At 43.1% G+C, this 67,903-nt stretch overlaps 2 protein-coding genes across 2 annotated transcripts in view; both read left to right on the plus strand.

The window, feature by feature from the left end:
- The window catches only part of LOC115479024 (condensin-2 complex subunit H2-like), a 148,892-nt gene extending 131,551 nt beyond the window's left edge, over nucleotides 1-17,341 (plus strand). The window contains exon 19 of the mRNA XM_030216733.1: nucleotides 17,150-17,341. Within this exon, the coding sequence (XP_030072593.1) occupies nucleotides 17,150-17,341 (192 nt within the window). The remainder of the gene's footprint in view (nucleotides 1-17,149) is intronic.
- Nucleotides 17,342-34,159: 16,818 nt separating this feature from the next.
- Nucleotides 34,160-52,621, plus strand: LOC115478682 (inositol oxygenase-like). Its single transcript, XM_030216190.1, has 10 exons — nucleotides 34,160-34,195; nucleotides 37,833-37,913; nucleotides 38,179-38,259; nucleotides 39,260-39,422; nucleotides 40,155-40,222; nucleotides 43,314-43,423; nucleotides 45,602-45,669; nucleotides 46,418-46,467; nucleotides 48,670-48,782; nucleotides 51,796-52,621. The coding sequence occupies exons 1-10, from the start codon at nucleotides 34,181-34,183 to the stop codon at nucleotides 51,902-51,904; spliced, it is 858 nt and encodes a 285-aa protein (XP_030072050.1). The 5' UTR covers nucleotides 34,160-34,180; the 3' UTR covers nucleotides 51,905-52,621.
- Nucleotides 52,622-67,903: the final 15,282 nt, after the last annotated feature.

The raw sequence follows: 67,903 nt of genomic DNA on the forward strand, positions 1-67,903 counted from the left end.
AAAATGGGTATTAATCATTGTGCACACTTTCCTGTGCAGGTAAGGGTAAATTTGTTCAAAACAAAAATATACACATACTCATGTTTTTATTAGATTTGTTAACTGCCTTTATGAAGAGATTCACCCAAGGTGGTATACAGCAGGTACAGTTTAACATAAAACTTACTTACAGTTTGGTAACAGCATAACAACAGTAAAACGACCAAATATAAGGATAAATACAATCAATGAGGTAAACTTGGAAACGGTGAACTAAACCCTATCATGAAAACAGTATCAGAAATATACACATTTAACACTACTGTAGAAAAATCATATAACAGAAATATGATAAATGTCAGTACAATACGAACAATACTATAATAGCATGGAAGAACATTCAAATAACATACATAATATGATGTCAGCATACTAGCAATGGAACCCCTAAGAAGCACACATTAGAACAACAAATTCTTATGACTCCAGAGGATGAAGAGTACAAGTAGCAGAATTCCCCTCCCTCATTAATCTCACCTTATTTTATCCAATGCATGAGGGCAGCAACATCCATCAGCATAGGATTAAGGTTGCAGTGTGCACTCACAAAGCCCAATACCTTGTAGGGGTTTCCAGCCTAATAGGCTTATTCAGGAAGTGGGGGCAGGACCTGTGAAGGTTCACTGACTCAGTGAACTGCAAGAGTGACCTAGTGGCTACAGTACCAGTCTTGATGTCCAGACATGTCTGGTTCATATCCCACTGCTGCTCCTTGTGATCTTGGGAAATCACAGCCCTTCATTGCCTCAGGTACAAACTTAGATTGTGAGTCCTCCAGGGATAAGGAAATACCCAGTGTACCTGAGTGTATAACCTTGAGCTACTCCTGAAAAAGGTATGAGCAAAATCTAAATAAATAAATAGGCCTTATGCTACCGCTACTGGAACCATAGATCACAATGGAGTTATGGGGGAGGAGAGCCATGTTTCTTTGACCCTCTCCACTGATGGCACAACTACCATTTGAAGTCCTGACCTGCAGTTTGGAACTAAAAAAAAAAAGTTAATTTTAGAGGCCGACCTAAAACTGGTGGTTTTGGTTCCGGCCAAAACCGAATCCTTAGCTGAAATTCGGTTTTGGCCAGAACTGAAACTAGTCCCCTTCCCCACTAGCACCAGTGCTGCAAGTCTGTCATCCTGAGTAACACGTTTTCACATGGGGATGTTGAGGGAAGTTCCTTACTTCCTTGGATCTGTTGGGGCCTTATTTACACATCCATATTAATCCAGAACATCAGAGGTTTTTGCGTTTTGCAGTTCTGGGTCAGCATTACCAGTTCAAAGCCTTACTCTTTGGATTAGCCACAGTTCCAAGGACCTTTTCCAAGGTGATTGTAGCTGTGGCAGAAAGGAGGGTATGTTGGTCAATTCAGGTGAAATATTACAAGGAGAGCCACCACCTGTGTGGTTGACCTGTTGCAGCACCTGGGATGGATAGTGAATTTGACTCTGGTTCTATCTTAAGAGTTGGGGATATTGAAGTGGACTCACAAATACTCCATGGGCAAGGTCTTATTCATGGAGACGAAAATTTAGAAACTCCATTCCCAGATGTGGTCCCTGGTCAGGTATCTCAGGCCGACAGCCTGGGAAGTGTTGCAGGGTTTGGATTCAATGGTGGCCACCATCAAGGTTGTGCCCTGGGCGTGAGCACATATGTGTTTGTTCTATGAGACCTTGTCAAATTGATCTCCAATGATCTGGCCTGTCACCTCCTGAGATGGGCAGTGAGACACAGTCTGGACTTGTAGTTGGACAGAGGCAATTTGGTGCTGGCATGGATCTGGAGTCACTGAATTGGATGTTGCAACCACAGACACCAGCCTAACTGGCTGGGGGGTACATTGTCATGACCACAGGTACCAGCCTGACAGGCTGGTGGGGGGGGGCATTGTCACTGTCAAGTATCTCAAGGTTGGTGATCAACAGTGGAGACAGAGCTCCTGATCAATCATTTTTGAGACGAGAGCCATTTGGCTAGCTCTAATCGCAGTCCTGCATCTGGTTCAACACAAAGCAATCCAAGTGCAATGCCATGGCATATATCAACTGCCAAGGAGGCAGCAAGAGTTGTCTGCCAAAGCAAATGGCCAAAGTCATGCACTGAGTGCAGCAGAATCTTCAGTTGCTCTCTGCAGCCCATGTGGCAGGGAGGCGGATTATCTTGCATAGTGGCTCATTGGGGAGCCCAGTAATGGATCTCATGGCCATGGCCAGCAACACAAAGGTCAGAAAGTTCTTCAGCCACAGAAAGGAAGGGCTGTCTGCAGAGATAAATGCTTTGGTTTAGACCTGGCAACTTGGTCCTCACTGCATTCCTTTATGAAATTACATGTTTTTTAAAATTATTATTTATAAAGTTACAATCTAGCATACTTCGCAGATGAATAACAGATAACAGCTTTTCAATAGTTGTTGAATGATTTACCATTCCCCCATCTCCCTCATAGGTAGTCCATTTCCTGGAGCCGGTGAGGACCCTTACACCAAGTCCAGGTATAATCTTCATCTAGCAACAGCAAGAGTTCACTGAGATAACTACTTTTTATCTCAAGTTAGAAGTTTAAGATTCGACTACATGCCTTATGTGGCATAAGCCAACCACACCAGTTCTCATATTTTCTGGTAAACATTACAAGATATCCATGCTAGAGCTGTGGCAGAGCCATATTAAAGGGAGCCTCATCTTCTAATCAACAGGATAATATTTTGATACATCCTCTCAGTCTGGACTGATCTAACAAGATAAGGAAGGTGAGATAATTTCTTTTCCATGAGTTCTGCTAGACCAGTTCAGTACCCATCCAGGAAGATGTCAGAGTGCTCGTAGTCCTTAGCTTCAGGCTGCTCATTCCTGTTCATTAAACTGAGGTTTTGGTTTTTTTTTTTAATGTTCTGGGGTCTGCATAGGGTTCACCAGTTGTTAATGGGTTCCACCTATATATAGATGCCATTAGTTCATAGTTTTGGCATTAGCATGCTGGAATGTTCCTGGCTGCACCATCTGTTACATTGAAAATGTTATTGGAACCTTCTAGTCTCTGCCTCCAACTTTATTTTAATCATATTTGATAAGACGCTTCACCAAAAAAAGACCAAAGCATGGTGCAAACCTAAAATACTAAAGAAAACTTCTACATACAATATTCAACCAAAAACCTTAAGAAAAAAAAACTCCCAAGTTTTTAATTTATTGCTAAAAGCTGAATACACACTCTCCAGGTACAAATCCAATGGTAGATCATTCCATAATCTAGGCCCTATCACTGAAAAAGCACATTGACAAGAGGAATTACGAGCCGGTAGTGGGAGGTGGGGCTGGAGGTTGGGAGGCGGGGATAGTGCGGGGCAGACTTATACGGTCTGTGCCAGAGCCGGTGGTGGGAGGCGGGGATAGTGCTGGGCAGACTTATACGGTCTGTGCCAGAGCCGGTGGTGGGAGACAGGGATAGTGCTGGGCAGACTTATACGGTGAGTGCCAGAGCCGGTGATGGGAGGTGGGGATAGTGCTGGGCAGACTTATACGGTCTGTGCCAGAGCCGGTGGTTGGGAGGCGGGGCTGGTGGTTGGGAGGCGGGGATAGTGCTGGGCAGAATTATATGGTCTGTGCCCTGAAGAGCATAGGTACAAATCAAAGTAGGGTATACACAAAAAGTAGCACACATGAGTTGTCTTGTTGGGCAGACTGGATGGACCGTGCAGGTCTTTTTCTGCCGTCATCTACTATGTTACTATGTATGTTACTATGTAGGACATTGAAGCAAAATTGCTATGCAGATTACAATGTACGTGTTGGTTTGTGTATGTGAATAACAGACCTCAAATATATTGGACCATCACAAAACGAAACTTGTAAAATAAAACACAGCAGAGAGATTCCAGAGGTAATCAGTGGAGTTTTGATATGACAAGAGTGATATGATCAAAGGATTTAAAATTAATTAACAACTGAATCAACTGGAGACATTTAGGCTGGCATTTAGGTAGTCCACAATAAAGTCCATTACAATAGGCTAAAGGAAATGTAGTAAACAGATGGATCAGCAGGCAAGAAGGTATGAGCATGGGCAGAGCAGTGCTGTAAAAAGTTGTACTTAACAAGCTGGTGAGCGTTCCTGTGTGGGCTCCATCGGGTGACATCACCCCAGTTGTAAGAATATCCTTGCTTGGAGAACACCTGCTCCAGGTAAGTAACTGTGTTTTCTTTGCATAGTCCACAAATGGTCACACCTCCAAAGGCAGGGCTTTCAAACCTGTTCTATGGATCCCACTGCGTTTTGAGTTCAGGATATCCACAATGAATATACACGAGATATATTAGCATATACTTGGTTTCCAGTGCATGCAAGTTTATCCATATTGTGAATATCCTGAAAATCAAGGGCAGGTTTGAAAAACTGTGTCCTAGGAATTTCTTCTGTGGATAATGGAGACTTACGCTAGAGTCCTTCTGCAACAGGGGAGTAAATCTTCACTGATCTGAATTCATCTGGCATAATAGTGAGGGAAGGGGATTGATTTTAAGGGGAGCTACTGATGTTTTATCAGTTGATTTGGGTTTTGTTGAAATGATACCCAAATTGAATTAAATTCTTGGTCCTCAATCAGCATATCTCTCTTAAGAAGAATTCTAAAACAGCTTAGATTGGAATGGAGGAGTTGCCTAATGGTTACAGCAGTAGGCTGAGAACCAGGGAAGCATGATTCAAATCCCACTGGGACTCCTTGGGATCTAGGGCAAGTCACTTAACCCTCAATTGCCTCAGGTATAAACTCAGACTATGAGCCCTCCAGGCATGGAAGCCAACTTTTCAAAATGATTGGGGGTGCTAAACACAATCGAAATTCTCTCAGGACACAGTTAAGGAATTTGTTCAATTGGGGGTGCTCAAGCATCCATAGCACCCATAGAGCTGGCTCCTATGCCTCCAGGGACGGAAAGATACCTACCTGAACGTACACCAGGAGCTTGCAGGCAGTATAATTAACCCTCTTGTCTTGGGCACTAATTTAGGTTGTAAGCCCTCTGGGACAAATACCTACTGTTCTTGAATGTACCTCTCCTTGAGCTACAGTGAAAATGTTTTTCCCTTCCACTACTTCTTAGTAGGAAACTCGAGTTGCACTTTTTCTACTTGGTCTCTGCACTCCCTCTACTGGTACAACCCAAATATGCATCCAAAAGTGGTGGTGCAGGATGACATTACTTTTTGTGTTAAGAGTTTTACTGTGCCATGTCAGTAAGACAGCAGGGTCTTATTGTTGTCGCTCTCTCAAGTCATCTTATTTCATTTGTTTTTTGTTAAATTTCTTTATGCATGCTCTGAAGCCTGTTCTCATTTCCTCCACCTTGCATTTTAACATAGTAAATGATGGCAGATAAAGACCTGTACAGTCCATCCAGTCTGCCCAACAAGATAAACTCATTTTACATTTATTTATTTTTGTACCCCACACTTTCCCACTCATGGCAGGCTCAATGCAGCTTACATGGGGCAATGGAGGGTTAAGTGATTTGCCCAGAGTCACAAGGAGCTGCCTGTGCCTGAAGTGGGAATTGAACTCAGTACTTCAGGACCAAAGTCCACCACCCTAACCACTAGGCCATTCCTCCACTCCTACATGGTATGCGATACTTTATATGTATACCCAACTTTGATTTGTCCTTGCCATTCTCAGGGCACAGACTAGAAGTCTGCCCAGCACTGTTCTTGTACTAAAAGTAATGAAGCTAATGTAAAAGCCCCTTAAAATTTACACTCTAGTCCATCCCTATCTATTCAGTCACAATCAGGGCATAGGCTGTAGAAGTCTGCCCAGCACTGGTTTTGCTTTCCAATTATTTTATTACATTTGTACCCTGCACTTTTCCACTCATGGCAGGCTCAATGTGGCTTACATGGGGCAATGGAGGGTTAAGTGACTTGCCTAGAGTCACAGGAGCTGCCTGTGCCTGCAGTGGGAATCAAACTCAGTTCCCCAGGCCCAAAGTCCACCACCCTAACCACTAGGCCACTCCTCCACCCAATCGCTGCTAAGATTCCATGGATCCATTCCTTCTAAACAGGATTCCTTTGTGTTTATCCCATGCACGTTTGAATTCTATTACCATTTTCATCTCCACCACCTCCCACGGGAGGGCATTCCACGTATCCACCACCCTTTCCGTGAAAAAATACTTCCTGACATTACTCCTGAGTCTGCCCCCCCCCCCTTCAACCTCGATTCATGTCCTCTAGTTCTACCACCTTCCCGTCTCCAGAAAAGGTTTGCTTGCAGATTAATACCTTTCAAATATTTGAACGTCTGTATCATGTCACCCTTGTTTCTCCTTTCCTCCAAGGTATCCATGTTCAGGTTGGCAAGTCTCTCCTCATTCGGTTTGCAACACAAATTCCATACCGTTTTTGTAGCTTTTCTTTGCACCGCTTCCAGTCTTTTTACATCTTTAGCAAGATACGGCTTCTAAAACTGAACACAATACTCCAAGTGGAGCCTCACCAATGACTTGTAGAAGGGCATAATCACCTCCATTCTTCTGCTGGTTATACCCCTCTCTATGCAGCCTAGCATCCTGGCCATGGTCGTTGCCTTGTCACATTGTTTCTTCACCTTCTGATCCTCGGACACCAACACCCTAAGGTCTCTCTCCTGAAACAAGGTTACTAATCTCTTGCCTCCTATTCAGTATCTCTCTTTTGAGTTTCTGCACCCCCAAGTGCATCACTCTGCATTTCTTGGCGTAACTAAAAATCTAACTGGAGAATCCCACCTAAATTACCACCTGTGCCTAAAATGATTTTAAACTTTCCAAATCACAAGTACACAAAATTACACAATCAACAGTGTATATCAAATGAATGTGATACAATAAATGATATGCTGAGAAGGGATAACATTCAATACAAAACAATATACCTTAATATAGTACACATATTTATTGTAATGACAAATTTACAACAACACTAATGCAGTTTCACAACATCTTTGAAACTGATGCCTGCCTGGATACAGCTAAAATGTCTGTAGTGCGAAAAGTCCACTTGAATGATCTCTCTTCAATGTCCTCTTAATGAACACCACTTTGTGACCGTTTCTTAGATCTTCCACTACTTATGTAATCTCTCTCCAATATCCTCATAAAGGGACACCACTGTGTAGCAGTTTTATAGATCATCCACTTGGCTGTCACGCTGTATTATCCAATTGACATCTGATGAAATATTCGTCACACCAAATCCTTGGTCTACTCAAACTTGAAAACTGAAGAATAAAGCAATACACTAGCTCTTGCCAATCTGGAATCCTATCTCCATGAATGTGTTGCCCCATCCACATTTCAAGGAAAGTAATGGACAAACAAAAAAAGCAACACTGGGCCTTCAAGACTGAGACAACAGGAGTATTCTATTGACAAGTGAACCGACACAGGCCGTGTTTCGGCATTAAACAACGCCTGCCTCAGGGGTCAGGGTCTGGATATAATTTGTTTAAAATTTATATATGTGTCCAATGTCTCCGAAAGTAAATGTAGAAGATCTTTACAGCCAAACTCACCTGTCAGAATATACAACGGCGAAGTAGAATGAAGAACTCCTGTATAAGCCTTTTCTTTAGCAAAAGCAAATAGTAAAAGGAAAGTAATGGGCAATCATCTGCACAGAGTGGCATTTACAATCTTAACCTCTGTCACGCCGCTGCAGATGATCCGGAGTAGTGAGCCCTTGGGCTGCTGCCAGAGACCAGCAACAGTAGGAGAACCACCCAAACGGGAAGTGAGGCCAAACACCAACAGGCTGGTACCAGGTACAAGAGTCTCAAAAAGGTTTGGCTGGACAGAACTTTGAAGCAGACTTGGCCTGGCTGGACTGGAACCAAATGCTGGAACGGACGGGTCTTCATTAGACTGGAACCAAATGCTGGCACGGACCTGCCTTGGCTGGACTGGAACCAAATGCTGGAACGGACTTGGCTTGGCTGGATTGGAACTAAATGCTGGAACGGACTTGGCTTGGCTGGACTAGAACTAAATGCTGGCACAGACTTGGCTTGGCTGGACTGGAACTGGATTCAGGACTTTCAAACAAGGCAGACAAGCAGGGTAGGGCAGAAGCTAAGGACAAACAGGGTGATACAAATAGGAAGGGAACTAAAGCTGAAGACAGACAGGGCAGACACACACTGTAAGGAACTGAAGCTAAAGACACGCAGGGCAGAGATACACTGTAAGGAACTGAAGGTAAAGACACGCAGGGCAGATTCAACAGTAAGGAACTGAAGCTAAAGACACAGAGGGCAGATACAACAGTAAGGAACTGAAGCTAAAGATAAACAAGACAAGAACTAGCAGAGCGAGAACTGCAACAAGCACTCACAGACGAAAGCACATCTGAAGACCTCTGTTGCAAAGGCAAATCTGACAATTCTCAGGAGCTTAATAAAGGCAATTACAGATGAGATCACAGATGCTCCCATTCTGACTGAGGGCAGTCCTCAGCTGTACAGATGCTTTTTTTTCCCATGGATGGTGGCCTGGAGGTACTTGTCATGTAGAGATATTTTCCTATAAAAGGCGGCAGCCAGGAAGTGACATTAAGCAGTGAATTATTTAGCCCAAGTCATGAGAGGGGGAAGGGCAATGAGACAATCCACACTAGGAGAGCAGAATGTGTACAAGACTCGGTCCCTAAGCATTGTGCAGAGGAGGGAATAAATGGATGTGACTAGGAAAAGGGGAGACTTTTTCAAAGCTTAACTGTGTGTTTGGTTGGGTGGGTGGGGGGGGAGTTTGGTACATAGCTGAAGGATCACCTTGGATGTGTCTAATACTTACATTATGAGCCCACCAGGGACAGAGAAAGTACCTGTATATAATATGTAAACTGCTTTGGTTCTACCACAGAAAGGTGGTATATCAAATGCATTACCTTTACCCTACTACTACTATTTAGCATTTCTATAGCGCTACAAGGCGTACGCAGCGCTGCACAAACATAGAAGAAAGACAGTCCCTGCTCAAAGAGCTTACAATCTAATAGACAAAAAATAAAGTAATCAAATCAATTAATGTGAACGGGAAGGAAGAGAGGAGGGTAGGTGGAGGCGAGTGGTTACAAGTGGTTACGAGTCAAAAGCAATGTTAAAAGAGGTGGGCTTTCAGTCTAGATTTAAAGGTGGCCAAGGATGGGGCAAGACGTAGGGGCTCAGGAAGTTTATTCCAGGTGTAGGGTGCAGCGAGACAGAAGGCGCGAAGTCTGGAGTTGGCAGTAGTGGAGAAGGGAACAGATAAGAAGGATTTATCCATGGAGCGGAGTGCACGGGAAGGGGTGTAGGGAAAGACGAGTGTGGAGAGATACTGGGGAGCAGCAGAGTGAGTACATTTATAGGTTAGTAGAAGAAGTTTGAACAGGATGCGAAAACGGATAGGGAGCCAGTGAAGCGACTTGAGGAGAGGGGTAGTATGAGTAAAGCGACCCTGGCGGAAGACGAGACGGGCAGCAGAGTTTTGAACCGACTGGAGAGGGGAGAGGTGACTAAGTGGGAGGCCAGCAAGAAGCAGATTGCAGTAGTCTAAATGAGAGGTGACAAGGGTGTGGATGAGGGTTTTAGTAGAATGCTCGGAAAGAAAGGGGCGGATTTTACGGATGTTGTAAAGAAAGAAACGACAGGTCTTGGCAATCTGCTGGATATGAGCAGAGAAGGAGAGAGAAGAGTCAAAGATGACCCCAAGGAGCTGAAGAGACAGGGAGAATGAGAGAGCCATCAACAGAAATAGAAAACGGGGGGAGCGGGGAGGTGGGTTTGGGGGGGAAAATGAGAAGCTCGGTTTTGGTCATATTTAATTTCAGGTGGCGTTGAGACATCCAGGCAGCAATGTCAGACAAGCACGCTGAAACTTTGGTTTGGATGCAAGGTGAGATATCAGGGGTAGAAAGGTAGATTTGGGAGTCATCAGCATAGAGATGGTAGGAAAAGCCATGGGATGAGATTAATGAACCAAGGGAAGAAGTGTAGATAGAAAAGAGGAGGGGACCAAGAACAGAACCCTGAGGTACGCCGACAGGCACTTGCCCAGGTTGCCACAGTAGCTAGCAGTAATTCATTGGGTGGCTAAAAAAGAAAAGAAAGGGAGAGCGAGAAAGCAAGATTTTAATTTCAAAGAGAAATATAGGGAAGCAGGGCCAGCTTTAGGGGATAGCAAACAGGGAAATTGCCCTGGGCCCCCTTACCATAGGGGGCCCCAAACCTGCTTCAAGCTAAAGGAGGCATAGGCTGAAGTCTAGCTTTTGCCCTCCCTCTCCCCCTCCCCCCAGTTTCTGCTCTGGGCCACTAAATGTCTAACACCAGCCTTGAGGGAAGGAGCACTGGAAAGTAGAAAACAAGAGGTTACAGAATGACACTACCACCCACTTTTTTTTTGAGTGTTTGTGTGTGTATGGGGGGGGGGGGGGCAGTCCATTTCCTCCTCCCTATATTCCTGCTGGTTCAGGTTAGTGTAACTTATGTTGAAATAGCTTATCCTTTGATACAGGTTTTGGAGAACTCACTGTGTGTAGGAAGGTCATGAGGTGAAAGAAAATGAAATTCCCTTCTGCGAAATGCTTGTGACCTAGCCTGTTTATATGCCAGAGGATCGTTAAGATTTGCTTGGTCAGTCAGGGTGCTGACCATGACACGGCCTGAACCTGACAATGGCATCCAGTTTGGGCTGAAATTTGTACTTTAACTTGGCACTTGACTAGTGTTTCAGTGGCAAAGAGCTCAGACTACTAAGGCCTGGCACATTAATACATAGTAAATGACATTGAGTATGGATACATTAATTACATTAAATCAGTATATGCTGTAGGATCCAGTACATCTATATAATGCACAGGGATAGTGGTACAGATGCACACACATGTTTTGGACTTATTGCGGTAGATTCTACAAAGAGCGCCAATTCTCTAATGGTAACAGCACACAAATTGCATTCTAGAATAAGGCATAAGCCAGCATGTGCATGCTTTTCTCTAAGCTGTGTATTCAGATAAGTTTGCTCCTGTCACCTTTATTAAATCCAGTGCTTTGCGTGTATATGAAGTTTTGCTTGATTATTGTACTCCCCTGGGACACAAGCCGTTCCCAGTGGATTTTAGGGTCCTGATATAATACTATGTTTGCTGTATTAACATATCTTGTTTTCCGGAGAGGGGAAGGCGGTAGAACTAGAGGACATGAAATGAGATTGAAGGGGGGGCAGACTCAAGAAAAATGTCAGGAAGTATTTTTTCACGGAGAGAGTGGTGGATGCTTGGAATGCCCTCCCGCGGGAGGTGGTGGAGAGGAAAACGGTAACGGAATTCAAACATGCGTGGGATAAACATAAAGGAATCCTGCTCAGAAGGAAGGGATCCACAGAAGCTTAGCCGGTGGTGGGAGGCAGGGCTGGTGTTTGGGAGGTGGGGATAGTGCTGGGCAGACTTATACAGTCTGCGCCAGAGCTGGTGGTGGGAGGCGGGGCTGGTGGTTGGGAGGCGGGGATAGTGCTGGGCAGACTTATAAGGTCTGTGCCCTGAAAAGGACAGGTACAAATCAAGGTAAGGTATACACAAAAAGTAGCACATGTGAGTTTATCTTGTTGGGCAGACCGGGTGGACCGTGCAGGTCTTTTTCTGCAGCCATCTACTATGTTACTATGTAAAGAAATTTTTTGGTACATAATTTCACGTTACATAGGCGTTTTGGTTTGCTCATAAACAATAGAGCTGATACACAGGGAGTAGGACTTGATGTATAGAGCTAAGTAGTGAGTCACAAATTTTGCAGCTAGTCTCACTGATTTCCAAGCTCGGCTGTGGTACACAGCCTATACTGAACTCCCTCAGCTCTTTACAAAAAATTAAAAGTTTAAAAGATTTTTTTCACTTGTTTGAACTTCAGACGTGTTTTTTTTCAGCAAACGTGGAGGGGCATAATTGAACGAAAACGTCTATCTCCATGGGCGTTTATCTCCGAGAACGGGTCCGTGAAGGGGCGGACCGAACCGTATTTTCGAAAAAAATAGACGTCCATGTTTTATTCGACAATTTGTGAGCTGGGCGTTTTTGTTTTTCAGTGATAATGGTAAATGAAAGCGCCCAGCTCAAAAATGAATAAATCCAAGGCATTTGTTCATGGGAGGGGCCAGGATTCGTAGTGCACTGGTCCCCCTCACATGCCAGGACACCAACCGGGCACCCTAGGGGGCACTTTTACAAAAACAAAAAAAAAGGTAAAAGAGCTCCCAGGTGGATAGCACCCTTCCCTTGTGTGTTGAGCCCCCCAAATCCCCCTCAAAACCCACTGCCCACAAGTCTACACCATTACTATAGCCCTAAGGGGTGAAGGGGGGCACCTACATGTGGGTACAGTGGGTTTGGGGGGCTTGGACGACTAAGCATTAAGCAGCACAATTGTAGCAGGTAGGGGGGGGGGATGGGCCTGGGTCCACCTGCCTGAAGTCCACTGCACCCCTAACAACTGCTCCAGGGACCTGCATACTGCTGCCAGGGAGGTGGGTATGACATTTGAGGGTGAAAATAAAAAGTTGTGAAACATCATGTTTTGTGGTGGGAGGGGGTTAGTGACCACTGGGGGAGTCAGGGGAGGTCATCCCCGATTCCCTCTGGTGGTAATCTGGTCATTTAGGGCACTTTTGGGGGCCTTATTCGTGAAAAAACAGGGTCCAGGAAAAGTGCCCTAAATTCTAGCTACAAACGCATACTTTTTTTCCATTATCGGCGAAAGGCGCCCATCTCTCCTCAGCCGATAACCACGCCCCAGTTCCACCTTCGTCATGCCTCCGACACGCCCCCGTCAACTTTGTACGCTTCCGCGATGGAGTGCAGTTGAAAACGTCCAAAATCGGCTTTCCATTATACCGATTTATTCGTTTTTGTGAGATAAACGTCTATCTCCCGATTTGGGTCGAAATCTAGGCGTTTTTCTCTTTCGTCTTTTTAGTACAGAGATTGACTCTTTAATTGAACCATGCTTATCTCTAGGCATGAACACTTCTGCCATATCAAAGACTGGTGGCACCTGGAGTTGGCAGTTGTGCACGCAAGTGATAGTATTCTGTAACTTAGGTGTGCAACTGCAAGGCACGCCCCTGACCCACCCATGGACACGTCCCCTTTGTGATTACACATTACAGCACTTAGGTGCTATGGGGCTGATATTCAGACCACGAGAGTTAGCCTGGCTAACTTCCGCGGTCGGCGGTAATGCCGGATCGTTTCCGGTGACTGGCATTTAATACCCGGTTTATTTTTGGCCAGGTTAGATCATGTGAGTCCTTACATTGGTTGCCCGTGAAATCTTGGATTGTCTTTAAAGTACTTTGGTATTTAAGTTTTTGGATGGTTTGTGTCCTGAAGGAAGTTCTCAGCTGGTGACTGTGTTAAGATCTAGGTCAGCTTCAAGAAAGTGTAATAATTTATTTTTAGCCTTTCCGTCAGTCAAAATATACATTTCAAGGCAACCTTTTCTCAATCATTTTTCTTCTTGGTGGCTCATTATTGGAATGATCTTCCTTCTGAATTGCGCCTGTTGAAAAACTATTATTTATTTCATAACGTTTTGAAAACCGATCCATTTACTAGATTGGGTGGGCTTACTCTTTAACTTTTTAATTTGATTATTTATTTTGTTTATTTGTAATTTTTAAAATATCTGCTGTCAAGTTTTTACAGTGTTGTAACTCACCTCAAATCTAAATTGGTTGAGAATTGGCGAGAGATAAATCCTTAATAACGTAACATAATAAGCCATTATTTGGCACTGGCCAGTTAAGTACAAACTGGCCAAAGACATACCACCCATACATGCGGCCAAAGATGACCACCAAACCCATGCTAAAAATCGGTGGATAGCCAATTATATTGCATGGTATAACCGGCTATCTGCTAGCCACTAACTGGTGATATTCAGCGGGAGATAGCCAGCTATCTCCCGTTGAATATTGCTGGATAGCCGCTAGATACCATTTAACCATAAGTACATAAGTATTGCCATACTGGGAAAGACCAAAGGTCCATCAAGCCCAGCATCCTGTTTCCAACAGTGGTCAATCCAGGTCACAAGTACCTGGCAGAAACCCAAGCAATAGCAACATTCCATGTAGAACCCCAAAGAGAAGCAAGATTCTGGAATTCTAAAGAATAACAAGATTCCATGCAGAATTTCAAAGTGTATAGCAACATTCCATTTAGAACCCCAAAGAGTAGCAAGATTCCATTCAGAATCCTAAGTACATAAGTGTTGCCACATTGGGACAGACCAAAGGTCCATCAAGCCCAGCATCCTGTTTCCAACAATGGCCAATCCAGGTCACAAATACCCGGCAAGATCCCTGCCAAGTGTAACTACAATTTAGTGCCAATTAGCACTAATTAATGCCACTTAAGGGCTATTATTGGTACTTAAAACCAATTGGTGCCTAATTTAACAATTGTCTGCGGGTTGCCAGCTAAGCAGTTCACAGCTGGCTGCCTAATCTTCATGGCTTTGCATAATCCAAACCCTTCTTTTCTTTGCAAATGGTTTTAGAAGTATATCCCACACCAGTTTTTAGGTCTCAGGATTCAATCCTCCTGGTGATCCTGCCTTTAAAGAATGGGAAGACAACAATTGCCCAGGATAGGGCATCTTCATGCTATGCCTCTGTCTTTTGGAAGGGGGCTTCAGATGAGATTAGGCTGATCGGAATAGCTCATGCTCCTTAAACTCTTTAAAGAAACAGCATATGATGGCAGATAAAGACAACATGAGCTATCCATATGTTTCCTCCACAACTTTTGTTCAACTCTACAATCTCTTCCTCTCTCCGAGACCCTACTTATCGCATGCTTTCTTGAATTCAGATAACTTCCCTTGTCTTCACACCTTTCAGCCTCATTCAGGAATCCTTGTTCCAAGGAATCATTTAGTTGAAATCATTGTGTAACACTGGGATACCTCTTCAGGGCAGGATTAACCCTTTGATGAGCCCTAGACAAACAAGTGTGTTGGGCCTCCCTACTGTAATATAAATACATTTTAAAACTCCCACATATAGGGCCCCACATGATTCTGACTGTAGAGAAAAAATACCAGTTGTACTTAAATTTTGTTGAGCTGGAGAAGATGTAAGGGAGGGGGAGAGGGGCAGAGAGGAAATACATTGTGCCCACACATTTTACCTGTTGGCCCACCCAAAATTAGGCATCTGGCTATGCTATGACCATTGCGCCACTTCCGTGAAGGAAAAAGGGTATTTGGCTGACACAGCCTCTGTACCCGGAGAGAGAATGAGTGGGAGAAGGAACAAAGCTGCTGCAGTATTCACAGGTGAAAGCTGGAAGGGGGATCCAGCTCACCACCATTTTCAGGAGAACAGAAGCTGAAAGAAAGCCTGAATGATCATGAGGAGACCAGAGGAGAGTCCCAGAAGATCTATAGGATACAGATACCCAATAGCTGATTTCCCATTCGGAAGGAATCATCTATAAAGGACTTTATAATTAAAAGCTGAGAGAGCCTGGGAGTGCTTAGTGCAGTGAACTGAGATCCTGAGGAACTGGGTTCAATTCCCACTGCAGCTCTGGGCGAGTCACCTAACAATTGCCCCAGGTACAACCCCCTCCCCTCTTAGATTGTGTGAGCCCACTAGGGTCAGAGAAAGCACCTGCACATAATGTGTACAGTGCTGTGTACATCTTGTAGCGCTATAGAAATGATAAATAGAGTATAGCCCTATTTAACTACTAAGAGCCTGACAAAGAAACTTTCCTCTAGGGAGAGCAGCTCCCAAAGTGTGTAAAGGTGTATAAAGACCTTTGCCAGAAGCCTCCTGCAAGACACAGAGTTCCTGGATGAAACTACAGTGTAGTAAATTTAAAAGAAATAGGAGAAAAGTTTTCTTCACCCAACGCGTAATTAAACTCTGGAATTCATTGCCGGAGAACGTAGTGAAGGCGGTTAGCTCGGCAGAGTTTAAAAAGGGGTTAGACGGTTTCCTAAAGGACAAGTCCATAGACCGCTACTAAATGGACTTGGGGAAAAATCCACAATTTCGGGAATAACTTGTATAAAATGTTTGTACGTTTGGGTGGCTTGCCAGGTGCCCTTGACCTGGATTGGCCGGTCGGGGACAGGATGCTGGGCTCGATGGACCTTTGGTCTTTTCCCAGTATGGCATTACTTATGTACTAGAAGCTGTAAGTGGTAAACAACTGTTTGGCTATTTCTACCTCAATATAGTTGATGCTGAGTATTGTCCCATTTGTTTGCCTGAAGAATCCAGGTTAAACTAAAATCTTCAGTTCAGAATTAAATGGCCTGGACTGATTAATTAGATGAAAGGAGGGTGAGGATTGAATGGATTGCTGTGCTCCATGCTGGTTCCATAAGTACATAAGTATTGTCATACTGGGACAGACCAAAGGTCCATCAAGCCCAGCATCCTGTTTCCAACAGTCACAAATACCTGGCAAGATCCCCAAAACGTACAAAACATTTTATACTGCTTATCCCAGAAATAGTAGATTTTCCCAAGTCCAATTTAATAATAGTCTATGGACTTTTCTTTTAGAAAGCCGTCCAAACCTTTCTTAAACTCTGCTAAGCTAACCGCCTTTACCATATTCTCTGGCAACGAATTTCAGAGATTAATTACACATTGAGTGAAGTAAAATTTTCTCAGATTCATTTTAAATTTACTACTTTGCAGTTTCATCGCATGCCCCCTAGTCCTAGTATTTTTGGAAAGAGTAAACAGACACTTCATGTCTACCTGTTCCACTCCACTCATTATTTTATATACCTCTATCATATCTCCCCTCAGCCATCTTTTCTTCAAGCTGAAGAGCCCTAGCCGCTTTAGCCTTTCCTCATAGGGAAGTCATCCCATCCCTTTTATCATTTTTGTCGCCCTTCTCTGCACCTTTTCTAATTCCACTATATCTATCCTTGACCTTCCTACAAAATATAAAATTTAAATAAAATAACATGTTTGATACCTGGTTACACCAATAATTAGAGCTGGCAGAAGGAAAATGCAGATGGGAGGAAGTGAGGGTGTTCTCTCAGGTCATATTCTCTTCTGCAGCCAGCAATGGCAGTAATTGTGGCCACAGTGGAGGAACAGAAGACACCACATTTCTGGGCCAGGCTGGCAGCAGTGATCATGACCAAAGGCAGGGTACAGCCTGGCCTGGTGCCAGCAATGATTGTGGTGGAAGCACAGGCAGGCGCAGGAGGCAGTAATGCTGATTGCTGGTGGGAGCGAGGAGGGAAGTAGACCTGCAACATTTCCAGCTTGGGCTGCTGGCAACACTGGTCATTGGAATTATGCAGAAGGCAAAATTAGGGAGCAGTTATGAGAATTTCAAGTACCTGGTTCCCTGCTTTGTGCTGTCCTCAGCCTGCAGGCAAATGTGGCTGTTGAGGCCTTTCTATGTTGAATTTGGGGTTTGTTTGTTTTTTACACACCTCCCAGCTCTTCATGACACACTGGTTGAGAGTCACTGCTCTAATTAGTACAATCAAGCTTCATCAAGTAAGAGCCACTGCTGCCACCATGGCTCTCTTAAAATATGTTTTGTTGGAAAGTCTCGCGCCATAACTTCATTTCCCTGGAGCAGTCTTCAATTGTAGACAATGCTTTTGTTCAAGCAGTCCTGAGCCATCTGTCTTTCTTATCTATTCAACTCTTGCATCACCATCTGACTGGGCCTCTTTCTAACAATGAAAAGTTTTGTATGTAAACTGGAGCAACCTTCAGCTTGGGAGCTGTCCACTTGTGTGCCTGATTCAGCTTGTTGAGGGAGATAGTTGCTTAGCTGTTATAGGTGTTCTCCGTAGACATCAGGGTTAATCAGTCACACCAGCTCCTGAAACGTTCCTCTTGAACTGTGGAATACACTGTAGACACTGCTGCACATGGTTGTGGGTGTGCATGCTCAGAAATTTACACTATGTCTGAACTCTGGGAAATCTGTTCCGAGCCACTGCCGGCCCATGATATCACTCACTCGTGTTTCTGATTAATCTTGTCTACAGAGAACACCTATAATAACCATACAGTAACTTTGTAGTAATTTTGACTTTTCTTTACAGCCTCGATACTATAGAAATGAGAGGCTTATGAGACTATATTAGGTGTGTGTGTGTGTGTGTGTGTGTGTGGTTGCTCCCTTCCTCCTTAAAGTCAATACTTAGTAGACCTAATTGCATCAAATCTGTTGTGAAGGATGCACCATAAGTTGGTGAGTGTTTCATGAGAGCAAAGTTGATATGAGGAGGGTTGAACCAAACTATCTAGAAAAGATTTTTTTTTTCTCTATTATTCTTCATCAGGGAAGAAGTGGGAAACTACAGGCTGGTAAGTCTCACATCAGTGGTAGGAAAAATAATAGAGTCGCTGCTAAAAGAAAGGATAGTTAATGTTCTAGAAGCCAACGGGTCACAGGATCCGAGGCAACATGGCTTTATCAAAGGAAAATCCTGCCAAATGAATCTTATTGACTTCTTTGACTGGGTGACCAAAGAACTGAATGAAGGTACATGCACTAGATATAATCTACTTGGATTTCAGCAAAGCCTTTGATACTGTCCCTCACAGAAGACTCGTGAATAAGCTGAGAGGGCTGAACTTAGGACCCAAAGTGGTGAACTGGATAGGAAACTGATTGACCAACAGGCAACAGAGGGTGGTGGTAAACGGAATCCGCTTGGAGGAAAGGAAGGTGAGTGAGTGGACTGTCTCAGGGGTCGGTGCTAGGGCTGATTCTGTTTACTATATTCGTGAGAGATATTGATAGTTAGAAGGAAAGGTTTGCCTTTTTACGAATGTCATGAAGATAGCCAATAGAGTGGATACCCTGGAGGAAGTAGAAACCATGAGAAGGGATTTTGAAACATTAGAAGAATGGTCAAAGGTCTGACAGTTAACATTTAATCTCAGAAAAAATTATAATACAAATATTTTTTTAATTATATTTAAAAAAATCCCAATGAGTGAGTGAACTAACAAGGGATACAAAGAATTGAATGCAAAACACATTTATTACAATAATATGTAAAGACCCATAAAATTCAAATGTCATCGGGTCAGAAACTGGTGCATGGTCACATGATAAATGGCACAATGTGGATTATACCCATCACACAGAACTATACTTATCTGATATATAAAACCCATCTATGTTCCAAACAGTGTAATTCAATCTATGTATATGTCCCAGTCCACAAATTTGCACCATTAAATATATGGTGTCTGCTGAATGTGTTGTCTTTTAACGTCTCTAATCAAATGAGTCCATAAACCTAATCCATCCCAAGCAATCCGGTTTCCAACTTCCATTTCTCATATATATATGAAAAGTGGTATCCTATGTTGTAAAACACCAAAGTCCTTCTCGAGTGTGCCAGCTCAAGAATTATTAACAGTATTTGCTTGACTCTGGCTGAGTTTCACTACTAGCTTTTTCAAAAGGATACGCTTCAATACATTTTCAAATTCTTCTTTAGACAAAATCTTCGACTAAGTTTATCATGACTGATCCTCCCTGAGAAGAGTCCGTTCCACAGTGCGTTTCTCAACGCGCTGCATACACATCGTGCCGTTTATCATGCGACCATGCACCAGCTTCTGATCCGATGACATTTGAATTTTCTGGGTCTTCATATATTATTGTAATAAATGTGTTTTCCATTCAGTTCTCTGTATACCTTGTTAGTTCACTCATTGTATTGTATATAATATAATTTTTCTGTGTTTATAGTGAGGTTTTGTATTTGAACACAGTAGTGAATTATTATTTTTCTAGTTATATTGTATTAGTTAAAATGTAATGCCAAGAAGAGCAGAGTGATGCACTTGGGTGCAGAAACCCAAAAGAGAGATTGCGGAGAGGAGGGGAGAGATTTGTAAGCTCGACTTAGGAGAGGGACCTTCGGCTGATGGTGTCTGAGGATTTGAAGGTGAAGAAACAATGTGACAAGGCGGTGGCCATGGCCAGAAGGATGCTAGGCTGCATAGAGAGGGGTATAACCAGCAGAAGAAAGGATGTGTTGATACCCCTCTTCAAGTCATTGGTGAGGCCCCACTTGGAGTATTGTGTTCAGTTTTGGAGGCCATTTCTTGCTAAGGATGCAAAAAGACTTGAAGTGGTGCACACATGGAATGGGATTTACATTGCAAGACGTACAAGAAGAGACTTGCTGACCGGAACATGTATACCCTAGAGGAAAGGAAAAACAGGGGTGATATGATACAGACATTCAAATATTTGGAAGGTATTAATCCGCAAACAAACCTTTTCCAGAGAAGAGAAGGCAGTAGAACTAGAGGTCATGAATTGAGGTTGAAGGGGGCAGACTCAGGAATACTATTAGGAAGTATTTTTTCATGGAGAAGGTGGTAGGTACTGGGAATGCCCTTCCGCAGGAGATGGTGGAGATGAAAACAGTAACGGAACTCAAAAATGTGTGGGATAAACACAAAGGAATAGAAAGAATTGATTCACAGAAACTTAGTGGAGATTGGGTGGCAACACCAGTAATTGGGAAGCAAAGCCAGTGCTGGGCAGACTTCTACGGTCTGTGCCCTGATCGTGACTAGACAGAGGCAGCATCAGTAAGTGGAGAACAAGGCCAATGCTAGACACACGTCTACGGTCTATGCCCTTGTTGTGGCTGAATAGATTTGGATGGGCTGCAGTGTAGCTTTTAAGGGGCATAGATGTTAACTTAAGAAATGTTAGAACAAGGACAGTGCTGGGCAGACTTCTATGGTCTGTGCCATGAAAATGGCAAGGACAAATCAAGGTCAGGTATACATATGAAGTATCACATACCATGTGTAATGAGTTTATCTTGTTGGGCAGACTGGATGGACCGTGCAGGTCTTTAACTGCCATCATCTACTATGTTACTATCCAGCTCATTTTCGAAAGTGATTGCTGGCCATCTTTCAACATAAATCGGGAGATGGCCGGCGATCTTGGAAAAGCGGCGAAATCGGTATAATCGAAAGCTGCTTTTTTGACAGCATCGCCGCTTTCCCGTCGCCTCGCCAGCGAAAGTTCAAAGGGGTGTGTTGCCGGTGAAGTGAAGACGGGACATGGGCAGGCATGGGCGTGGCTACCAGATGGCCGGCTTTCATGGATAATGGAAAAAAAAGCGGCATTAAGCAGTATTTCGCCGGCTTTACTTGGTCCTTTTATTTTCACGACCAAGCCTCAAAATGGTGCCTCAACTGACCAGATGACCACTGGAGGGAATGGGGGATGACCTTCCCATAGTCCCCCAGTGGTCACCAACCCCCTCCCACATGAAAAGAGTAAAAATAAAGCACTTTTTTGCCAGCCTGTATGCCAGCCTCAAATGTCATACCCAGGTCCCTGACAGCAGTATGCAAGTCCCTGGAGCAGTTTTTAATGGGTGCAGTGCACTTCAGGCAGGCAGACTCAGGCCCATCCCCCCCCCTACCTGTTACTCTTGTGGTGCTAAGTGTTGAGCCCTCCAAACCCCCCCAACACCCACTGTACCCATATGTAAGTGCCCCCCTTCACCCATAAGGGCTATGGTAATGGAGTAGAGGTGTGGGGAGTGGGTTTGGGGGGGATTTGGGGGGCTCAGCACCCAAGGTAAGGGAGCTTTGCACCTGGGAGCTTTTTTTGTATTTTTTAAACATTTTTAGAAGTGCCTCCTAGGGTGCCCTAGCATGTGAGGGGGACCAGTGCATTACAAATGCTGGCTCCTCCCACGGCCAAATGCCTTGGATTTTGCCGGGTTTGAGATGGCCAGCATTTTTTTTTCCATTATCGCTGAAAAACAAAACCGGCCATCTCAAACCCGGCGAACTCTGGCATTTGGCCGGGCTAAACCGTATTATCGAAAAAAAAAGATGGCCGGCCATCTTTTTCAATAATACAGTTCCGGCCAGCTATTGCACTGCCGCCAAAATAGATCACCGGAAATCTATTTCGCCGGCGACGTTCGATTATGCCCCCCCATGTTATGTATTTTTTTTTTTAATTTGAATATTTTTTTATTGAACGCCACAATAATGATACCGAATCCACAAATTCAGCTTGCAAGCTGTGCATTTTCACTAAACACTCTAACTCCAATTCAACGTTGTCAAAAAATATAATAGTTTTCTCCCATCCCTCCCTCCCCTCCACATTATGTATTATGTCTTGGAGGAATAGTCTAATGGTTAGTGCAGTGGCCTAAGAACCAAGGGAATAGGGTTGATGCCCAGTGACTCTAGGCAACTCACTTAAACTTCCATTGCCCCAGGTACAAAAATAAGTACATGTACATAATATGTAAACCACTTTGATGGTAACCACAGAAAGACAGTGCATGTAATCCCATCCCCCTTTATTTTCATTTCTGTTTTCTCAGCTTGGAATCTGCATGTTTTTGAGATTTTTCATCTAACATTCTTGTCTAGTAAATCAGCAGTACTGCAAAAAATATTTCTGTCTTGTCTCCTGCTTTTCATGCTGTTGGTCCTTTACCTTTTTCTCGTTACCTTCTTCACTAGACTGTCTCAACTCTTCCATTTGCCTGCCTCTATCATGTTTTTTTTCTTATTAAACCCAGGGTGTCTTTCCATTTTCCTTCACTCCAGTGGTCTCTTTTCTCATTCTTAGCCTGTTTGAGCCTCTTTCACTCTCTTTCCTGCCAAAGAAGTCTGTCAGAGAAATCAAACATTGTATTCACAGTTTATATATTTGAATATTCAACTTTTCAAAGTATTGAAATCGTATATCATATATACCCTAAACAGCCACGTGACCTTTGAAGGACCACGACAAGTCACATGAGGGGTCTACCTCCCTTATCCCCCCCCCCCCCCATCAGACTATATAGCATGTTAATGCTATATTTGGGATCATTGCATTGGGCTGTCTTGCTTGTTATATGTCCAAAATAATAATAGATCTTTGACCCCTTTTCACCACATGGTGGCAGATCTTTGCAACTGGACTTGGGCCATGAAATCAAACAAGTGCCGCTTACTTCTGGAATTCCAAGTCAGCACCGGATTAGACTAGTTTTTAGATTTAGCTAAATAACTTCACTAGGGTCAGGGGTCCTGTGGTGAGGGCGAAGGCCACGAGCAACAGAAAATAGATAATTTACTGGAAATCACAATACAACTAACCCTCTTCTCTATCTCTCTCCCCAGCGAGTTTTCATTCTGAGTACTATCTGGATCAAGCCAGTGTGTGACCATATAATATATCACTGCTCATGTAATCTTTGGACAGGAATAAAGTGGAAACAAATAGCATCACCATGGCCCAGAAAACTTTAAGTACAGCCTCGTTTTACTGTGTCAGCAGTGGAGTATTCTGTGGTAGTATTAAAAAAAAAAATTAAAACTATAAACAGAAAGAGAACTACACCTGTATTGAGGTAAAAACTATTCTGGCTGTGTTTGGCAGAGGACCATCCCAAATAACATATTTTGACCTCACTACTGGCCCACTGATCCTTCTCTTTGTTATGAAGTTCTCAGGTATGGTACCAGGATAGGAGAGTATGACTTTATAATTATTGTTATTTTTCATTTTTGGAAGTCACTTTTATTGAAGTATAAACAAATAACAAGTGAACAATCCATACAAGTGAAGATCACTAAAACAGAACACCGTGACAATACAACAAGCCAGTTTCAAAAAAAAGAAACCCAAACACACCTCTGTTTTTAAAGAAAGATATTTCCTCTCCTTGAGTTAAGTAGTTCGCAATGATTATAAAGGAATAAAGGGGGAAAGGAGCCCTAGGTTACAAGCAAATCATTATGGGACCCTTGTACAGAGCGGTGGTAAGTCCAACGCGGGCCGACTGCTCACACTTCCAGGACTACCGCCGGGCCAATGCAGCTGCCAGCGGTAGTCCCGCCCCGAGCGTGCACCATTTCTGGGGGAAAAGCAAAACTCCCAGAAATGGCGTTTGCGGCGATAACCTGGTGGTAATCGGGCACCGCTGTGCCCTGCCCAGTTATCACCGGGTTTAGCACAGGAGCCCTTATCGCCACTTCAATAGGTGGCGGTAAGGACTCCCTGCCGCATGGCCATGCGGTAAGGATTCTCTTACCGCATGGCCATGTGTGCCGGGGTTTTTTTTACCCGCTGTGGTAAAACGGGCCCTGGTGTGCGGGAAAACCAGCCCCCAGGTCCATTCTCCCACAGCATGCTAAAAGGACCCGTATAATAAGTGAAAATTTCCTAAGACACAAGAAAGGGAGGAGGGAAGGCTCTGTTCTATAAGTCAGATTGAAACTGCTCTCCTCTTCAATCAGTCCAAAACTCTGCTGCACGACTCACTTTCCGCCAAAATCGCTATGCTCACATTAGCCCTCTCCTCAAGTCACTTCACTGGCTCCCTATCCATTTCCGCATTCAATTCAAACTTCTCTTACTGACCTATAAGTGTATTCACTCTGCTGCTCCCCAGTACCTCTCCACTCTTGTCTCTCCCTACACCCCCCCCCCCTTGAGCACTCCGTTCTGTTGACAAATCTCTCTTGTCTGTCCCCTTCTCCTCTACTGCTAATTCCAGACTCCATTCCTTTTATCTCGCTGCACCTCACGCCTGGAATAGACTTGCCGAGCATGTACGTCTAGCCCCATCTTTGGCCGTTTCAAGTCCAAGCTAAAAGCCCACCTCTTTGACGCTGCTTTTGACTCCTAACCACTGCTCACTTGCCCTGTACCTTTTCTCCCCTCCTCTTTAATTCCCTTACCTCTTAGTTGTTCTGTCTGTTACCGGTCTTATTTAGATTGTGGTCAAACCAAATAGATATAAACACTTCCCTATAAATACTCTGGACTAAATGTGTTATTTAGATTGTGAGCTCTTTGAGCAGGGACTGTCTTTTTGTGTATGGTGTACAGCGCTGCGTATGCCTTGTAGCGCTATAGAAGTGATAAGTAGTAGTAGTAATGTAGAAGCCTGCCCTTGCAGATCAGCAACGCGGCTGCGCAAGCTTCTGTTTCTGTGAGTCTGACGCAGGACGCTAGACTCACAGAAACAGAAGCCTGCGTGGCTGCGTTGCTGATCTGCAAGGGCAGGCTTCTAGATGGAATGTTGCTAGTGGAGGAATAGCCTAGTGGTTAGTGCAGTGGAACATGGGATGTTCTTACTATTTGAGATTCTGGAATGTTTCTATTACTTGAGATTCTACATGGAATGTTGCTACTATTGGCGATTCTGTTGCTACTATTTGAGATTCTACATGGAATGTTGCTATTCCACTAGCAACATTCCATTTTTAGATTGTGAGCTCTTTGAGCAGGGACTGTCTTTTTGTATATGGTGTACAGCGCTGCGTATGCCTTGTAGCGCTATAGAAGTGATAAATCGTAGTAGTATTAGCTCCAGAGCTTAAATATTAATTGAGGGGTGCTTTTACTAAGCTGCAGTAAAAGGGAGCCTGTGCTAGCATCAGTGCATGTTTTTGAAGCGCGCCGAAGCCCCCTTTTACTGCGGGTAAAAGGCTATCTTTTTTTCCCGAAAAGAAATGGCAGTGCGGTAAGTGAATCACTTATCACGCAGCCATTTTTTTTGGGGGGGGGGGGGGAAGCACTTACCACCACCCATGGAGGTGGTAGTAAGGGCTCACGCGCTAACCCAGAGGAAAGCGCTGCCCGATTACTGCCATGTAAGTACCAGCGCTACAAAAAAACCCCAGAAAATATTTTTGTAGCGCCGGAAATGGCACATGCTGGGGTGGGGGCTACTGCAGTTCCAGATTGGTGCATGGCAAGCCTGTTGCCACATGACAACCCTTTAGTAAAAGGGCCCCTGAGTGAAAAAATATTTCCTCCTATCCATTTTAAAAGTACTTCCATGTAACTTCACTGAGTGTCCCTTAGTCTTTGTACTTTTTGAAAGAGAAAAAAATAAATTCACTTCTACTCGTTCTACACCACTCAGGATTTTGTAGATCTCAATCATATCATAAGAACGTAAGAACATACCAGTGGTCCATCTAGCCCAGTATCCTGTTTTCCAAACAGTGGCCAAGACAGGTCACAAGTACCTGGCAGAAACCCAATTAGTAGCAATATTCCATGCTACCAATCCCGGGGCAAGCAGTTGCTTCCCCACGTCTATCTCAATAGCAGACTATGGACTTTTCCTCCAGGAATTTGTCCAAACCTCTTTTAAACCCAGATACGCTAACCGCACATCCTCCGGCAAAGAGTTCCAGAGCTTAACTATTCGTTGAGTGAAAAAATATTTCCTCCTATTTGTTTTAAAAGTATTTCCATGTAACTTCCTCTAGTGTCCCCTAGTCTTTGTACTTTTGGAATAAGTAAAAAATCGATTTACTTCTATTCGTTCTACACCACTCAAGATTTTGTAGACCCCAGTCATATCTCCCCTCATCCGTCTCCAAGCAGAAGAGCTCTAACCTCTTCAGCCTTTCCTCATACGAGAGGAGTTCCATCTCCTTTATCATTTTGGTCATTCTTCTTTGAACCTTTTCTAATTCCGCTGTATCTTTTTTGAGATACGGCGACCAGAACTGAACACAATACTCAAGGTGCAGACACACCATAGAGTGATACAAAGGCATTATAGTATTTATTTATTGCATTTGTATCCCACATTTTACCACCTCTTTGCAGACACAATGTGGCTTACAATAGATCTTGAGTAGTGGCAACATTTATGAAAGTGTACATTTAGCTTACAGGAGGGTCTTGATAACATGATAATGAAAAAAAACCTTCCCTTTCCTAATAATATCTCCCCTCAGTCATCTCTTTTCCAAGCTGAAGAGCCCTAACCTCTTTAGCCTTTCCTCATACGAGAGGGGTTTCATCCCCTTTATCATTTTGGTCACTCTCCTTTGAATCTTTTCTACTTTTGCTGTATTTTTTTTGAGATACAGCGACCAGAACTGAATGCAGTATTCAAGGTGAGGTTGCACCAGGGGCGTAGCCAGACACCCAATTTTGGGTGGGCCTGGGCCCAAGATAGGTGGGCAGAACTCCACCCTGTCCCACGAGTGATTTGGTCTCTCCCTCTCTTGCCTGCATGTGATATGGTCTCTCAAACATCCCCCCTTCCATGCATACCCTTTAAATAGCAGATTTTCACCGGCAGCAAACAGCAACTAATACGCAGTGCTCATATTGGCTCCACAGCCTTCTCTCTGATGCAACTTCCTGTTTCCACATAGGCAGGAATACATCAAAGGGGAGGCTGTGGGGCTGGTGTGAACAGTATGTGTCAGTCGCTGCTCGCTGCAGGCCAAGATCTTCTATTTACAAGGTATTCAGGAGGGACAGTTGTTGGGAGTTTTCGGCTGGTGGGGCATGAGGATCCCTGCCAGTCACATCATAGGTGTGCTGCTACTGGGTGGGCCTGAGCTCAAATTGGGTGGGCCTGGGCCCACCCTTGCCTACGCCACTGGGTTGCATCATTGAGTGATACAGAGGCATTACAGTATTCTTGGTCTTATTTACCATCCCTTTTCTAATAATTCCTAGCATCCTATTTGCTTTTTTGGCCATCACCGCACACTGGGCAGAAGATTTCAGCATATTGTCTACAACGACACTTAGATCTTTTTCTTGAGCGCTGACCACCAAGGTGGACCCTAGCATCAGGTAACCATGATTCAGCTTATTCTTCCCAATGTGCATCCCCTTGCATTTGTCCACATTAAATTTCATTTGCCATTTGGATGCCCAGTCTTCCAGTTTCTTAAGGTCAACCTGCAATTTTTCACAGTCCGCATGTGTTTTAACACATAGAAATCAGGAGGGTGGATAAAGGAAATTGTGTAATATTTGTAACAATTGTTTGTTTTTAAGGTTCCTGCTCTGTATAGCTTATTAAGCCAAAAGGGGCAGGCTATAAAACTATGTATTAAATTAAATTAAGATGCGGAAAGGGCATGAAAAAAAGGCAGGAGATATGTCAGAGACAAATAGAGAAGGAGAAAGAGATAAAGATGAAATGAAAAGAAGCAGCAGTGAAAGGTGACAAAAGAAGACAGACCATGAACAACGTAATAAGGAAACAGTTTCAAATAACTGAGAAGTAATGAGTCAAGAGGGAGGGGGGAATAGTAAGATGGTGGCGTGACCTGACAGCATTTGTTGGCTCTCCTATCAGTGCCATAGCTACAGTGGGTTTTGGGGGCCTGGGCCCCCTAAATTGAATCCAGGGCCCCTGGTTTGGCTGGCGATGTGAAGGGAAGCAGGGCAGGCAATACGCAGAGAACAGCGCTGGAGAAAGGCTTCAGCTGATGTGGGTTGGGGTGGGGTGTGTGCTGCAGCAGGGGGGGGGCAGGCCAAACTATGCCCCCACACATTGAGGGGCTCTGGACCCCCAAACATTGAGGTCTGGCTACACCCATGTCTCCTACCTGCTATTCTGATTTTCTTGTGGCTCTATTCCACTTGCATTGATGCCACATATGAAGCGGAAGGAGGTGGTTAAGATCGTTCCCCCAACTGCCAAAACTTCTTCCCCTGCTCAACAGGTGATATTCAGATATTACTGCTAGAGGCAATCCCTGCTTTGGTCCTGGGAGAAGGAGTTCTTGTGACCCTGGGGCTTGATGTTTCCCTTTTGCCCTGGAACTCAACGAACTGCCATGTCCTTCTAAAACCTGCGGCATCAAAGGGGTTTCCTGCAGAAGAAGTTGTGGGCTTGGAGGCCCCTAACAAGGAAGAGAATCCTGCGGGATTTTTCAGAGGCAGCAGTAGTTCTGGGTTCTAGGCTGCTATAAAAATAAGAGAAGGATATTCCATGTGGTTACGCTGGAGAGCATTTGGGAGTCTCTTCGGAATTTGGACGTGACGGTTACCAAATTGGTTGGTGAGGTGACAGCACTTGTGAGTAAAGTTGACGCTCAAAGAATCTGGATGATGTTAGAGCTGAATTTTCAAGTCAAATCCAACATAATCAGAGTGAGATTAAATCTTTACAAGAACTTACTACATCTATGGTTAAAGATAGGAATGTATTGCATTCTAAACTAGAGCAAATGGAAGATTTCAATCGAAGGCTTAATCTCTGGCTTTTGAGTTTTCCAAAGTCTCCTGGTATTTCTCCTGGTGATGCATTTAAGACATATTTGATTAGCATGTTAAAATTTCCTGCAGAAGCTATTCCTCCTGTAAATAGAGCTTTCTACATTCCTGCTATTCCAAATAATCCAGAGGAACAACCGGGAACTTTGACTCAAGTAGATCAATGAAAAGTTTCAGCAATTCTGGAAACTTCACTATCTGAGGAGTCTGAATGGGCTACCCTGTTAGTATCATTCATGTGTGAAGTGAACAAGATTTGAAGAGGTCTTTTACTAAGGCTCGTTCACGTTTTTAGTGCGCACTAAAATTGGGCACATGCTAATCATTAGAGACGCCCATAGGAATGCATTGGCGTCTCTAATGTTTAGCGCATGCCCAATTTTAGTGCACGCTAAAAACATGAGCGCGCCTTAGTAAAAGGGGGTCTGAATGCGGTGATGAGATTGTATTTTTGGAACTCTCACTCACTCTTTTATGGGAAAAGATTTGGATATACCTGGATATGAATAGACACAAGATTGAAGGAAAGTTTTTCTGGTGTTGAGACAAGAAGCTTTAAACTTGGGAGCATATTTTTTGTTGGGTTATCCATGCAAGTGCATGATTAAATATGGTGGAATAAAATATGGCTTTTTTTCTACCAGAAGAATGAAAAGCCTTTTTGGTTTTAAAGAAGATGTCAGCCGGAACCATTTAACTGTTGAGTTATTGGCGTATGGATGGGGATAACTACACGCTATAGGCTATAGCCTTTCTTTATTTTTCTTTTTCCTTGATTGGATCTTATCTTGTTTAGTCCACTCCCCCCTTTTGATTGTGGTCTAAGAAGGAGTTTTTAAAAATGTAATTATTCTTCGCTGTTATACGATTTATATTGACTGAGATGGAATTGTATACCATGTGACCTTATCAATAAAAAATTGTTGAAACATAAAAAATGTAATTATTGTTTCTTTTTTATGTTAATGCTTCTTTAATTATTGCCAATATAGATTAATATGTTCTCTTTTTCTTTAACAAGTTTGTACTTGTGATATTGTTATTAAAATAAAATAAAAAAGTAACTGAGAATAACAACTGAGATGCCTGATAGTGTAACCCTTGAAAATATTACGTGGATGTGTATTTTCAAAGCACTTAGGGCCCTGTTTACTAAGGTGCACTTGCATTTTTAGTGCACACTAATGCTAGAGACATCCAAATATTCTTATGGGTGTAGTGTCCTCACTTGGATTTCGAAATTCTGCTCTCTCCTGGTTCTCTTCTTATCTCTCACAGCGTACTTTTAGTGTATACTCTGGTGGTTCCTCCTCTTCCTCTATCCCGCTGTCAGTGGGTGTACCTCAAGGATCTGTTCTAGGACCTCTCCTTTTTCTATATCTCCTCCCTTGGTGCTTTGATCTCATCACACGGCTTTCAGTATCACCTTTACGCTGATGACTCCCAGATCTACCTCTCCACACCAGTAATCTCGGCAGAAATCCAATCCAAGGTATCTGCCTGCCTCTCTGACATTGCTGCATGGATGTTTCACCGCCACCTGAAACTCAATATGTCCAAAACTGAACTCCTTATCTTCCCTCCTAAACCAACCTCTCCCCTTTCCCCATTCTCTATTTCTGTCGACAACACGCTCATTCTTCCTGTCTCGTCTGCTCGCAACCTTGGGGTCATCTTCGACTCCTCCCTCTCTGCCCATATTCAACAGATTGCTAAAACCTGTCGTTTCTTCCTTTATAATATCGCCAGAATTCGCCCTTTCCTTTCTGAACACGCTATCAGATCCCTCATCCACACTCTCATCACCTCTCGTTAGACTACTGCAACTTGCTTCTCACAAGTCTTCCGCTCAGCCATCTCTCTCCTCTTCAATCTGTTCAAAACTCTGCTGCATGACTAATATTTCGCCAAAGTCGTTATGCCCATATCAGCCCTCTCCTGAAATCGCTTCACTGGCTCCCTATCTGTTTCTGTATACAATTCAAGCTCCTCTTATTGACCTATAAGTGCATTCACTCTGCAGCCCCTCACTACCTCTCCACCCTCATCTCTCCCTACACTCCTTCCCTAGAACTCCGTTCACTAGGCAAATCTCTCCCAGTTGCACCCTTCTCCTCCATCGCTAACTCCAGACTCCGCTCCTTCTATCTCGCCGCACCTTATGCCTGGAATAGGCTTCCTGAGCCATTACGTCTAGCTCCATCCCTGGCTGCCTTCAAATCCGGGCTAAAGGCCTACCTGTTTGATGCTGCTTTCGACTCCTGACTTGTCACTTCTATCTTATCCTTGTGTCCTTCTGTCTGTCCTTGCCTTATCCTTATTGATCCTGTCTGTTTGTCCTGATTTAGATTGTAAGCTCTTTTGAGCAGGGATTGTCTTTCTTCATGTTCAATTGTAAAGTGCTGCGTACGACTGGTAGCGCTATAGAAGTGATTTATAGTAGTAGTAGTAGTAGTGTAGTGTGTGCTATTTGTTAGAGCACACTAAAAAACGCTAGCATACCAGTAGCAAGGCGACATGGGATGGTGTCATCAAAATTTTGCTAAACAGTTTAAAGACTTCCCGGCTCCACCACGAGCAGCCTAACTCCTACAAGTCATTATAAAACTACAAGTCTATAAGATAAGTAAAGGACATTTACCTGACTGCGATCCAACTGTATTTTTCAATCTGCAAACAATGACATTTTATAGTTGTAGACAAGTAGCAGCAGGGCTATAGGAGTGAAAGGTTGTGTCTTGGTGGGTGGATGTGTTCACGGGGGTATGTTACATGTCCGGGCATAGGTCCGGCACGGTAGTTTTGGGGTTTGGTGTCTTACCTTGTGAATTCATAGTATTTGTGATTGAGAAGGAAAGTTTTTTTACACCATCCATTTTTTTCTCATTTAGATATGAGTTTTTGCGCATGGTTTATTTGCTCTCTGGTTTTCTTTCACTAGAACCAATGATATTACTCTACTCCTTGTTGTAATAGTGGATTCAGCATTATATGCAATGTTTTCCCTATCAGGAGCTTTGAGGTTCCTTATTGGTTAATTAGCTATTTAGGATTGTCGAGTCTCTTTGAATTACAAGGACACCCACAAGACTTTGAATTTCAAACTTTTTTAAATATATTATAAGCCACCGTGAGTGAACATTGGATTGGTGGCCTATGTCCTAGAAATGCTCTTAATAAACAAGCCTACCTGAGTCAGGACAGTATGTGTCACTATTGAACAATGACATGGGCACCCTCTCCCATCCTAACTTATCCCCACTTAGGAGATGGGGATGGAGCGTGGAGGTTTTTTTTTGGGGAAGGAGGCTTTCAGTGCTGTTGCTGCAGTTCTTTGTTCTTTTCAACTGTAACCCCTGAACTCAGTAATTAAATTGCAATATCTATCCACAGCCAAAATGGATCAGAAAAGTATAACTACTGGGGTTACATCAAGGCCACAGCTTTATCAACAACAAACTTTTATATAACAATAATTTAATAACAGAACCAATCATTACATTATTAGCCCTTTTCAGCCCAACATAAGAAATTGATTCATAAATCTGACTAGACGGTAATGTCCAAGTCTGACTGTAATCTCATACCTGAATGTAGACCCTCCCAAACTCCTGTGGTGATGCTAAGTAGTTCAGGTCCAAGGCTCTCCATTGACTGAATGTCTGGAACTGGTCTCCAGTGGTAATGCCAGAGAACCCAGGCTATCCATGTTCAACATGCCAAACCTATTCTGTTTTGGCTGGAACTCTGACAGGGTTCACATTCCCCTTGCCTGCTGGGATAAATAAACCCCTTACCCACTGAACATGAAAACACCCCAAGGGGAAGGGAGGTGGGCAAACTGCCCTCCCAAACTGACTTAAAAAAAAAGCAATAAAAGCCCCCCACCTCTTCTAGCTAGGATTGCTACTACTATTTAGCATTTCTATAGCGCTACAAGGCATACGCAGCGCTGCACAAACATAGAAGAAAGACAGTCCCTGCTCAAAGAGCTTACAATCTAATAGACAAAAAATAAAGTAATCAAATCAATTATTGTGTACAGGAAGGAGGAGGGTAGGTGGAGGCAGGTGGTTACAAGTGGTTACGAGTCAAAAGCAATGTTAAAGAGGTGGGCTTTCAGTCTAGATTTAAAGGTGGCCAAGGAAGGGGCAAGACGTAGGGGCTCAGGAAGTTTATTCCAGGTGTAGGGTGCAGGGAGACAGAAGGCGCGAAGTCTGGAGTTGGCAGTAGCGGAGAAGGGAACAGATAAGAAGGATTTATCCACGGAGCGGAGTGCATGGGAAGGGGTGTAGGGAAGGACGAGTGTGGAGAGATACTGGGGAGCAGCAGAGTGAGTACACCTATAATTAGCACATGCACTAACCGTGTAGGCGCCTATAGGGATATTGTAGGCGCGTACACAGCACACATACACGGTTAATGTGCATTAAAAATGCTAACGCGCCTATAACGCGGTTTAGTAAACAGGGCCCTAATACTGTAGCTAATCACCTCTTCTCTCCACAAACTTCTCAACTGCCATGTGACTCACATTAATCAGCACCGAATTAATCTGGTGCTTCTTTCTTTTCATCATATTTTTTGGAAAGGGAATTCTCACTATAATTGTAGTTCCCTGTCATATTTCCCTAAAGTCCATAGTTTCCTTGAACTAAGCAATGCAAACTTGACCTGAGTTCCATATTATGTAGAGATTGTTTTGTAACAGATATGCCATGTTGTTCCTGGGGTTAAAATGTTAACCTGTACTGGGATGAGCTCCGACCTGCAGCATTTTTCCTGGAGCTGGTTAAAGAGTCACTCATTGTCTCAACACACATCTGAGTCACCTGCTGGGGTCAAATTGTTCCGGTTCTGCCTTTTCGTTACCTCTTGTTACACAATAGTGGGGCTATATTAGGGGCAGAGTCTCCCTCTGAACCCCACAGCCTCCAGCGGTGCACTGTTCTCTGGTTCTGCACATCTGTCTCCCTCCTCTCTCTCTCCACTTTTGTGTGTGTGTGTATCTCTTTCTGTCTCCCTATCGCTAAAACAACAAAAAAAAAAAATTCAAAATGAAGATACAAATGGTAAGTAGATTTGTTTGGGCTTTGCTGGTGTTTAAGCTTTTTTGGGATGCTCTGTTAATTATTTGCAGTCCGTCAGGGAATCCAAAGCATGAAGCACATTAGTATATAGATAGACAAAGATAAAAGAAAACCAAGACATATCTGATAGAGTGACAACAAGAGATAATAAAGTTTGGTGGAATTAGAGGAAAGAGAAAGATAGTTGGGAGATATATTTGGATAGAAAAAAAGATTGTACTAGATGGATAGAAGAATAGAAAACCAGATCTTAGAGAGATATTACATGTAGGGACAGAGAGAGAGATGCTAGAGAGATAGAAATAGATGGAGGGATAGAAAGAGGTTTTAGATGGATAGAAAGATTATATAGAGAGAAATGGATATTTAGAAGGCTAGAGGGGGGATAGTGAGGGGGGAGGGGAATGATCCAAAGATATAGACTGATAGAGAAATAGACAAAGAGACACATACTGTAGAACACGATTTGGTGTGAGACCAGAAAGAAAAGGTTTTAATTTCAGAAAGTAGAAAGGGAGAGAATCACATGAACCCACTGACAATAAAAAATAAAATTGTTAAAAGAATTAACAGTAGAACAATTGCATATAGGTGAAACTTTTCCGACAGTAACAAATTTCTTAAAAAGCAAAGCTTTTAGGACTAGTAATGGGCCTGCTCTAGGCAATATTGTAGTCCCAAAAGATTTTATATTTTATGGATCGTTTTTTATACTAAATGTCTTGGGACAAAATCTGTGGGTACTTTTAGCCTCTGTGTTTAACCCCAGTGTTCAAAACCAAAGTGCATGTGTGCATTTTATTTCCCAAAACTTGCTGCAGGTACAAAGCACCTGCTTTTCCAGGGGTCTTTATTTCATGGGAAACAGCTTGCAGAGATTCTGCACAAGCTATTTGCCTAACTTATCCTAAATACAGCCCCGGGAAAGCCTCCTTTAAATAGTTAAAAGTAATTTTAGCCACAGTGAAGGAAGGCAGTTTTCAGACAGCAGATTTATATATGTAATGTGGTATTTACATATCTAAATGGTTTGAAAATGTTTGTCCCCGATATGTTTATTCAGTGCAGACCTCACTGCTAACAACTGCTCTTCAGGTTTATTTACATAATCCATTTTAGGGCTGAGATTGCATCATACTTTTCTAGCAAACGAAAGGGAAAACGTAATGTTGCCCTCTGTCCCAGGATAGACTCTGTTCTGGCACATTTTTATCCAGTAATGAAACTAGAAATGAGGATGTGGGAATGGTTGGGCTGCCAGAAGCAACACTGCCAATGTTCCCTGCATTCTAGGATGCAGTGAAAGAACAATGTGGTGACCTCCACAAGGACAGCAAAGGTCACCTGTTAGCCTGGTTTGACTCTTACAATGTGAAATATGAATTAGCATATACCAGGCTTACCTAATACTGGTGTGGAAGATAGTTTTCAGATTTAGAAAATGGAAAATAACTTTCACAGCAGCAGCAATAAAAGTGCAGTGCCAGCAAGTTTAACTAGCCAGTTTAACCAGCCAGTTTAGTGTCTGGAGCAGATAATCAGAATGGCACCTTCTTGTCCTCATCCTGACCCCCTTCTCATCTCCTTCCACCTTTATTCTGCTCTCTCATAATACTCTTTTCACCCTCTTCCTTCTCCATCACTTGGTAGGACAATAGCATTCCTCCTATAAATTTTTATTTATTTGAGGTTCACACTTGCATTTACTACTACTACTTAACATTTCTAAAGCGCTACTAGGGTTACGCAGCGCTGTACAGTTTTACAAATAAGGATAGTCCCTGCTCAAAGGAGCTTACAATCTAAAGGACGAAATGTCAAGTTGGGGCAGTCTAGATTTCTTCAATAGAGGTATAATGGTTAGGTGCCGAATGCAACATTGAAGAGGTGGGTTTTGAGTAGGGATTTGAAGATGGGTAGGGGCTTGGCGTATGGGCTCAGGGAGTTTATTCCAAGCATAGGGAGAGGCGAGGCAGAAAGGGCGGAGCCTGGAGTTGTGCTCTGAGCAGTTGCCCCTCTCACCCATAACAGCCACATTTTCAAAATTATTGGAGGTGTTCAATATTAATTAGGTGGGGGAGGGGGAGTGGAGGGATGCTCAAGCACCCACAAAGCTCGCTCCTATGCTCTTACATGCCTCTGTCTGTATTTCTCTGCAGTTTCTATCCTGTTTACTACCTGTCAGGATCTCACTTTCTCTGTCTTTCCCTCTTCTCTAGGAGACATGAGACCAGGCCAAACAATCTAGATGTGGGGTAATTTTATAATGGAGCCTATAACAATTTTTGAAAAATGCATCTGATTTTCGCTTACTTTATAAAGGCAATACAACATATGAAATCCAGATATTACAGTTAGAGCCGCTCTATAATTTAATACACCTTAGTTAAAAATATGAATAAAGGACCTTCACAGTCGAATAGCAGCATTAGTCTGGCATGAGTTTCCAACACTGACTCAACCGTTAAATATATAGGTCCCATGTCAGCAAGTATTTATATATCTCGCTCAGTCTAAGTAACCTTAAACATTCACCATTCTTATGACCAATGGAAAAAAAAAAGAACCTAGCTTCCAAATATTGCAAACCTCTCCTCCGTATCTGTATTTAAGTTTGTGTTTTCAAAATATTCCAATAAATATCTTCAAACAACCCATCATGAATTCTCACAAATGGCATCCTGACATGAATGTATGTTTTTGAGCATAAATTTTGGGATGCTATTTGTGAGACTGCATAAGAACACAAGATGGGTTGGTTGAAGATAACGGAGTAACTTTTACTGGAATATCTTTAAAACACAAACAAATACAGATGTGGAGAAGTTTCCCACACTTGGAAGTTAGATCTTTATTTCATTATTTATGGGAATATTGATGAATGTTTAGGATTACTTGCTGACTTGGGACCTTTTATATTTAATGATTGAGTCAGTGTTGGAAATCATGGCAGACTAATGTTCCCGTTGGATTATGAAGGTCCTTTTGACATATTTTTTAAGCTAAGGTGTGTTATATAGAGAGCTGCTCTAACTGTGATGTTGATTTGGACTTTTATATTGTTTGGATAGCATTTCCCATTGCTCTTGATTATTTTGAGGATTTTTGAATTACTATTTTATGAAAACAACATACATGTGCATTTGTCTTTATAAACTAGGCTCCTAGAATAATCCTTAGTGCTTGCTCTAAGGTCGGAACAACTTTCTGCATATAGACTGTGTGGCTACACATCATTTTATAAATTATGTGTATCTCATGGCTATAGTCCACCTCTTCCAAATGGCACCTCTGGGAATGTCTATGCATGGTGTGTGTACATGCGCACACATACATACATATAGCCAGTTCCCACATGTAAAATATGTTTTACATGCGTGAAATCCAAAATGGTCCCCATTGTGTTGGAAAGGCTGAGCCAGTATTTCACCATGCATTCTGGTACTTATGATCTCACTGCTGCCAGAGGAGCAAGCATACTATAACTGAACACAGTGAGTGAGCACTTGGGAGGTCAGAAGCTGCTCGGGTTATGCCTGGAAAATTGGCAGCATTAGTCTCTGGGCCAGGATAGCCACCATTCTTGTAAATACATTTCTTCCCATCTTTATTTTTCCAGGATGTGGATCCTTCCCTGGTGTACCGCCCAGATATCAAATCCGAGGAAATGAGAGAGAAATTGGAGTACAGAAATTACACTGTAAGATGTTTAGCTGTACATTTCCAACTTTACCTATAAATTTTCATGTGCCTTGAAAATGTTAAATCCCTCTTTAAGTCCTCTGACCACCTAAAAGCTACAGGGAGAGACCAGTTGTGCTCATCCTTCTCCCAGCCAGGCCCTTCATATTCCTTACGGTGCTTCTTGCTGGGAAAGGCTGAGTCTTAGGCTGCTAGGAGAGGCTAGCGTTGACTTACTGATACTGCAGTTCTGTAACATATGTCCTGTTTATTTTGTGTTACAGAGTGGGCCTCTGCTGGACCGAGTGTTTAGCACGTATTCACTAATGCACACCCATCAGACATTGGACTTTGTCCGGCGAAAGGTGCGTTAAACATTACATTGCATTCTGAATAACACTAGAGGCTCTGATAGCAATAAAAATGGTATAGGTAAGTATTAACAATATCCCTCCCAGTCAGGGGAAGTTCGCTGATGCTGCTTAGTGATGCTAGTCATACTTCAGATCAATTTTACCAGAATGCTCTGTAGGGCTAGCTCAATCACAAACTACAGAAATACTAGGACTAGAGGGCATGAGTTGAAGCTACAGTGTGGTAAATTTAAAACGAATCGGAGAAAATTTTTCTTCACCCAACGTGTAATTAGACTCTGGAATTCGTTGCCGGAGAACGTGGTACGGGCGGTTAGCTTGACGGAGTTTAAAAAGGGGTTAGATAGATTCCTAAAGGACAAGTCCATAGACCGCTATTAAATGGACTTGGAAAAATTCCGCATTTTTAGGTATAACTTGTCTGGAATGTTTTTACGTTTGGGGAGCGTGCCAGGTGCCCTTGACCTGGATTGGCCACTGTCGGTGACAGGATGCTGGGCTAGATGGACCTTTGGTCTTTCCCAGTATGGCACTACTTATGTACTTATGTACTTATGTACTTATAAGGTCCAAACTCCATTCCAGAACTGTATGATAAGCTAATATGAAGCATGTTTTCGGGTAGGAGTGGACGATTCATTGCAAAAAATAAAATAAAAAGGACCCTTCATTTTTTTCATTAAAAGTCTCTTCCTCCCTCTAGATGTCCATCTTGATCTGAGAGCAGTGCCAGTCTTGTTTTCTAATCTGTATGACTACATTTTGAGAATTCTTTAGTTTTATGTAGAATAAAATATACTTAAAAAAAAAAGTGTTGCGGGACTTTTAATTCATAAATTTGGTTTTAAGAGTCTAAGGAACAGAAGCCAGGCGTTCAGTTTGGACCACTAGGCAGGCCATGGTCTGTTTTAAAGATATATCACTCATAAACTATCTCACTAAAACCAGTGTCAAATGTGATCTGTAAGTCTCTGGCAATCTTGCATTGTAGAATGCAACATGGGAATCCTGCAGTTTCAAGAAAATGACCATTATGGAAGTACTGGATTGGCTAGATGACTTAGTGGATGAGTCAGACCCAGATGTGGACTTTCCAAACTCTTACCATGCATATCAGACGGCAGAGGGCATCCGGAAGGAGCATCCAGACAAAGGTATGAAAAGAGTATCAGAGTGGAGACAGTGCAAGAAGAAGGCACATAGGCAAAGACTGGATACCAGAAAGAAAGATAATCAAGGAAATGAATAGTTTGAGAGAGAGAGAGAGAAGAAAAATCAAGTATTAGAAAGAAAAAAAAAAAGAAGATATGCAAGGAGAGGGAAGATGTGAAGAGAGACATATGTCTAGATCAGTGGTTCACAAACCTGTCCTACAGGAACCCCCAGCTAGTCAGGTTTGCAGGATATCCACAATTAATGTGCATGATAGAAATTTGCATGCACTGGAAGCAGTGCATGTAAATCTGTCTCATGAATATTCATTGCAGATATTCTGATAGCTCACTGGCTGCGGTGCCACAGGACAGGTTTGAGAACCACTGATCTAGGCAATGATAGCAAAAAGACCACAGAAAGTGGAAAGAACACAAAAGTCTCACGGAACAGACAGTCAAAAACAAGGAGTGGGAACTGGATTGGGCTCATCTAAACAGACTACGGACTCACAACCGAACAGAGGCTGAATCTGATTCAGCTGGGAGTCCAATGAAATTAGTGAGAAATTCCAAATTCAACTCCTCCTCCCCCCCCCCCCCCCCAAATCTGTGATTGGTGGGGCAGGGCTCTCCTTATACAGTATGGCACTTACCTCTATGGATATGGTACAGTTTTCTGAGTCCCTGTTTATACAGTACGTGATTACATTTCTTATCTTTCTCTTTTCACAGGCTGGTTCCAGCTTGTTGGCTTGCTGCATGACATAGGCAAGATCCTGGCGCTGGCTGGAGAGCCTCAGGTAGGAAAAGAAGCAGGCTGAGGAGAGTTGGAGGGTGCATGTGAGGTCAGCACATGTTTCTCCCAGGACAGGTCTAACATCTGATCCCCTTGCTAACTTTTTCTGTTAGCAGCCACAGCTATCTCTCTCTGTAGCTTCACCTCATTCCTCATATTCAGGCTTACTATGATCCTTTCCCCTACTATTGACATTGCTGTGAAAAAAAGAGAGGACACTTTCCCCTAGTCATTGGTGTCATACAACTGGCACCTTAGTCTGCTGTGCAATCTTAATAATGATTTTAGTGATGTGCATAGTTCTTCACAGCTAGACAAATTTTATGTATAAAAAAAAACAAACTTATATGCAGCCAACAATTCTCACTGCACTAAGACCATGAACATTTAAGTGTTCTGAATACCGTTTAAATTACTGACCTAGAGAAGCAACGACTATCCAGTTCTTGAGACTAAAGGGGCCATTTTACTAAGCAGCGGTAAGTCCAACACGGGCTTTCCGCTCAGCAATCCAGAACTACCGCCGGTCCAACACGGGCGCCGGTGGTAGTTCCACTCCCAGTATGCGGCATTTCTGGCACTAGCGGAAATATTTAAAAAATATTTCCACAGGGGGTTACCACCAGTGTTGCCAGGTGGGCGGGGAAATTTTTGCCCGCGGTGGGTTGCGGTTTTTTGGGCTTGTTTTCTGTCTTTTGGGTGGTTTTTTGAGCTGTTTTTTCGGCCGCGGGGGGCGGGGTTAGTGATGTTTTGGGCGGGGCTGATGACGGGGAGGCGGGGCCGATGACGGGGAGGCGGGCCGATGACATGGAGGCGGGGTTGATGACGGCAGGGGCGGGGTGATGACGCGGGGGTGTGGGTGTCAGGGGCGGGGTTTGAGTTTGGGCGGGTTTTGGGCTCGTTTGGGTGGGAAAAAAATTTTCCACCTGGCAACCCTGGTTAGCACTGGGTTTGCGCAGGAGCCCTTACCACCACCTCAATTGGTGGAGGTAAACGCTCCCCCCTGCATGGCCAGACGGTAAGTTCACTCTTACCACATGGCCATTTCTTTTTTCAGCCTTTTTACCCGCTGCAGTAAAAAGGGCCTCACTGTACAGCAAAAACAGCCCCCACCACTAGCACAGGGCCATTTTTACTGCAGCTTAGTGGAGGAGTGGCCTAGTGGTTAGGGTGGTGGACTTTGGTCCTGAGGAACTGAGTTTGATTCCCACTTCAGGCACAGGCAGCTCCTTGTGACTCTGGGCAAGTCACTTAACCCTCCATTGCCCCATGTAAGCCGCATTGAGCCTGCCATGAGTGGGAAAGTGCGGGGTACAAATGTAACAAAAATAAAATAGATACTATTGGAGATTCTACATGGAATATTGCTACTATTGGAGATTCTACATGGAATGTTGCTATTCCACTAGCAACATTCCATGTAGAAGCCTGCGCGGCCACATTGGTGATCTGCAAGGGCCGACTTCTACATGGAATGTTGCTAGTGGAATAGCAACATTCCATGTAGAATCTCAAATAGTAGCAACAGTGGAGGAGTGGCCTAGTGGTTAGGGTGGTGGACTTTGGTCCTGAGGAACTGAGTTTGATTCCCACTTCAGGCACAGGCAGCTCCTTGTGACTCTGGGCAAGTCACTTAACCCTCCATTGCCCGCCGCATTGAGCCTGCCATGAGTGGGAAAACACAGGGTACAAATGTAACAAAAATAAAATAGATACTATTGGAGATTCTAGATGGAATGTTGCTATTCCCTAGCAACATATTCCACTAGCAACATTCCATGTAGAAGGCTGCACAGGCTTCTGTTTCTGTGAGTCTGACGTCCTGTGCGGCCACATTGGTGATCTGCAAGGGCCGACTTCTACATGGAATGTTGCTAGTGGAATAGCAACATTCCATGTAGAATCTCAAATAGTAGCAACTTCAGGCACAGGCAGCTCCTTGTGACTCTGGGCAAGTCACTTAACCCTCCATTGCCCCATGTAAGCCGCATTGAGCCTGCCATGAGTGGGAAAGCGCGGGGTACAAATGTAACTAAAATAAAAGGCCCTAAAGTCTCCCTGTGCCAACTCCCCCAACATCTAGTCCTAAAAGTTAAAGGCTGTGTGGCCCAGGGCCAGTCTCATGAATCATCCAGTACTAGAGTTTAAAGTCTCTGCTTTCCTGTGCCAGTCTTCTGATCTGTTACTGACTTTTTGACATTGATACAGTGAATGAATCATAAAAGAGTTTTACTGGCTCTGATGTCTTGTATTGAGACCAGGGCTTTCAAAACCACATCAGTCCCTTTGGATGTGTGATTTATGCATTCTTGAAAGCTCATATACATCATTTTTGGATAATTCATATGTTGGTCCAATAAAAGGTATCACAATTTGTAAAAAAAAAATATCCAGACATCTTCAAGATTAATACTGCTCATCACAGGTTTGGTATCTGAGCCAGTTTTATACCATCCAGTCATGCTCTGGAAATGGTGACTGCGCATTACTTATAACTGATATTAAGGGTCATCAACTGAAAACCACATTGGGAGGAGAAGGAAACAAATAAAGTTGAATAATGCAGGGGCGTAGCCAGATGACAGATTTTGGGTGGGCCTGGGCAAGAAGTGGGTGGGCACCAAGTGTTCTCCCTCCCCCCACTCCATGAAAAAAATATCTCAGCTGGCAGGAAAACACTTCTTTTCACCTTGGCAGTCTGCAGCAGGCTTACGCTGAAAACTGAGCATGTGCAGGTGCCAGTATCATGCAGCGTAGCGTTTTCATCAGGGGGAAGTCTTCAGCTGGTGGAGCTTGGGATCCCCACCAACTGCTGCTAAACATCTGCTACTGATTGGGTGGGCCTGAGCCCTAAATGGGTAGGCCCCGGCCCACCTGTGGCTACACCACTGGAATAATGTTTGTCTCCATGTGATGATCAAATAATGCAGAGCACTAAACGCTCATTATCACTAGGATACAGTACATGTAGCCATCTGGCCCCAGGAATTCAAACATTTTCTGAACAGGGCTATCGCACCTGTTTCTTGAGATATGGAGCCAAGATGGTCTTGCAGGGTAAAGGTTACAATTTACAAGAGCTTTTTGTTTTCCAGTGGTGTGTTGTGGGAGACACCTTCCCAGTGGGTTGCCGGCACCAAGATTCAATTGTCTTCCGAGACTCAACATTCCATAATAACCCAGACACAACACACCCCATATACAGGTGAGTCCCTACCAGTACCCTCTAGCTAAAATTGTTTCCTCTATACTAGAAAATCCCTGCCAAGCTAAATAATGGAAAATGAGAAAGTAGATAAAGAAAAGAGAATGACAATAAGGAAAGAGGAGAAACAGAAAAACATAATTGATAAAACCTTCCAGGTCCACCCTTCTGTAATACCACAATATCATAGACCTTAAGGATCCCCTGTCTTAGTCATACCTTATCTTCGGTGCCATGATTCTTTCCTCCCTCCCTCTTCTCTTCACTGGGAGGCTAGTCCATGCATTGACCACCCTTTCTGTGAAACAAGAAGGTCCATGTAGAACTAATGAAGCTTTTTTTTTCCCAGGAAGGCATGTGTCCATGGAAAATATAATCTTTGATATGACACACCAGTGGCATAGCTAGGATTCAATGGGCCCCAGGCAGACACATTTAAATAGCCCCCCCCCCCCTACTAGGGTTACCATATAGCTCTAGAGAAAAAGGAGGACACATTGATCCAGTCCAGGTTTTGCTTCCATTGAAAGCAATAGAAGTAAAACACAGACTGACTGACTCAATCTGTCCTCCTTTTTCTGGAGCCATATGGTAACCCTACCCCCTACAATGCAATCTCACCCAAGATAGTGGAGCAACCTCTTCAAAGCTCCAGTAAACAAACCCTGCAAAAGCAAACACATTCCAGGCCTATATTAAAAACCTGTCATAGAAATAAAAATAGAAACGGAAGATATACGCATTTCCTAAAGCTGACAAATTACAATTAATAAATTTAAAAAATATATTTTTGCTACCTTTTGTTGTTTCTCTTTCCTGCTTTTCTCTGTTGAACTTACTCAGAGTCTCCTCCTTCCCCTTAGCCTGCTGGGACTGGTAGTGTGAATAATTCTTACTTGCTCTACTCTGTGTCTCCCTCAGGGGCTGCTGGGAATTGTAGTCCCGGGGCTCTACTGTGTCTCCCTCAGGGAATTGTAGACCTTGGCTCTATTTCCTCTGAGGAAGGTGACCAACTGCTGTCCCTAACATGCTGGATCCTTGGGGACCGGAATCTACGGCGAACCCCCCCCCCTCCTACAGGCAGACTCGGGCCACCCCAAAGGAGCCCTTCTCTCCCCTTCCCTGGCCATTTCCCACTCCATGTCCTCGTACTCTTCACACCTGCCATTTTTATATTTCTTCTCTGTCTACTATCCACTTTTCATCCCAATCCCTATCCTCCCCCTATGTTCAGCATCTGCCCCCTCAGTGTCCCTATCCCTCCCCTGTTGTCTCTCTTCTCCTTCTTCCACACTCCCCACCCCCATCCTAGCATCTTTCCCTCTCCCCCCTCCACAGACTGGTATCTCTCTCTCTCCCCCTCAGGGTCTAGTCTGTTTCTTAGAAATTATACTATACAGCAAAATTACTATCAACTTCCCAACTTAACTCTCACATTTTCTTTACCAGATCTCGTTCTCTTCCCTCTGCCTCAAATTCCCCTCCCTCCACCACTACCATGATGTAGGTACCAGCATCTTTCCCCCCTCTCACCTCCCTTAGCAAGTCTGGTATCCTTCTCTTCCTCCCTCTTCTGCAGGCCCAGCATCTCTAACCCCTGCTCTTCCTCCCCTGCAGGTCACAGCATTTCTCCCTCCTCGCCATGTAGGTCCCAGCATCTCTCTAACCCCCGTTCCTCCCCCAGCAGCCCTCAAAATTCATAACGGGCAGTCAGCAGAGGTAGCGAGGTAAACAGAATGCCTCCAGCTAGTGCCAACAGGGTCTTTCAACTGCCGTGTCCCACCTCTCTGTCACTTCCTGTGGGCAGGAGATAGCAGTGGAAAGGCGCTGGTGGTGCTGACCGGAGGCAGTCTGTTTACCTTGTTGCCTCTGCCAGCTGCAGATTTTGAGGACCTCTGGAGGAGTGAATACCGGACCTGTGAGGGGGCAATGAGAAGGGGAGAAATGCTGGGACCTATGGAAAGGGGAGTGGAATGCAACAGAAGGCGATCCCTACTATTTTGCCAGGCTCAGTGAATGGTAGCTATGCCTCTGGATCATTTTCCCTTTAAAAATAGATTAAAATTGCTTCCACACAGAGAAGGAACATAGTATAGTGTGATTCCAGAACAGCAGTTGAAAACTTGGGTGCCTACATTCTGTAAAGACTAAATACCTTTTGTATTCCTCTTTTGATAGCTCTCACTATGGGATTTATGAGCCACACTGTGGTCTGGAAAATGTTCTCATGTCCTGGGGCCACGATGGTAAGTTACTTCTGGGAAATTAGCTTATTTTATACCATGGGTACGTTTAATGCTACTGCCTACCCTTTCTAAGACAGTCTAAACTTGTTAGATCTCAGAAAATAGGCAGTATTTTGCCAACTAAAAGTCACTGATATGATTGCCAACCCTTTTCTGAATAGAAAGAAAATATAAAAAGCAAACTTCTGTTATCAGGGTTTGAACAGGGTAAGAAGCAACAGCAATATAACTGAGAAGCTATTACTTATGATCAGAGCTTTTTTTGAGGGGTACTGAGTACCAGCACCTTTTCCAATGTCTGCTAAAATTGACCCGTGGGCCCCAAGTTTTACTGAAAGAGCTCAGGCTCTACACACCAATTCTGCCTTGCCATAGATTCTGTGACTCGTTGCAGGGAGCCTGGCTATTGTGGGGTGGGTCCCTCAGTGATTACCCCACCCCTGAAGGCTGATCTGTCATTTGAGTATCGGCACCTTTTTTGCTAGAAAAAAATGCACTGCTTATGATTACACGGATTTGAGAGAATGGCACTGGAAAACTGTGTGTGCATTGAGAGTGCAGGGTTACGCTCAATGAGAAGGGTACAGCAAGGGGCTGTGCATGCTGTAACGTGAATACAGAGGAAAGGCTGGGGCTATGGATGCAGAAACTGTGGGTAGAGAGAAACACTGAAACTCTGCTTAATATTCTGTTTTGGTTGCTCTGCTTTGTTACTGAACTAACATTTTTTTTTAATTTCCCTTCCTAGAATATATGTATAAAGTAATGAAGTTTAACAACTTTACACTCCCTGAAGAGGTAGGGGCTTTTTCTATTTTGCTTAAGATCCATTTATTGATAAGTAATGATGGGGTCCTTTTACTAAAAAGCATTAGGAAATGGGTTCAACACATTTTACTTAGATTGTAAGCCCTTTTGAGCAGGGGACTGTCTCTTTGTGTCAAGTGTTCAGCGCCGCGTGCATCTGGTAGCGCTATACAAATGATAATAATTTTAACACAAGACTTTCCCATGTGCTAAACCCACTTCTAATGCAGCCTCAAAATAGGGCTTTTTTTTCTTTATTTGTGCAGGTCCTGCACTACTTTTTCCATTAGTACACAAGACCTGCAAATATATTAATGTGGGAGCACTTACAGCCTTCTAATTAGCAGGCACTAAGTACTCACGCGTTAAGTCTGCATTATCCAGTTAGCACACGCCCATGACACGGCCCCAAGATTAGTGTGTACTGACAGGCTAATTACCACAAAACACTTTAACGCTTTTTACAGTATACCTTTTTTCATGTGTTAAGTGCATATTAGTGCTTAACACGCTTTAGGAAAAGGGCACCTATGTAAGTTACTGCACAGATTAGGTTTTCTGTAGCTCATGTCATTAGACAATAGATGATCATTACCCAATGACTGACCCATTGTTTGCTAAGCTGTTCAGTAGAAAACACATCCTGAGCATCATGTTCTGTGTTCTTTGTGTAATAATAGTGCAGAGTGTATTCTTTCAAGGATTACTGATATCCAAGCTTGAGAGGCTGGATAAATATATGCAAAATTAGTTGGAAAGCCTGACCAGGATATATATCTATGTCCTTGCAATACATGTACATACACTGTTAACTTGTAGCACTCAATTCATTTGTAAATTTTCTTAATATTCTCTTCTCAGAACAACCCACTTTGTTATAGGTTGGGGTTCTTAATTTCCCATCCCATCCTTGCCACTGGCAGTAACGTATGCTCTCTAGTATCAGGTGTACTAATGCATGCAGCATTCCACCTCATAAGTTTGTGTCCAACAGCAAGATCACAATTTTTGTTTTTTTAATTAAAATGGTCATTTATTCCTTTAAGAAAGGTGGGCAGGCTGGGCAGAATTGACCTAGAGGTCAACTGCTTGCCAAGTGGTCCAGACCATAAACTAGTTGTTACAGCACCGGGTAAATTGCAGAAGAAGAGTGAGGAGGTCAGGAGGCCTTGTGCCAGCAAGCCAGACTGGTCAGAGCTGGTTTTTGGCAGGCTCAGCGTCACTGGATTAGAGCCCAGGATTTGGCAGGCTGGGCTACAGCGGAAAGTGTTGGCAAGCTGAGTTAGAGGTCAACAGTGATCTTGCTTGGCTATTATCCATCAGATGATAGGAAAAAGAAAACAAAAAACCAACCCCAGAAAACAAACAGTTTGTCTAAAGAGTGATTTATTGATTGTTTCTATAGCCTCAACACACATTTGAGCCCTTCAGAGAAAAAGAGAACCATGTCCACTTTTTCATTATTTCAGCAATGCACTGATTCATAGCTTCTATGGCCTAAAGACTTAGAAAACAAATTGGGCCATGTCCATACCTAACCAATTCTGTCAGCTGGTGAGTGACTTTTTATGCACGCACTACTTTCTTCATAGTCTTTGGAACAAGAATGGGCCATATTTGTGTGTGTTATAAGTCTTGCAGAGTTGAGATACCATATATGTGTAGATTGCAGACAGATTAAAGGCAATTCAAGCATTGCATGTTCTTTATAATGAAATACAACTTAGATGGCCAATATCTCCCATTGTAACGAAGTGGACTTGGCCCACTTTGTTCTCAGGCGGCTCATTTGTGCTCAACAGTTGTTTATCCGTTATAATCAGCTGGAATCACTAAATGTTCTCCAAGCTCAGTGTCTGGGGAAACTGTATTGAGTTGATGGCTTGTGGTGTTGTCTGCTCCTGCACATGGATGCCAGTTTTACAATTTCTGATTCAGAGAATTAGCTAAAGCAAGACTTCTTGCCTTGGTTAGGCTATGGCATTACATGCTGATGCACTTTGGTACCTCCAAAATATTGAGATTTGTAGAGAGAAGGGAGTGTAACGCTTCACCTCAACTTTATATCCTGAAATCAGAGTACAAACACAAAGCTTGACAAAGAAAAGGATTGCAATTACCTAGTTGACTGGAAAACTAATACTTTGAAAGTGCATTGAATCTTACGGTGGATTCTTTTATTTTTCATTGAAGGCTTTCTACATGATTCGTTTCCACTCCTTCTACCCCTGGCACACAGGTGGGGATTATATGCACCTATGCAACACCAAGGACCTGCAGATGCTGCCTTGGGTCAAGGAATTCAAGTATGTACCCTGTAAACTACAGTAAAACAGATCCTATAGAAATAAGACAGCTTGCAGCTGTTCAGGCACAAAGGGGTTTTGTGTTAGAACTGGTAGTATTTATGTACTCCGATGTGAATAATATCATTCACACCTGTGGAGGTAACTTTCCATCTGAGCACAGAAATGAAAAAAAGGCAACCTATGCCAGTGAGGCCCCGATGCTCAAAACTAAACACAGGCACTAGAGGTCATTAGAGCCCTAGCAGCATCTGCATTTACCTGTGTCGAATGTTCAGAGGGGTCTAGCACAGCAAACAATGAGTGCACCAGGCCTTAGCATAAATAGCAGGCAAATGTAGTCAAGCTCATGTTAATGAAGTCATTTTGTATTCCTTCCCACTGCTCAGAAAAGAGCACCCTAAACAAAACTGCTTTACCGCTGTAAAAAATAACACCAGGTCGGAGCAGGTCAGAGAGGATTTCCCATGTTTCTCATGATTTTTTTCTTTCTGCAAAATCTGCCGGTTTTGATTACTTTTGGAAGCAAAAGGAAGCCCGTGCAAGCCCTTAAGCGCTGTTCATGAGGAACAGCAGCTCCTACATATTGGCGTCTCTTTCCTGCATCTACATTTAAAGCATCCATGCTAACAACAACAAAAAATCTAAACGCCCAGTAATAGCACACATTGGCGTCTGTTTCATGTGTCTAAATATAAGTATCCAAGCTGAAAAACATTAAAAACACCTATACTTAGGCCGCAGAAAACAGACGTCAATGTATGCTTCACGTTCAGGTTTTTACCAGGTGCACTCACACAGGAGCTGAGCTTAATGTGGAAGTCTACTGCATATGCGCAAAGCACAATCCTCCCACTGAACTGCCTAATGCTCAATGCTATGAGCACACCTATATTTGCATCTCATTAGCATTGAGCATTAGGACGTTGCTTTTCTGCGTTGTTCCGGCTGTATTTTTACAGCGCTATTTGGAACAGCGCTGAAGTTTTGAGCATCTGGGCCTGAGTGTAGTCACAGTTGGGGAAACAGTTCCTTGATATTTCTCTGCTTAGATTAGAATTGACTGTAAAGGTAAACGGAAATATATTATACTTTTGTTACCAAAAAGATGCTAGATCTAGATAGATATTTAGCATGCACCTAGTAACATGTCTGCCCCATAATAAACCTCCGGAACCCACATTTATTCAGATAAGATTAAACATTGTTTCAATGTTAAAAGTGATTTAAGATTGAGAATATAAATATAAGATATATATTCTAAAGAACCAATGAAGAGGTTGGTGGGTGAAACTTGACGATAAAACAAAGCGCCCAGTACCACTGCTGAGGTTCATGTTAAGTAATTGCATTCTACACTGTGGTCTTTAAATGAACTCCAGTGATATCTTTGAGCCATTTTGGAAGTCATTATCCCACAATATGAGCATGTCACATAAGGCTTTTGCTACTAAGTACTTTTCTTATAGACACAAAATGGGGGAAAATGTTTACTACATAGTGGAATGAAGTAGCTTCTTTCAACAGCTACCCTCTAAAGTTCTAATCTCCTCAAGAACACTCATGCTAGCATTGGTTGGTCCTCTTTCTGGCATATACACAGTGGTATTTGATTGGTCTACACAGAGGGGCATAATCGAATGGGGCGCCCAAGTTTTCCTGAGGACATCCTCGCAGAACGTCCCGGCAAAGGGGCGGGGAAACCCGTATTATCAAAACAAGATGGGCGGTCATCTTTTGTTTCGATAATACAGTTGGGGACGCCCAAATCTCAACATTTAGGTCGACCTTAGAGATGGTCATCCCTAGAGATGGTTGTCCCCGATTTTCGGCAATAATGGAAACCGAGGACGCCCATCTCAGAAACGACCAAATCCAAGCCATTTGGTCACGGGAGGAGCCAGCATTCGTAGTGCACTGGTCCCCCTGACATGACAGCAACTGGGCACCCTAGGGGGCACTGTAGTGGACTTCAGAAAAAGCTCCCAAGTGCATAGCTCCCTTACCTTGTGTGCTGAGCCCCCCCCCACCCCAAACCCACTCCCCACAACTGTACACCACTACCATAGCCCTTAGGGATGAAGGGGGGCACCTAGATGTGGGTATAGTGGGTTTGTGGTGGGTCTTGGAGGGCTCACATTTACCACCACAAGTAACAGGTAAGGGGGGGGGGATGGGCCTGGGCCCGCCTGCCTGAAGTGCACTGCAGTACCCACTAAAACTGCTCCAGGGACCTGCATACTGCTGTAATGGAGCTGGGTATGATATTTGAGGCTGGCATAGAGGCTAGAAAAAATATTTTAAATTGGTTTTTTTTTTTTAGGGCGGGAGGGGGTTAGTGACCACTGGGGGAGTAAGGGACCCCAATTCCCTCCAGTGGTCATCTGGTCATTTAGGGCACATTTTTGTGGCTTGGTCATAAAAAAAAAAAAAAGACCAAGTAAAGTTGGCCAAGTGTTCGTCAGGGACGCCCTTCTTTTTTTCCATTATTGGCTGAGGACACCCATGTGTTAAGCACGCCCCAGTCTCGCCTTCGCTATGTTTCCGCCATGCCCCCGTGAACTTTGGTCACCCCCGCGACAGAAAGCAGTTGAGGATGCCCAAACTCGGCTTTCGATTATGGCAATTTGGGCGACTCTGGGAGAAGGACGCTCATCTCCCGATTTGTTTCGAAAGATGGGCACCCTTCTCTTTCGAAAATAAGCCTGACAGTATGCATGTGAAATCATTACCAATATGGAAAAATTAGATTGTGTATAGTTATAAGAGTGTGTTTCCCTGAGATGGTAAATTTCACACTAGGTAAATGTTTTTGTAGTAGTGGTCATCTTTATATTTTCAGTGTTACATTAACACTCAACCTGGATAAAGTCCTGCTTTATGCAGCAGTCAGTATATGAATGGGTATTTTTCTTTATAAGTTATTTAGTGTCTCGGGCTGGGGGTGGAGAAGATATTTTAACCTCAATTCTCATTTCATGAATATAAATGTACTTTTTCTTTTTTTTTTCAGTAAATTTGATCTGTACACCAAATCCGAAGACCTGCCCGATGTGGACAGTCTTCAGCCTTACTACCAGTCTCTCATCGACCAGTACTGCCCAGGCACTCTGTGCTGGTGATGAAGGCCTAAAGGGAAAATGAACATTTCTAAAAGGTGGCAGGAGGAAATGCTGCAGCATTCATCTGATGGCTCCCACTCTTAGAAGCAGTGCTGACAGCAGGGACCCTCTTCTCCACAATAATTAAGACAATCTGTTGCCTCAACTAATCATCATTATACCCAAAGCCCATAAGGATTTCTGGAGCAAGAGGCTATTTCCAATCTGAGACTGATCATTCTATTTGCCACACGTTAACAGTCATTTTGCCAAATCACTGCACCTACTCTTACCCCAGTGTCAGGGGTTCAAGTTGGAGTATTAAATGGACCATAGGCTGAGAAGCAGTCTATTCTTATGGCAAAGAGCTGGTGGAAGACAGTATTGCCAGGAACAAGAACTGTGCCATTAGTACATACACCTGAGGAATGTGGATGACGAGGACAGGGACATAGACCAGGCATGGCAGAGAGGGAAAAAGACCAGCTGTTTTAATAAATCTGAAAACAGTTGAGAAAAATCAAGTATGGTGATTTTTCAGGACATGACAAGTGAACTAGTGTTTACAGCAATGGGCTAGAAACCATTGTTCAAATCCCACTTCCCCAGTGACACTTCTTGTGACCGTAGGCAAGTCAGTCTCTCCAATCGCCCCGACTACTTAGGAGTTCTTTTACTAGGCTACGGGAAAAAGGGCCCTGTGGTAGCGGCAAGGACCATTTTTTTCCCATGTGCCAAGGCCCTTTTTACAGTAGTGGGTAAAAAAAAAAAACCATTAAAAAATGGTCATGCAGTAAGATTGAACTTACCGCTTGGCCATGCAGGGGGGAGCACTTACTGCCACCCATTGAGATGGTGGTAAGGGCTCCCGCAGTAACCTGATTACCACTGGGTTAGCGCAGCACTATAAATTAAGGGTTTTTTTTACAGCACACTGTACATGGCGCATGCTTGAGGCAAAACTACCGCTGGTGGCCATTTTGGGCTGGTGGTAGTTCCAGGTTAGCATGTGGTAAGGCCGCATTGGGCTTACCGACACTTTGTAAAAGGGCCCCTAAGATTATAAACTCTTTAAAGCAGCGACTTTTTATACTTGAATTCTAGAAACATTATAAGCCACTTTAAGCATTAATTCTAAAAGGTAGGCTAAGTCAGAAAATTAATTCCCATGAACAAATCATCACAGTATGTATCAGTGCGTCATAGTAGTGTTATATAGCAATGTTACCATTTTAAGTGACACAGTTATATTACCATTATCATCTCCTCTTTGAGAGGTTTCTATACAATGATGGAGTATCTTAGATCGCAACTGGCCATCAATGGTCTATTTTTGATATTTTGTTTATAGCTTTGTAAACCTTGTCTGTTTATTTACTGTTAGCCACATTGAACTTGAGTATGTTCAGGATAATGTGGTGTATACATGTCAAAATAAATAAATAAAAATAAAAACCATCACCATCTAGAATTGTACTGAACTGTATTAGCACTATGAATGCGTACCCAAGTGCATGAACATAATTGACTATCTCTGGCAGTCTGCTACCATGAGAAGAGTACTCAGAGGGATATGCCAGTCTTATTGGGGTGTTCATGCCAAACTTCCAATAACGTCAGACATTGGAAAGTTAACTACTTTACAAGGCATTTGATTATGATGTATTCAACATCATGTAAAAGATCTGTGCAAGTGTAACTGCCGATAAGAGCAGGCTACTGCACACCATTGGGCTCATTTTCTAAAGAGAAGGGCGGCCATCTTTTGACATAAATCGGAAGATGGACATCCTTCTCCCAGGGATGTCCAAATCGGTATAATTGAAGCTTGATTTAGGACGTCTCCAACTGCACTCCGTCGCAAGGACGTCCAAAATTCAAGGGGGCATGTCGGAGGCATAGCGAAGGCGGGACTTGGGCGTGCCTAACACTTGGACGGCCTTGACCCATAATCGAAAAAAAATAAGGACGTCCCTGACAAACACTTGGACGTTTTCACCCGGACCTGTTTTTCTTACGATTAAGGCACAAAAAAGTGCCGGAAATGACCAGATGACCACCGAAGAGAATCAGGGATGACCTCCCATTACTCCCCCAGTGGTCACTAACCCCCTCCCACCCTCAAAAAAATATCTTTAAAAATGTTGTGCCAGCCTCAGATGTCATACTCAGGTCCATGAAAGCGCATGCAGGTCCCTGGAGCAGTTTCAGTGGGTACTGCAGTGCACTTCATACAGGCGGACCTAGGCCAATCCCCCCCACCTGTTACATTTGTGGAGGAAACAGCAAAGGAAATGTGTGTATCTATCAGGCTATTTTCAACCTTTCATGTAGCAATTTCTTTAGCATAGCCTTTTCTCTACACTAGAACAACTCTAGATATATGTTTGGTTTATTTTAGTTTTACCACCAACAACGTTACAGGCTCAGTGGTGGTTAATGTTAGTGACTCAACACTGCTTTAGGGGTAAAGGTGCCAGCAACCCCCATCTCTGGCTCCTCTGGGCTGTGATCTCCTACCCTGTCATTATTCCCCCCACCCCCAGCCTCTTTTATTATTGCCTCTCAATTGACCTAAGCCTACTCATCACAGCAAAAGTCCTTGGTAGAAGATCATGGCTGAAGACTCCTTCAGAATTCTTAAAGTACAGGCTCTGAATTCAGCCTCTATGCGTTACCCATCATACAGCAATTCCATCCTGCCTCCATAGCATCCGAAAGCCCTGGGAGTAGATGACACAGCCAAAGAATTGAACCCATCTCCTGTATGAGGCAGTGCACTATCCCTAACCAGTCACACCTTTCTTCTGCTCCATGCATTCTTCAAAAACTATTTCTTAGCTTTGAGATTATACCGTCTGCTTTTAAATGACCAAAACCCCCAAAAACCTCAACAACCCACAACAGACAAACAAACCTAAACCAAGGTTATCATGCTAACTTCTACAAAATGGCTAAAGCCAGGCCACTCCATCGCACCATGTAGCTCCATTTTCTAGGGATACAAGTGCAAATTCACACATCCTGTGACACTATGCAAGCTTATATACAATGATTATATCTTTTAAATAAGATGATGTCACATAGGTAATTCTAAACAATAAAATCATGATGTTAAACCCCCCCCCCCAACTTAACTTGGCTAGTGCGTGCCAATTAAGTGACTTCAGTTTGGGTGACACACTGATAAGGACAGCCCATCACACATCAAGCAGTTTTGTATCAATTGTGATAATCTATAGAAGATTTGGGAATACCTAAACAGTGTTAAAAGAATTTTGAATTCTGACAGCAGCCTGAACAACAGATCTAAACATTTCTTTCTTGAGTTTACTGCCATAGCCTCCTCAAATGCAGTTTTGAAACAAGCTTGCTTATCGTTTCATGCCAGAGCAGTCCAGACCAATGGGTTATGTCCCCCTGGCAGCAGATGGAGCCAACAGCTCAGAGCTGACTTCACTCCCTTTACAAGTGGGTTGGTGCTGCCTTCAGCTCCCCAGTCTCTCTCCTGCTTCAGCAGATGGTGAATACATGTGGCCTGGTGCAGCAACTATGAATAGGCAAGGAAGGCTGTAAGCCCAGATTTCCAATGGAGCACAGTCTGGAGAATACTGCAGGCAATAGTGCTTTGGGGCTGATTTCCCTCCCCCCTTAGGAATAGACTAGGGGGCTAGGATTGGCCGAGGCAATCCACAGAGTCTTACAGCACTAAACCAATGGTGCTGGGTCCTTCCCCCTGCCACTTCTGGGGGTTGTGGCTGCAGTTTTCAGAAGGGGAAGAAACAAGAGGGGAAAAAATGTCTTCAGTGCAGCCTCTTCCCAGCATGTCTCCTGGTCTGCTATGGTGATGTCAACTTGTGACTCAATCACACTTCCTCTTCTCTTTACCCTCAACTTGTTTCCAGTATACAGTACATATAACTATAAGTTAAGGCATGGTAATTCAGCATGTCTGATAGTGTATTTGGCCTGGCAAAGAAACAGCAGCAATGCCAAAAGATCAAGCCTATATAATGCACAATTGCTTTTTTTTATTAAAATCTTCACTTGACTCAACACAGACTATGTTTCAGCCCAACAGCCTGCAACAGGAGTTTAAAAAATAACAAACCCATTTAAACACAATTTTCCCCCTTTGGTATGAAGTGTGAATTAGATTTTTTTTTTAAGAGGATTTTTATATTTTTAGTGTTAGATTCACACTCTTCAGTTTTTCAGGACATCTCTATACACTTGTTGAGTAGAGTTTGAGGATTCACATTTTTGTTTTTTTCTTTGTCCCTTCCCTTCTTCCTTCCTCCCTTTTCCCCTTTCCTTTCCCACCTCTTACTCCCCCACCCTTATGCCTTTCACATTCCCTTCCCCCTCCTTCTCTTCTTATTCCCTTTCCCATTCTCAACATCCCTCTTTCCCCATCCTTCCATTTACTTCCCCCTTTCTCTTGTCCATTCTCCCTTTTCTATCCTTCCCCTTTTTCATTTCTATTTATGTTATAGATTTTACTTTGTACCTATTTCTTTGTTAGTTTTATTTTACCATCTCACACCACCTCTGTTTCATCACACTTACATATTGTCTTGTAATAATATTTATTATATTTGGGGTTCCTATATTATTAGGATTGACTTGTACTGAGAACCGTCAGTATTTAGTTTTCCGTTATACTCTTCCAGACGATCTGGGGAGCACCATTCCATCACGGGGGGGGGGGGGGGTCACTTTTGTAATGATAGTCTTGTTCTAACACCCTGATTTGGGACACATTTACTGTCCTCGTCAAATCACTTTTTTCACTCATGATAGATAGCAATTCAAGTTTTTTTCCGTGTTTTTGTCTGGTCGTGCTAAACTACAACATTTTGTCTTTCTTGTTTGGTGACATATTTTACATCCTCCAATCTTTAAATTCTACGAGGATATGTGCGGTGGTTTGTTTATGAAATTGGAACACTTCCCTTGGGCTACGTATCAATTTTATGATTCGTTATTTATTTCATGTTTGTACTTATAATTTGATATGCGTTAGGAGCATTTTTATTATCTTTTCAGCATAATTTTCTCCCGTTCAAGAAGACGTACCAGCTTTTGTATTACAAGTATGTGCAGATTAGGGCTTTGGCGTAGTACTTAAGTGGTGGTGCGGGCTCGCATGTCTTCTTTTTTTCACACACAAGTTTCTTGCCAGCTAAAGATATCTCACTACACGGCATGTTTAGACACCATTTACACTTAAGTTTGCATGGAACGTCTTAGCAGACATAATCTGTTCTTTATGGTTTCTGTTTTTTTCTACACTTTGGTCTTACATAAATTTAATGAAAGGTAATTTAGTCCTGAGCTAGTCACCTCAACCACACATTTGTTAATTATTCCAGAAAAAGCGATCATTAGAGAGGAAGCCTCTTATTAACTATGTATCATCAGAGAATAGACAGAAAGAACTCCCACAACTTAGCCAAAACTTAACCAAAATCTGAATATATATTTTTAAAATTATACATGCTAGGACAAAATTCTGTGGAAGACCTAGAGAGCACAGACCTCCATTCTAAACACAAATCACCCCAACTTACCTGCAGTCTACAATCTTGGAAAAGATTCAAACTTCTTCTTTACCTACCCATCCTTTTCTCTGTAAATCACTGCTAAAAACTTTCTGTGCATCTATGGAAACTACCAGATAACTCGCACTCAGTTCTAAATCCTTACTGAAATCTTGACCGACTGGTATAAAGACTAAAGGAATTGTTGGAAACTACCCAAGCTGATTCACAATGATAGATGGATTCAAAAAGTTACCGGGGTAAGTCAGTTTTAAAACTGACCAGTAGTATGGTAAATCTATATCCATGAAGGGGTTCTTTAAAATTAGATAAAGTGCTGAACACTTCAAAACAGCAGGAATTTAACTTGTCATAAGAGATTTATTCACCAACTTAGATAGGGATCCTACAATTTTTTTTTTGCTAGTCTTTGTGACAAAACAGGGGATTTATGTCTGACTTCTTAATTGAATGTGGAGCTCATTTTCAAAAGAGGAAAACATCCAAAAAGTGGCATAAATCTGCATTTGGATATTGATAATCACAAAAACATCCAAACTGGTAGTTTCAAAACCAAATTTTAGATGTTGTTCTATGAAATCCATTAGAAATGCATTCAAATCACAAGGGGGCGTGTCAGGGGCATGTTAAGGGCAGGATCTGGGTGTTCCTAATATTTGGACATTTTTCAGCCATGATGCACAAAAGTGTCCAGGACTAAAACTAAGATGTTTTGAGCTAGGCCTGTTTTTATAATGAATAAGGCACAAAAGGGTGCCCTATATGACCAGATGACCACTGGAGGGAATCAGGGGTGACCCCCCAATACCCCCTAGGGTTACTGACCCCCTCCCACAAATGTGAATATAAATACGATTTAGCAGCCTCTATGAGAGCCTCAGATGTTAGAGCCAGGTCTATTAGAGAAACATGCAGGTCGCTGGAGTAGTGTAGTGGTCAGTGCAGTGTATGGAGTGAGGAACTCTGGCCCTTTTATCCCCCCTTTACCTGTCTCGTTTGTGGGGGAAACGGTGAGCCCTCCAAAACTCACCAGAAACCCACTGTACCCACATATAGGTGCCCCCTTCACCCATAAAGGTATTGTAGTGGTGTACGGTTGTGGGCAGTGGGTTTTGGGGGGGCTCAGCGGACAAGATAAGAAGGGAGCAATGGTGAGATGGGAGCATGTTTTTGAAGCCCACTGCAGTGCCCCCTAGGGTGCCCCATTTATCTCCTGGGATGTCTGGGAGACCAGTCTAATAAAAAATGTTTGTCCCTCCTACATCCCAATGATTTGATTTTCTTTTTTTTAAAATTTTGTAAAGTTTATTAAACAAACCTTATGAAAATTACATTACAGTGTCTCATACCGCATTCTGGTAACAACAATCATTCCTGTCTCTGAACCTCAGAATATCAACATACATATAATAAAGAATGTCTCCTCCTATGCCTCCTCCATTTCCCCCCCCCCCACCCTATTTCCCCCCCCTCCCCCACTTCCTTAGTCTCTTTCATCCCCTAGTTCCCCTCCTTGTATCTCCCCCCCTTACAGTTCTTTCCCCACTATCCGATCAAGTTGTGACCATTCTTTAGCCTGGGCATTAAACCTTCCCCTCCGTTTATCTGTCAACTCCTCCATCCCCATTAATCCTTTAACCTTCCCAATCCAGTTATGTAGTGTAGGTCCCTTGTCTTGTTTCCAGAATGCCGCTACTATGGATTTTGCAGCCGCGAGGCCTAACCTCTTAATCCTTTGTCCCCATTTTTCTCCTTTCTGGTTCCCCCACCCCAATAAGCACCATTTTGGATCATATGGGAAAGTAGTGTCTAGGGCCTCTGTCAATAATCCCGTAACTCCCTCCCAAAATTTCTGTATAAGCGCACACTCCCACCATATATGATAAAAAGTGCCTTTTTCCTCCTTGCATCGCCAGCATATACCTGAGGCTTCTGGGAACATTGCCTTTACTCTCTCCGGCGTATAGTACCATCTACTTAGTACTTTATATGCATTTTCTTTCAATAACACACATACCGAGGCTTTTTTAACCTCTCTGCATACTCTTCTCCACTCAGAGTCTGCCAGTTCCTGTTTCAGATCCCTCTCCCAGGTCAGCATGTATTGATGTTTTATGAATTGTGACCCTCTTATATGATCATAAAGCCTAGATATTCCCTTTCCCCATAAATCGATCTTCCCCCATATGTCTTCCAGCTTTTCCTTTTCTACTAATTTATCTTTAATCCACCTTGTAGAAGTTATATAGTGTTTTACTTGCATATATGCGTAGATATCTGATGGTGGTAAGCTGTGATGCCCAATAGTACCAGAGGATGTTTGGTATCCCCCTCCCTCCTTGGTCAGATGTCCCCCACAATATTTTCCGCGCTAACCTTGCCGGTGTTCTCCCCCAGACAAATGTTCCTATATCCGTTTGCAGCTTCATAAGTTCCCTCTTAGGTACTGGAATTGGTAGTGTTTGAAACAAAAACAGTAACCGAGGGAGAACATTCATTTTTACTGACGCAATACGACCCCACCATGATAGCCACCCCTTTTGCCATTTGATCATATCCCTTCTCACTTCTTTTAATAAGGGTATATAATTTAATTGATATAATTTAGTGAGATTCCGCGGGATCTGTATCCCTAAGTACCTAAAACTATCTTTAGCTACTTTAAATTTGAACATTTCTTTTATTCTTTCTTCCTCTACTTCTGGTATAGTGACCCCCATCACCTCTGACTTATCATAGTTCACCTTAAATCCTGATACCCATCCATAATTTTTCAACTCTTCAATCAAAATAGGCATTGTCATCATAGGGGATGAAATGTAAAATAAAATATCATCCGCAAATAATGCGATCTTGTGCTCCTTACCCCCCATCTTAACCCCCCGTATCTCTCGGAGCATACGGATCCTCTGAGCAAGGGGCTCTATGGCTATGGCGAATAATAAGGGGGAGAGTGGACATCCCTGCCTAGTTCCCCGCTGTATATCAAAGTGGTCAGAGTATCCCCCATTGATTTTAATTTTTGCCACAGGACGAGCATATAATTTCTGCAGCCATCCTAAAAAGTTCTTCCCCATCCCCATCTGTGCCAAACTCTCCCATAGGAACTCCCAGTCCACTCTATCGAATGCTTTCTCTGCATCGATCGCTAAAAGAGTTAGGGAGTCCCCTCTCCTCTGAGCTCCCCACTTAATATTCAAAGTTCTGCGAATATTGTCCGCTACTTGCCTATGTGGCACAAACCCCGCTTGATCCTCATGAATCAAGAATGGTAAGAGCTTGCCCAGACGCTCTGCCATCACCTTAGCTAGGATCTTTACGTCTATGTTCAACAAGGAGATCGGCCTGTAGGACCCGCATAAAGTGGGATCCCTCCCTGGCTTGAGGAGTACCGTGATCCCCGCTGCATGCATGCTCACCGGCATTTCTTCTCCCCTGAAGCAGGCATTACCCACTCTTATCAGCAGGGGAGCCAATTCTTGTCTAAATACTTTGTAATATTTCCCCGTATATCCATCCATCCCCGGCGCTTTCCCTCCTTTTAGTCCTTTGATGGCTCCTAACACTTCTTCCAATGTTATTGGGGCTTCTAAGTTCACCCTTTGAGTCTCCGTTATTCTATTGAGGCCTAGATCCCTTATGTAATTTTGTTTCTCTTCCAATGTTGCTCCCTTCTCTTTCGAATATAGTTTCATATAGTATTTCACAAACTCGGCCCTAATATCCCCGTCCTGATGCACCATGGTTCCTCCCCCCCTTTTTAGTTTAGTTATCGTGTTGTGTACCTGTCTGCTGCGTAGTTTCCGAGCTAGCATACTGCCTGCCTTATTGCTATATTCAAAGAATTTTTGTTGTAGTAATTTCCTTTGGAATTCCATCTTCCCAATTTGTAACTGTTGCAGCTCAGCTCTACATGCCACTAATTCTCTGAACACTTGGGAATTCCCCTCTGCCTGGTGAAGTGCCTCACATTCTGCCAACCTTTGACGAATCACCATTTCCCGAATCCCTTGTTCCCTCTTTCGTTGTGCCCCTTTTTTAATCAGGTGTCCCCTCACCACTGTTTTAAGAGCGTCCCATAAGGTCCCGTCTGTTACTTCTGTGTTGTCATTAAATTTCAAATATTCCTTGATTATATCCTTCACTTCCTTGCAGTTTTCCTCTGTGTCTATTAATGACTCATTCAGCCTCCATACCCTTCCCCCTCTTTCCTTGCCCAAACCTCCCACCATGACCCACACCGGAGCATAGTCCGAGGCATGTATATTATCAATTTCAGACCCTCTAAGGGCTCCCCATAGCGATCGGCTGCCCCAAATTGCATCTATCCTGCCATATGTCTTTTGTGCATGTGAGTAGTGCGTGTAGGTTTTTTGTCCTGGATGCTGTAACCTCCAAAAATCTAGTAAATCTAATTCCCGCATTAGTTTAATTAGTTTCCCTCTCGCATATTTCGCCCCATGTTCTTTTCCTTTCGAGTGGTCAAGCCCTGTTACGGGGAAGTTAAAGTCACCCCCCAATATTATTTGACCCCCAACAAAAGGCATTAGGCTTGTTCGTACTTTTTCGAAAAATTCCCCTTGTCCCTCATTTGGTGCATAAATGTTAACGAGTGTAATTGGGTGGCCTTTAATTGATCCTTTAATTGCCAGGCATCTACCTTCCCTCCCCCTAAATTCTTGCTCTTTGGTGAATTGCAAGTTATCTTTAACATATATAGCCAGTCCCCCAGATTTCCCCCCTTTGGGATTCGCACATAGGTACCCCTCGCCTAGTACCTGGTTCCTTAACAATTTTTCATCCTTCTTTTGTATATGTGTCTCTTGCAACATTATTATATCCCACTCCATCCTGCGCAATTCTCTAAAAATGATACTTCTCTTCCCGGGACTGTTGAGACCATTTACATTCCAAGATCCTACCCTCAAGATCCCCCCTTCCCCTCCCCCCCCTTGCCCTCTGACCCCCCCTCCCCCCGCCCTTCCCTTTCCCTTCAACTGGCTCTCCTCCCTTATCGCCAGTGCCTCCCTAAGGAAGTAAGTCCCCGCTGGTAATGTCCCCCGACAAAAAACTTCCCCATGTTCTCCCCCTCCTCCCCAATCAGACCTCCCCTTCAATCCCGCAGCCTCAGTGAGCTTTCATGTTACTTTATAGTCTATAGCTTTATTCACTATATATGAAAACTTAAGTCCCCATGGATAGCTTATCTGATTTTATTCAGTCCACTCCTTCATCTTCAGATTCTCTCTGCCTCCCTTTCATGGTGTTAGGTTCCTTTTCTCCGCTGGTCTGGCTCCCTCCGAAGTTCCGACCTGGCACTGGTGTCTGCTTGCGATGTGGTGTTTTACTTTCCCCATTTGGCAAGTCCTCACACCCCATTTCTCTCAAGGTCTTCCATGCTTCTTTAGGTGATTGCAGCCTTCTGTGTGTAGTTCCGACAGTGACCTGTAGCCCAAATGGGTATAACCACCGGTATCTGAGTCCCATCCGTTGCAGGTATTGAGTCACCTCTTTAAATTCCTTCCGTTTCTGTAGAGTAGCTCGGGCCAAGTCTTGGTAAATTTTTGGTTTGCAGTTTTTCCAGTTAAAATCTCCCATTACACGGGCTGCTTTCCATACTGCTTCTTTCACTCTGAATTCATGGTAACATGCAATAATATCCCTGGGCTGCCCGCCTCTTTGTGGCCCCAGGCTCCGGTGTGCTCTGTCCAGGACTGGTAGTTCTCTCTCTTGTTGGTCACCACCTCCCTGCCGCTCTTTGAGTATGTGTGCACTAAGTTCTTGCACCACCTTCAATGCATCTCTAAACTGTTCTTCCTCTGGTATTCCTTTAAATCTGAGATTGCATCTCCTTGAGCGGTTTTCCAAATCTTCTACTGCTTGTTCAAGATCTGATCTGGACTGCTGTTCTTTCTGCAGTGCTACCTGTAGCGTCTGTACTTCGTCTCCCAGCGTTTCCACTCGTTCCTCCGTCTCAGCTACCCGCATTCCAATGTCCTTCAGCTCCTCTCGAAGCTCTGCCACGGAGGCCTGTATTCCCTTCCGGGTGGCAATCATTTCTGCTTTTAATTCCTTGAACCAGCGTGATACTTCATTTCTATCTAGTTCTGTGCCGCTCACTGCTGGTTCCTCGGGGTCTGGATCTGTTTCGGAGTCTCCGGCCGCCATCTTGCCGCCTCGTGTGCCCGATCGCGATCCCGCGATCTTGCTTGCCTCGCCTTTTTCGCTCGCAAACTTGAACTTTGCGAGGCTCTTTCGAGCTGCCATGAGCTTAGCTATCTTTCCGATAGAAAACTTCGAGTGCTGCGCTCAATTCGGAGGGGTTTTTTCTTATTTTAGTTCCGTCAGGAGCGGAGCTCTCTCCTCAGGCGTCCATCAACCAGCGCTGACGTCACTTCCTCCTGATTTGATTTTCTATGTTTTTCACTTGGACATTTTTTTTTTTTTTGAAAATGGACCAAAAAACAAAACATCCAAAGCACAAAACCTTGTTAGAAACAGTATTTTCAAAAACAAAAGATAGACGTTTTTCTTTTTTGGAAATGAACTTCTTTCCTATTCAGATAGACATTTTTTTTGCAAAACACCTAAAGTAGGACTTAGATGTCACATCGAAAATGCCCCTCTGTATGACATATTTGTTCCTAAGTGCATTTCTCTTGTTTGGCCAGCAGATTGTGACTTCTTTTTTTTTTTTTGTAAAGCTGTAACAGAAGTGACAGTTTTTCCCTACCTAAGCTGTGAGGTAATCTTTAGTCTCAGTAAGGGAGCAGAGAGGTAAACATCTCTGTCCTAAGGTTTGTGAGCAGTTAATTTCCTGAAGCTTCCCAGGCACTACCCAGGAAGTGACAAAGTGTTTAGACAGTTTTAATATTGATCTTTATGTTATCTGTTACTTTTCCATCTGTTTTATATGGTTTACTGTTCTAATTGTGTGACAATAAACCTTCTTAGTTTAGTGTCTGTTATCCTGGACTAAGAATCCTGGTGGTTTGTGTTTTGGGTCTGTGGGTACTTTCTAGGAACTGTGGAACCCCTGACAGTGTGGCCCCAGTAACTTAGAAATCACTGGGGAATAACTTCAGAGTGGGAGACTCACCCAGAGGCAAGCAAAACCCACTCCGTGGGGAGGAGGGTGCTAGTATAGAGCACGTGGCCAGGTGCAGGCAGGCCTGAGCAGTGCTGGAGATAGACCCTTCAAGTGGCCGGAGGTTTAGCTCCAGGCGGGTGCTAGGCATTCCATGAGAGTCTTCAAAAAGACTACTGGCTAGGATCAAGCATCCAAGAAATGGGTTTTAACTTGTTGATCATGGTCAGGACCTCCAATTCAGCGACAGCTCTGAAAGTAATCCGTACTGCAGACTAATCTTAAGAAACCTAAACAACATTGTTGTATCCTGTATCTGTTACTCTTATACTGCAACCCACCTTGATATTCAATTGGAAGGCAGTATAACAAATGTATACATAAATAAAACACAAGTTTATCAGTTAGTAGCCACATTTTGGATTTAATATTTCAGCACGAGTGTGAAGATTTTGATATTACAGAGGTGGCTTCTTATGCAGTGCCATGATAGGATCATTTTCTTATACTTTTCTGAGTGAATACATTATCTGTGAATAGTGGTAGGATGAGAAGGATGTAGGTTTCCACACAAGCTTCTTTTAACTTGATTTGGAGAAACACATACTCTACTGGGCACTGAGGGAGATGGATTGTTTTTCATGGACTTAGGGAAAAGGTTTAGGGGCTGAAGTCTGAGTGAAGCTTGTAACAGTACACTACTGGTTTTAAAGGATACAGTTAGGAATCATGCTTTTATTCTTCTACTCAAGCAGAACTACTGGACTTGAAAAAGGAAGATAACTCTGGCTGAATGATGCTAGCATAAAACTAAGAAGGAGGCTTTGAAGGCATCTTTTGTGTTGTTCATGCCAGATAAAGCCCTATAGACTAAGCAAGATTATATACTAAGAGGTGTGCTTAGAATTGACCTGCTTCCTGTAGGCAACTTGCTAGTGACTAAAAGGCAGGGGCTGGTAGGAGGGGGGGGACCAAACTTATCTAGAGGCAGTTGGTGATTTATTGGTGATATGTATGCACTGTAGCTTGGACCTTTGCCCTGCAAAGATAGTAATATTCATGTATGGTTAAAAGGTTGACGGACTGTCTTTGGAAAGTGGGACAGATTCTCCTGTGTTAAAAAGCTGTGGTGGTTACCCCCTTTTTTACGGAGTGCAAGTTATCTTATATGGACACAGCAATTTATAGAACTGTCATAGAAGCATGCAAAAATGAAGACAGATAATGATCATGTAAGCCCAGCCAGTCTACCCATCCGTACTATCTACTACCTCTTCCTCTCCCTTAGGGCTCCCATGTAGCTGTACCAAGCTTTCTTGAATTCAAACACAGATTTTCATCTCCACCAGGAGACTGTTCCACAGATTCATCACCCTTTCCCTGTAGTATTTTCTCAGGTTACTTCCGAGTCTGTCCCCTTACATCTTCAGTCAATGCCCCCTCATTTCAGAGCTTCCCTTTCGCTAATCTTTCTTTTTTGACTTAATTCTTGAAGACTGCATTGCTAAAGCAATCAGAGGAATGTTTGGAGATGATGTATCCATGACAGATAAGTTTAGAAAGTCACAGCCTTGATGTGTTATTGATCTCATTGCTGGATATTTTGTATAGAGGAGGTGGACTTTGAAAAGGAGTATGGTATGGTACTACTGGATGTTATTATCACCACCTTTGATACTCTAAAGACAAGATTTTGCTCCTTTGAATGGTGGTGCTCCTAGATGGCTCACTGACCACAGATAGGTAGATTTAATTAGTCCCTCTGATTGGCCTTCATTGGCTTCGGATACAGCAACAAATATTTTAAAAGTCTTAAGAGTTTGTTATTTTGTGGTCATTTGGGTCTGGTTCCTCAATATATAATGGATGTGGGGAACACTATGCACCCTCCATTTTATACTTAATCATTTTCTGTTGCAGGTTCATTCTGTAAAAGAGGCTCATGTAAAAAATATTCGTCACAGGGACACCTTTGCGAGAACCTTGCTTATAGAATTCTCTACCTCACAGTTAAGAAAATGCCAAAAGCTCCTTTATTTAGGGAAGCAAATGAGGTATTTTAACGTGGGCTTCTTTCCACGAATTTGTCTTTTTGTTTTCTGTGTGTCCTATTATGTATTTTTTTTTTTTTTTGTCTTCGGTCTTGAAAAAGCAATAACTTGGATAGTGCAGGTCAAGTCTATTTAAATGAATACCACCACCATCATCACAGCAAGAAGCATTTTGAGACTGTTCCAGAATGGTAGGAAATGCTTTATACAGTTGATCATCCTTGTCCTGGCAAAAACTTTGAGTCAATGTTCTAGTCCCACGCAATCTGCTGCATGACCTTCAACAAGTCATTCTATATCCATATCCTCACTAGCTCTGAGAATAAAGTCAGAGTATGGGTCTTCACAGAGGATCTTTGCTTGTGTAAACTTTTGTGTACAGGGAGAGGCCTGCATATTTGTGATTTAGTGATCTGGAAAGAACCGGCTAGTATAGAAATGCTGAGTACAGGACAACACACCTCATTTGGCACAAGACAGTCAGCAGGACTCGATTATAGTAGCACAGTGGACAGTTACTGGATTGCCATAAAAGGTCATCAACATCCGTGTTTCAACTGCTTCCATCTTCCTAACACATTACACTCTTAGCAATGTCCAAAATATAGAACAGGAAAAGTTCTCTACGATGACGAATCACAGAAGGCAAAAGTAGAGACTAATAGACGATTCACCACTGGAGACGTGAGTCCAACAGTCTTTATTATATCAGAGATAGCGACCCGACACAGGCCGTGTTTCGACGCTAAAAAGCGTCTGCATCAGGGGTCAATAAATACACTACAAATCAAAACATATAACATATAAATAATGCCAATAAAAACATATATGCACATTCATATACAGATATGAAAATTCAATAGACACTGATTTTCTGATCAGAGGTCAATATGCTCAAATATGCTTAATAACCATTAAAACAGCATACATATATTCAAAAGATTTAAAAAGTTTTTGGCTTCTGCTAATATATAACAAAAAATATGAAAATATAAATATGTGTATTACAGGTATATATATAATTTTGGACATATATGCCAGCTAAAATATGATGTATAAATGGTTGTTAGAAAAAATGAAATAGGGTAATTAATATTAAATGCATGTGCACTTTTATATATTAGTATCATGCAAAGACAATATACTAAAAACAAAACCTCATGCTTACCCAAGTAATGAATGCAAAACGAAGAGTCCTACTTGTATATGTGTTGTCAACTCATCATATTTTAGCTGGCATATATGTCCAAAATTATATATATACCTGTAATACACATATTTATATTTTCATATTTTTTGTTATATATTAGCAGAAGCC

This window comes from Microcaecilia unicolor, chromosome 10, assembly GCF_901765095.1.
Source record: "Microcaecilia unicolor chromosome 10, aMicUni1.1, whole genome shotgun sequence".
NCBI classification, from domain to species: Eukaryota; Metazoa; Chordata; class Amphibia; order Gymnophiona; family Siphonopidae; genus Microcaecilia; species Microcaecilia unicolor.

What these genes read in the sequence shown, in the direction of transcription:
- LOC115478682 (XM_030216190.1), top strand. An exon ending in TGGAGTACAGAAATTACACT is followed by an intron (nt 37,914 to 38,178) that starts GTAAGATGTTTA and finishes TTTGTGTTACAG; the next exon opens with AGTGGGCCTCTGCTGGACCG. An exon ending in CGCTGGCTGGAGAGCCTCAG is followed by an intron (nt 40,223 to 43,313) that starts GTAGGAAAAGAA and finishes TTTGTTTTCCAG; the next exon opens with TGGTGTGTTGTGGGAGACAC.